Genomic DNA, 72089 nt, shown 5'->3' with positions numbered 1-72089 from the left:
TGATGTTCGTAAAGTTTGAGAGGGAATTGGTTGGATTCCATTGATTTTGGGTGATTCATTTTGAAATAAGAAGTTTTTCTGATGGTAGGCTTTTGAAGAGAAGATTTTGTTGTGAAGAATGTCTTTTTCAGATTGTTAATATTTATAGGTGAAAGTGATAGTTTCATATTAACAAAAAAAAATTCTTCTCTTCATTTAAGACGATATCTATTGTAGTGAATATGACAGTCTACTGAGCCTTTTATGTGAGCAAGCATTCAATAGGTGGGTGGCTACTTTCATAGCTCCTAATGATATTGGTGCTTACGTGTTTCTGTTAAACTCCTTATAACCGAATGACGTTGCATGTTTAAAACAAATCCTTTTTTTTTGAAAAATCATTTGTGATGATTGAATTCTTTGGATTTAATTTTATCTTCATGCATGTCATCAATGTTTCCCCCTTTTTAAAAAAAAATTAAAAAAATTTATGTCACACCCCGACCACGTAGAACATACCAAACGTGGCGGAAATGTCGGGGAGTGTTGTAACAGAATTAATTGTTTCAAATCTATGGCAATTGAAGTTTCGTTTTATTAATCAAACATGAAAGTTTACATTGTTTAAACAAGAACCAAAGAGTACATAACATAAATTAACTAGTTCTTGTCTCGTTTTAAGTCACTAAGGCACAGGTCCGCCTAAGTATATCTTGATAAATCCTATGCATCATCTCCTGAAAACACATGTGAAAATAGGTACGTCAGCATAAAAATTCCTGTGAGATACATTGGTTTTGTGAAAACGGAATTCATGACTTATGTTGAGAAATGTTTAGTCATGAACCTTGTAATTTGCTTTGTCTTGTAAATCATTTGAAAAGTGATAAGATCAGATGATATGTATAAATAAGAGAACACTGTATGGTTAAATGGATAACCATGTAAAACGAGTTTGTATAAGATAAGTCGTTTGTAAATCAATGTCTCGTGAAAAGTGTGTTATTTGTATAAAATGTTATGTGTCTCAAATTGAAATGATTTAAATAACGCTACGATATGTTATACCATACAAGCATTTATATATAGGAAGTACCAGCGGCGTATCCACCATGTTTGTATCATATTACATACGCCACGTTACTCCAACCATTTACCCAAACCAACCACCATGTAAATTGTTCATGTATAAATCAATTTTCAAATGTTATTGTGTAAACCATATCGAAATGTCTATGTTCAATGTAAACCACCAAGTATGTATATCAATGTCAAAATGTTTATGTTTAATGTATGGTAAGTGAGATGTATCAACTAAACCATATGTAAAATGCACAAAACAAGGTGTTGAAGTAAAACATGGTTTAAATCAACGTTATGTTTTGTGGAACAATGCATGCTCTACTGATATTAACATTTGTGTGGTATTGTAAAATATGCATACATCCAAGCCTTGAGACTGTGGCGATAAACCCTTAAACGATTTAAAGGTTTATCTAAGTTATGTATATCGAATTCGGTCATTCCTTCCAATCCAATCAAACCCAGGATTTCAGGAACGGGAGTTGTCAATTCCTATGGTACCACTACCTACTAACGAACGGCGTAGCTAATGTTAATGAATGTATTGTTCCATGTTAAACAAACCAAATGTTGTACCAAAATGAAGGCATGTGATGTAAACAATTTGTACTAAGTATGCACATAATACGCATAAATAGCATGAAAATGAAATGTGAAACAATGTACTAAGTATGCACATAACGGGCATACATAGCATGAAATGTAATGAAATCATGTACTATAAATGTACTAATGAACATAGCGAGTATATGAATGTGAAAACGGGAAAGCATGAAAGTAACAAGTAGGCACATGTGTTTCACCCCAAAACAGTTTGGAAAATAGTAAAAGAGGGGTTCAATGTACTCACCTGAGATTGCTTTGAATTCCTTGTGTAATAATCACACAATGCTAGAGATCACGGGATATCAAACGGCACCTAATAGGTAGCTATATTAATATACCGGACCAAAATCGGAAGGATCGGATAGTATGCGGGTTCGTAAACCAAACGAGTATGGAAACTCGTGTAATATGGTTTAACAAAGCTTACATACTAAAATGAAACCTAACCTATGTGCTTACGGCCCATCACGACCCGTTTAGGTAGCTTATGCTACCTTAACGCGTCGTTCGCGTAGAACGCGTTTGGAACGCCTAACATTGTGACCATAAGGTATAACCTCGGAAGGTTATAGCTATGGTCACCTAATGTGTTTGGTCGGATCCTAATGATCGACCAAATGGGTCAGGTTCGAAAGTATAAGAGATGGTTTAGATCGCTTACCTTACGACCCTATATAAGCACTATACTAAAAGTGACGAGCTAAGCATGTTAGAACATGCTTAACTAAGTTTAGAAATCAGGTTTGACATCAAAACAAACGGCCTTGATGCTCACGAGTAGTTTGGTTACAAAATACGCAAGAATGCGCATTTTGGCCGAAACTACGACTCGTCACTAAGCCTAGATAACGTGGTAATCAGTAGGTATAGTTACTACGGACTATAACCATCGTGATCACGCTCACGTTATGAAGTTCTAATGAACTTCGTGTTGACCATAGGTGTGACAACTCGAGTTTCTGACTTTCACTTTCGCATTAAATGCGCGTTGACTTTGAATGTTTAGTTGTCTGGATTGTGGACTTGAAATTGTATGCGTTGTGTTTTAATGAAACGTATTGTCGTGTTGCATATATGTGATTACTTGCTGTGGTAGAATATAATATTAGAAATATTATTAAAACACTTAGTCTAGATCGAATCATGATATGCAGATCGAAGGATCTCGAAACATATCCTTCGATTCGAAGGATCAACTTTCGGTTCGAAGGATCTCGAAACATATCCTTCGACCAAGGACTTTATCCTTCGACATCCTTCGGCCACGAAGCATATCCTTCGACTGGAATTCAGATCCTTCGGCCCAGTCTTTCAGATGGGCTTGGCCCATTTCTGTAATACGTATTTATACGAGAATGCACGTAGTCGACTGTCATTTTTCTCAACCCTAGAACTATTTCACTGTGACGGCAAACCAGAAACCACCGGAAACCTTTGCGTGACCAAACCCTCATCTCGGTTAGTAAATCTATTTGATTTGATCGTTCGTTCCTCTGCGTATGTGCTCACGTGTCGTGTGTTTTGATTGTTGATGTAATCTGAAATTTATGTTAAATATTAGGGTTCTTGTTACGATATTGAGGATATAGATTTCCCATAGGATTGTTGTTGTCGGATATATATATATATATATGATTCTATGTGAAACTCGTTACGGTTGAATACTGATTTATGAGTGCCGTTAATCTGGAATTGGCCATTATTTTTGTTAGTGTCGATATTGTGTGTTAGTCGGTTTTGGGATACGTTTAAACTAGGGTTCATGCTAGACAATGATTTCAGGATGATTGCGTTGTGATGAGATGTGCTAAATGAATTCTGATGATTGTTAATGATGATGACGGCTGCAGACGATTAGGGTTTCTGTTTCTGTTTTGTGAAAACGTAACTGATTGTGAAAACGTAACTGATTGTGTCGAAAGATACTTGTCTACTCGAAACATAGTTATTGTCGAAAGATACTTATTGTCGAAACATAGATGTGACCGAAAGATGCTTGACCTTCGAACCATAGTAGTGTTGACCGAAGGATAACTTTGACCGAAAGATGTTAGTATACGAAACCTAGTTGAGACCGAAAGATAACTGTTTGACCGAAAGATGACACATGAACCGAAAGGTGGATGTGCGTCGAAAGATTAGGCTGGATTCGAAAGATATTGTAGGATTATAGACATCCTTCGAAAGATAATGGGTTATAACGTATTTCGAAGGATGGAAGGTATACTTGAATTATTTGACATGCCATGCTAGATGATGAATGTTTACATTTGTATTTGTGTGACACTCGACTTGCATGCGTATCATTTCGAACATGAACTGATTTGTTATACGTGCATACAATAGGACTTGATTAATTACTTGTGAGTACATAACCTAGCATACCGAGCAAACCAAGGTGAGTTCACACTCTTACCAAGGCATGGGATTCCCGGGGTGTTGGGAATGGGATTGAAAGGATAAGGTTGAATAGATACACTACTGACACTATGACTAGATTACTATATTACTATCCTCGGATGTGAAGGATACCTATACTGATCACTATCCTCGGTTGTGAAGGATACCTATACTGATCACTATCCTCGGTTGTGAAGGATACTTATACTGATCACTATCCTCGGTTGTGAAGGATATTTATACTGATCACTATCCTCGGATGTGCAGGATACCTATACTGATCACTATTACGGCCCAGTAGAGCCACCTGTTACAAACGAACTTACTATTACGCATTTACTTTCTGTGAACTCGCTCAACTAGTTTGTTGATTATTCTGTTACATGCCTTGCAGATCGTTAGGTACTTGGAGCTTGCACACGGAGAAGCTGGTCGTTGTGGGGCTTGGATCGTGATCACCTTGTTAAACACTTTTGATGTTTGATACTTATTTGCTATAGGTTTTACAATAATACGCTTCCGCTAAACAATGTTAACTTACTTATGTTTTGGAAACACCTTTCATATGGAAATGGTTTGGATTATAATGTGTTTACTTTTACTTTATACAATGTTCTGTATGATTGGTGGCTTGATCCTGGTCAGTCACGCTCCCAAGCGGTGGTACTCCGCAGGTGGATTTTGGGGGTGTGACAGATTGGTATCAGAGCCATTGGTTATAGAGAACTTGGTTTTAATATGGAAAAACGTTTTTATTAAAACCAGACTATAACCAGAACAGTGCTCTCAACGATCCACAACGACGCTTCGCTCCACGTGCAAGACTCAACTTCCTAGGTAATAAGGTTTATGTTTATTGCCTACATGCTAGAATTTGCATAGAACTTTGCTCGTAGTATGCTTACATTACCTTGCTCACAACTTGTCATTGCATGAGAATACTTATGTGCTTACACTCTTCTGTCATCGCACTGTTCGCGAACCTTTCTCACTTATGTTGCCTTTGATGTGAAGATCAATGGCCGCACGAATTACCATGACTCAAGCCCAGCTAGAGGCTCTCGTTGCTGCGGCAGTTGCAGCCGCCCAAGCAGGTAGTATACCCTGCAGTATAGACACTAGGATCTTTAGATCCTACATTAATTCTCGTACTTAACTTTGCCCTATTCGTACACAATAGGTCAACCCGCTCAGCAACAGCCTGGGTGCACCTTCAAGAATTTCATGGAATGTCGTCCTAGCTCGTTCAGTGGCACGGAGGGAGCAGTTGGACTCCTCCACTGGTTTGAAAAGCTCGAGTCGGTTTTCGAAATGTGTGAATGCCCTGAGGCTCGCAGGGTGAAGTTCGCCACTGGCACACTTGAAGGGATTGCGCTCACTTGGTGGAACGCACAAGTGCAGATCTTAGGGTTGGCAGCTGCTAACGCCACACCCTGGAATGAATTCAAAGAACTGATCAAGAGGGAATACTGCACTAGAGAAGACATTCACAAGTTGGAGGATGAGTTGTATAACTTGAAAATGGTTGGTTCGGAAATCGAAGCTTACACCAAGAGATCGAATGAGTTGGCTGTGTTATGTCCAACTATGGTGGACCCTCCATACAAGCGTATAGAGTTGTATCTCAAAGGGTTGGCACCAGAAATACAGAGCCACGTTACCTCGGCTAATCTCAACAACATCCAGGAAATCCAGCGTCTCGCTCACCGCATCACCGATCAGGCAGTGGATCAGAATAAACTGCCTAAGCGTATCAGTGCTACTGCTACCGCTACTGCTTCTACTACACTTGCTACTCCCAGTGAAAGTAAGAGAAAATGGGATGGGGATTCTAGCAAGGGATCAGCTTCAGTGCAGTCACAAGCTCAACAGCGAAAGACAGACAGTTACCAGAGTCCAAGTCAGCACTCCTCAGGCAGCCACAGACAGGGAAGGTATCGAGGAAATCTTCCAAAGTGTAACACCTGCAACAAGCATCATCGTGGCCAGTGTAACCAGGTTCGTTGTCAAAGATGCCTCAAGACGGGTCATGAGGCCAAAGATTGTAGAAGCCCTCAACCTGCAAACCAGAATCAGCAGCAACCTCAAGCACAGCAGAATCAGCAGCAGGGTAACAAAGGGTGTTTTCATTGCGGTGCAGAGGGTCACTTCAAAAGGCATTGCCCTCAGCTGAACAGAAACCAGAACAACAACAACCATAACAACAATCAGGGTAATGGTAACAACAACAACGGGGGAAACAACAACAACAACGGCAATGAAGCTCGTGGTCGTGCTTTTGTGTTGGGTCGAGGAGATGCAGTGAATGATCCCAATGTGGTTATGGGTAAGTTTCTTCTCGACGATATTTATGTTACTGTCTTGTTTGATTCGGGTGCTGATACAAGTTATATGTCCTTGAAAATGAGTAAATTATTAAAACGTACACCAACACCTCTAGACACCAAACACGTCGTAGAACTAGCCAATGGTAAAAGTGTAGAAGCCGCGCATATAGTCAAGGGTTGTAGTATTGTTCTAGCGGGTCAGACTTTCCCGATTGATCTCATACCCATAGTTTTGGGTAGTTTCGACGTCGTCATCGGTATGGATTGGTTATCCCAACATCATGCGGAGATCTTATGCAAAGAAAAAGTTATTCATATTCCTCGCTCCAGTCAAGAACCTCTCGAAGTACAAGGTGACAAGAGTGGTGCTGTGGTTGGCATCATCTCTTACTTAAAGGCGCAGAAATGTTTACGAAAGGGACATACTGCCATTCTGGCACTTGTCACTGACGCATCAACAAAGGAAAAGAAGCTGGAGGATATACCAGTTGTGCGTGATTTTCCTCAAGTGTTTCCTGAAGATTTACCTGGTTTACCTCCTCATCGTCAAGTTGGGTTTCAGATTGAGTTAGCTCCTGGAGCAGCACCAATAGCCCGCGCACCGTATCGTTTAGCTCCAACCGAACTGGAAGAACTGTCGAAGCAGCTACAAGAGCTCTTGGAAAAGGGTTTTATTCGTCCAAGCTCTTCGCCTTGGGGAGCTCCAGTGTTATTTGTGAAGACGAAAGACGGTACGTTCAGGATGTGCATCGACTACCGCGAACTCAATAAGGTGACGGTGAAGAACCGTTATCCTCTTCCGCGCATAGATGACCTATTCGACCAGTTGCAAGGGTCGTGTTACTATTCCAAGATTGATTTAAGGTCAGGGTATCATCAGCTGAGAGTCCGGGATGAGGACGTCTCCAAAACCGCTTTCAGAACTCGCTACGGTCACTACGAGTTCTTGGTTATGCCGTTCGGGCTTACAAACGCGCCTGCAGTATTTATGGATCTTATGAACAGGGTGTGCAAACCCTATCTCGACAAGTTCGTCATTGTTTTCATCGACGACATCCTGATTTACTCCAAGAGTCAGGAGGAGCACGAGCAGCACTTACGTCTTATCTTGGAACTTCTTCGAAAAGAGCAATTGTACGCAAAGTTTTCAAAATGCGACTTCTGGCTTCGTGAAGTCCACTTCTTAGGCCATGTGGTGAACAAGGATGGGATTCATGTTGATCCATCCAAGGTTGATTCGATCAGAAACTGGCCAGCACCACGTACACCGACAGAAATACGCCAATTCTTGGGTTTGGCGGGTTACTACAGGCGATTTATTAAAGACTTCTCAAAGATCGCGCAACCACTTACTATGCTAACACAGAAAGGTGTCGTTTACAGATGGGGTAATACGCAAGAGACCGCTTTTCAGTACTTAAAGGATAGGCTTTGCAGCGCACCTATTCTTTCATTGCCAGAGGGCACAGATGACTTCGTGGTATACTGTGATGCATCCATCCAGGGTCTTGGATGTGTGTTGATGCAACGTGATAAAGTGATAGCCTACGCTTCGCGGCAACTCAAGGTTCATGAACGGAACTACACGACGCACGATTTAGAGCTGGGAGCTGTTGTTTTCGCGCTTAAGATATGGCGACACTACCTGTACGGTACCAGGTGCACGATTTACACCGATCACAGGAGTCTCGAGCATATTCTTAAGCAAAAGGATTTGAATATGCGTCAACGGAGATGGGTTGAACTTCTAAACGACTACGAATGCGCCATCAAGTATCATCCCGGCAAGGCCAATGTTGTGGCTGATGCCCTCAGTCGGAAAGACACTCTACCTAAGCGCGTGCGAGCGCTACAACTTACTATTCAGTCCAGTCTTCCTGCACAGATACGAGCTGCTCAGTTAGAAGCACTGAAACCCGAAAACGTCAAAGCTGAAGCCTTACGCGGCTCAAGGCAACGCATGGAACAAAAGGAAGACGGCGCCTACTATGTAACGGGGCGTATTTGGGTCCCACTTTATGGCGGTTTACGCGAGCTTGTAATGGATGAAGCCCACAAGTCTCGCTATTCGGTACATCCAGGGTCGGATAAAATGTACCACGACATTAGCACTACTTATTGGTGGCCTAGTATGAAGGCTCACATCGCTACATACGTTGGAAAATGCTTAACCTGTGCGAGAGTCAAGGTTGAGTATCAGAAACCAGCTGGTCTACTTCAGCAGCCTAAGATACCACAATGGAAATGGGAAGAAATTTCCATGGATTTTGTTACCGGTCTGCCTAGATCTCAGCGTGGGAACGATACAATATGGGTCATAGTTGATCGACTCACCAAGTCTGCACACTTCCTACCGATCAAGGAAACGGATAAGTTCTCCACTCTCGCAGACGTTTATCTTAAAGAAGTTGTTTCGAGGCACGGAGTGCCCACCTCTATTATTTCGGATCGCGATGCACGATTCACGTCAGAGCTTTGGCAAGCGATGCACAAATCCTTCGGCTCACGATTAGACATGAGCACAGCATATCATCCTCAGACGGATGGGCAGTCTGAGCGAACTATTCAAACTCTAGAAGACATGCTTCGAGCGTGTATTATCGATTTCGGCAACGGCTGGGAAAAGCACCTCCCTTTGGTGGAGTTCTCGTACAATAACAGTTACCATACCAGCATTCAAGCCGCTCCATTCGAGGCATTGTACGGACGTAAATGCCGGTCACCTCTCTGTTGGGCAGAGGTGGGGGATAGTCAGATTACGGGTCCAGATATTGTAGTGGACGCCACAGAAAAGATTGCACAGATACGACAACGCATGGCGGCAGCACGCGACCGTCAGAAAGCCTACGCGGACAAGCGTAGAAAGCCATTGGAATTTGAGGTCGGGGACCGGGTTTTATTGAAAGTTTCACCCTGGAAGGGTGTGGTTCGATTTGGTAAACGAGGCAAACTGAATCCGCGGTACGTCGGACCATTCGAAATCTTAGAAAAGATTGGCAAAGTAGCCTACAGATTAAACCTACCAGCTGAACTTGGTGCAGTTCACAATGTATTTCACGTGTCGAATCTGAAGAAATGCCTATCAGATGAGACCCTTATAGTTCCTTTTAAGGAACTCACTATCGATGAGCGGTTGCAGTTCGTCGAGGAACCAGTTGAAATCACGGACCGGGATGTTAAGGTCCTCAAACACAAGAGAATCCCTCTTGTTCGAGTTCGTTGGAACTCCCAGCGTGGTCCAGAGTATACCTGGGAACGCGAAGACCAGATGAAAGAAAAGTACCCCCAGCTATTCGAAACCAATGCAACCACTTCTGAGGCTGAAGCTACTACTACTGAATTTCGGGACGAAATTCCAAACCAACGGGGGGATGATGTGACACCCCAGGAAAACCGGTGAACAATGTAACTTACCTAGCTTCCTCAGTGAGTGCGTACCAAATTTCGGGACGAAATTTCTTTTAAGTTGGGGATAATGTGACAACTCGAGTTTCTGACTTTCACTTTCGCATTAAATGCGCGTTGACTTTGAATGTTTAGTTGTCTGGATTGTGGACTTGAAATTGTATGCGTTGTGTTTTAATGAAACGTATTGTCGTGTTGCATATATGTGATTACTTGCTGTGGTAGAATATAATATTAGAAATATTATTAAAACACTTAGTCTAGATCGAATCATGATATGCAGATCGAAGGATCTCGAAACATATCCTTCGATTCGAAGGATCAACTTTCGGTTCGAAGGATCTCGAAACATATCCTTCGACCAAGGACTTTATCCTTCGACATCCTTCGGCCACGAAGCATATCCTTCGACTGGAATTCAGATCCTTCGGCCCAGTCTTTCAGATGGGCTTGGCCCATTTCTGTAATACGTATTTATACGAGAATGCACGTAGTCGACTGTCATTTTTCTCAACCCTAGAACTATTTCACTGTGACGGCAAACCAGAAACCACCGGAAACCTTTGCGTGACCAAACCCTCATCTCGGTTAGTAAATCTATTTGATTTGATCGTTCGTTCCTCTGCGTATGTGCTCACGTGTCGTGTGTTTTGATTGTTGATGTAATCTGAAATTTATGTTAAATATTAGGGTTCTTGTTACGATATTGAGGATATAGATTTCCCATAGGATTGTTGTTGTCGGATATATATATATATATATATGATTCTATGTGAAACTCGTTACGGTTGAATACTGATTTATGAGTGCCGTTAATCTGGAATTGGCCATTATTTTTGTTAGTGTCGATATTGTGTGTTAGTCGGTTTTGGGATACGTTTAAACTAGGGTTCATGCTAGACAATGATTTCAGGATGATTGCGTTGTGATGAGATGTGCTAAATGAATTCTGATGATTGTTAATGATGATGACGGCTGCAGACGATTAGGGTTTCTGTTTCTGTTTCTGTGAAAACGTAACTGATTGTGAAAACGTAACTGATTGTGTCGAAAGATACTTGTCTACTCGAAACATAGTTATTGTCGAAAGATACTTATTGTCGAAACATAGATGTGACCGAAAGATGCTTGACCTTCGAACCATAGTAGTGTTGACCGAAGGATAACTTTGACCGAAAGATGTTAGTATACGAAACCTAGTTGAGACCGAAAGATAACTGTTTGACCGAAAGATGACACATGAACCGAAAGGTGGATGTGCGTCGAAAGATTAGGCTGGATTCGAAAGATATTGTAGGATTATAGACATCCTTCGAAAGATAATGGGTTATAACGTATTTCGAAGGATGGAAGGTATACTTGAATTATTTGACATGCCATGCTAGATGATGAATGTTTACATTTGTATTTGTGTGACACTCGACTTGCATGCGTATCATTTCGAACATGAACTGATTTGTTATACGTGCATACAATAGGACTTGATTAATTACTTGTGAGTACATAACCTAGCATACCGAGCAAACCAAGGTGAGTTCACACTCTTACCAAGGCATGGGATTCCCGGGGTGTTGGGAATGGGATTGAAAGGATAAGGTTGAATAGATACACTACTGACACTATGACTAGATTACTATATTACTATCCTCGGATGTGAAGGATACCTATACTGATCACTATCCTCGGTTGTGAAGGATACCTATACTGATCACTATCCTCGGTTGTGAAGGATACTTATACTGATCACTATCCTCGGTTGTGAAGGATACTTATACTGATCACTATCCTCGGATGTGCAGGATACCTATACTGATCACTATTACGGCCCAGTAGAGCCACCTGTTACAAACGAACTTACTATTACGCATTTACTTTCTGTGAACTCGCTCAACTAGTTTGTTGATCATTCTGTTACATGCCTTGCAGATCGTTAGGTACTTGGAGCTTGCACACGGAGAAGCTGGTCGTTGTGGGGCTTGGATCGTGATCACCTTGTTAAACACTTTTGATGTTTGATACTTATTTGCTATAGGTTTTACAATAATACGCTTCCGCTAAACAATGTTAACTTACTTATGTTTTGGAAACACCTTTCATATGGAAATGGTTTGGATTATAATGTGTTTACTTTTACTTTATACAATGTTCTGTATGATTGGTGGCTTGATCCTGGTCAGTCACGCTCCCAAGCGGTGGTACTCCGCAGGTGGATTTTGGGGGTGTGACAATAGGCTGGTCAATGCAGAAAGTCAACAAAACGTTGACTTTCGGACTCGAAAAGCGAATAAAAGAACGAAAGAATACTTACGGAGGGTCCCCGAATGCTAATCTAGATCAAAGAGCTCAGGTATGAAGCAATGGCATCAACTTAGAGCATTTTGATCAGATTTTTGTGGGTTTTACATCAAAGGGGGGGGGGTATTTATAAGAAAGGTAGAGCCGTTAGGATCGTTTCTTGAATATCGTGCCACGATCTTAAGCGTACACTTGTCAAAATGTTGTGGTGCCTTATCTTGACCCTTAGCTCCTGATATTGTGAAAGGGCATTGCCCTTTGGTGTGTTTGAAAGGCCAAGTTTGCAAGAAAGACAAACTTTCTGTTACTGAAGGGGCCATGCGGCCCGCATCAGGATATGCACAAACTCAGGCGGGCCGCCTGGGCCTGTCTGATCCGCACATACTTTCAGAAATGGCAGTTTTGGTCCCTGTTGCGTATTTAAGCCATTTCCGACACTTCTAAGGCCCGTAAAGCCAACTTTAAGGCCCTAAAATGATGCCTAAACATTGTGGACATGAAACATGCTCAAAAATGTGTCGGATGTTGGTTCGTTTGGCCGTACGAACGTGATGTTCGCTTAATTACGACGGAATGCGCATAAGCGCGAAAAACGATCCAAATGACGCGACGAATGGATTTTTCTTATACCAAACCCTAAAATAAAATGTTTTAGTGCTTACATAAATTTTTGGATGTCCGGATGTATTCAAAACATAAGTTATGCGCGAAAATGCAAACTTGTGCACTTTTTGACGCTTTTAGTCCCTGAATAACCCAAAAGTTTATTTTAGCACACCGAACACCTCAAAGCCTATTTCTAAGCTATGTAAAGGATATTTATGGTATGTTTAACTTATGGTCATGTTCCGGAATGTCTGTTACAGTTCAGATTGGCATACTTTTGCAGTTTGTCAACTTTAGTCCCTGTAAGCGATTTAACTTGATTTTGCCATACCAAAGCCTTCAAAACTTATTTCTAAGTTATGTAAAGGTTATTTAAGGTATGTTAAGCCTATTTCACTATTATGGAGTGTTCGTTGCATTAAACTGATTATATTTACGCATCAGTGCGTGTATAACCTTCCAGAAAGCGATTTAGAGCTTGAAATCGAACAAGAGTTGATATGTGCAAATGATACACATATTTATACAAGTCCAAAGTATGAAATACAATATTTCATTGGTTTGGCGTTTGTTTGACGGTTGAAGTGACACAGGTGTCACAATTTACACAAATGGAATATGTATGAAGATATGGACTTTTGATGATTACTGATTATTATGTACAATTAAACAAAAGTTCCTGATGTAAATCAGAATTTCTGGTAAATCATCACATTTTATTGATGATTTATTAAATCTTCTGATTTTTCATCAGATAGATGAATTTCTATATCAGAATTTTGTTTAATTGTCCTTTCATTCTCAGTATCTTGGTGATTATCAATTTGGTTTTCATTTTGTTTTGCTTTTATTTCTGAAACATTTTCATCTCTTATGTTGACCATGCCAAGTTTGCTGATCAAAAAATTATGTCTCTTTTCATCAAGAGGTTTTGTAAATATATCAGCAATTTGGTTTTCAGTTGGAACAAAATACATTTCAATGTTACCTTTCTCCACATGATCTTCTATGAAGTGATGTCTGACATCTATGTGTTTGGTTCTTGAGTGATGAACCGGATTTTATGTTATTGCAATTGCACTATTTGAATCACACAAAATTGGTATTTTTGTCAGATTTACTTCATAGTCCTTCAGTTGAGTTTGCATCCACAGCACTTGTGAACAACAGCTTGCTGCTGCAACATATTCTGACTCTGTTGTTGATGTGGCAACACAGTTTTGCTTCTTGCTTGCCCAACATACCAATTTTTCCCCCAAGATTTGACAAGCACCAGATGTGCTTTTTCTGTCAATCTTACACCCTGCATAATCTGCATCTGTGTATGCAACTAATTCAAGGCTTGTATCCTTTGGATACCAGAGACCAAGTTCTGAAGTGCCTTTTACATATTTGAAAACCCTTTTTACAGCTTTTAAATGGGATTCCTTAGGGTCACATTGATATCTGGCCAGAAAGCATGTAGCAAACATGATGTCTGGTCTACTTGCAGTTAAGTATAACAATGACCCTATCATCCCCCTATAGGTTTTAATATCTACACTTATTCCATCTTTATCAGAATCCAATTTGTTCCCTGTTGCCATGGGAGTTTTTGAAACAGAGCAGTTTTCAAGTGAATATTTTTGTAGAATTGTTTTGACATATTTTGATTGACTCAAAAATATTTCATCAATTCTTTGTTTGACTTGTAACCCTAAGAAAAAGGTTAATTCACCCATCATACTCATTTCAAAATGGCTGGTCATTAATTTTTGAAACTTGTTGCAAAATTTTTCATTTGTTGATCCAAATATAATGTCATCAACATATATCTGAACCAACAAAGTATGATTTTTGTGTGTTTTGAGAAAAAGTGTGGTGTCAATAGTACCTTTGGTAAAACCAGAATTGAGTAAGAAGTTTGATAATGTTTCATACCAGGCTCTAGGAGCTTGCTTCAATCCATACAAGGCTTTGTTTAATCTATAAACATGATTTTGAAATTTTGGATCAACAAAGCCTTCAAGTTGTTGCACATAAACTTCTTCTTCAATTTTACCATTTAAGAAAGCTGATTTCACATCCATTTGATAAACTTTGAAATCCTTGGATGCAGCATAAGCAAGAAAAATTCTTACAGCTTCTAATCTAGCTACTGGTGCAAAGGTTTCATCATAATCAATACCTTCTTGTTGACAGTAACCTTTGACTACTAACCTTGCTTTGTTCCTTGTGATTATGCCATTTTCATCAGATTTATTCCTGTATACCCATTTTGAGCCTATGACAGATTTGTCTTTGGGCCTGGGTACCAGATCCCATACCTTGCTTTCGAATTGATCCAGCTCTTCTTGCATAGCTTGTATCCAATCTGGATCATTCAGCGCTTCTTTGGCAGATTTGGGTTCTATTGTGCTTAAGAACCCAGCATATGCACATTCATGTGCAGTTGCAGATCTTGTTCTCACACCATCAGCTGGATTGCCAATGATATCAGAATGAACATGCCCTTTGAGCCATCTTAACCTGTTTTGAACAATTGTTGGTTCTGATGGATTTGAAGTTTCCCCCTGTTCAGTTACCTCTGTTTCATGTAAAGCACCAGAATTTTGATTTTCTGTTGTGCTATTTACTTGTTCTTCAGGGTTAGTACATGATATTTCTAATGATTTAAATGTACAAGCTTTATCGTGTTCTAAAAAATCTTCTGATATCATCTCAAAGAGATGCTCATAATTTTCTTGTTTGTCAGAAAAGTTTATTTCTTTCATGTATTCATCAGAAACTTCAGTCTCTGATGGGTCATCAAATGAGACATATAAACTTTCTCTGATTGTCCTTGTATTAAGAATAAAAATTCTATAAGCTTTTGAGGACAAAGAATATCCAAGAAAAATACCTTTTTCTGCTTTTCTGTCAAATTTTTCAAGGCTTTCAAAATCATTGAAAACAAAACATCTACAACCAAATGTGTGTAAAAATTTTACACTTGGAATTCTATTATTTATAATGTTATAGGGTGTTTTGTTTAGCCTTTTGTTGATGAGAGACCTGTTTTGAGTAAAACATGCATTTGCAATTGCTTCTGCCCAAAAGTGAGAGGGTATTTTGGCATATGCAAGCATTGTTCTGGCAGCTTCTACTAAGGTTCTATTTTTTCTTTCAACAACCCCATTTTGTTGAGGGGTTCTGGGAGCAGAAAAGTCATGAGACATTCCTTTGTTTACAAGAAAGCTTTCAATTTTTGAATTTTTGAATTCTGTCCCATTGTCTGATCTGATCCTTCTTACTGTTAGTTTTAACAGATTTTCAATTTTCTTTATAAAATTAATGATCAAATCAGGTGTTTCACTTTTCTTTCTCAAAAATTCAACCCATGTATATCTGGAAAAATCATCAACTATTACTTGTATATATTTCTTTCCAGAAAAACTTTCTGTGCCTATGGGTCCACACAAATCAATGTGTAAAAGTTCCAAATTTTGTGTAATTGAATATTCAGAAATTGACTTGTGAGAGCTTCTTTTTGACTTTCCCATCTCACAAGCATCACAAATTTTATCCTTTTTAGAGGATATGAAAGGTAACCCTTTTACCAGACCCTTACTTGCTAATTTATTCAGGTTTTTGAAATTTAAGTGAGCCAATCTTTTATGCCACAACCAACTACTTCCTTTGTTAATTTTAGAAAATAAACATAGTTTAGGATGTTCATTTTCTTCTTTGAAGTCAAAGTAATAGATTGATTGTCTTATCCTTTTCCCACTCAAATATATTTTATTATCATCCATTCCTATTAGCAAGCATTTTTCTGATAAAAATGTTACCTGAAAACCTTTGTCACAGAATTGACCACAGCTCAGCAAATTATACTTTAAGCCTTCAACATAAGCTACTCTTTCAATGGTCAAACATCCATACCTGATACATCCGTATCCCATTATCCTTCCTTTCACTCCGTTTCCAAAGTTCACCATATTACCCAGCTTTGAGACAAAGTTGCTGAGTAAGCTCCTATCTCCAGTCATGTGCTTGGAGCTTCCTGAGTCGCAGTACAAGATCTGCTGCACATGGTGGTCCGGAAATGAAATGATTAGAGGGTTTTAGGTACCCAGGCATGCTTAGGTACACTTTCTGATGATATTCTGGTTCTATTATTTCTTCTAGATGACCTTTCATCAGAATTTCTGTTGAATGCTGAGCCATTAACAAAATTTTTGTTCTTCTTTTGGAGATGGTGTTGAACAAGCTTCAGTATTTCAACACACATACAGGAATCATCAGAAATTTCTGATTTTCCTTCTTGTGATGGAATGAAGGGATAGTTTTGAAAAGATGAGTGAACTGCTTCTGGAGTTTTTACAAACTCTTGACTGCATTCACTTCTTTTTGGTTCAAAATTTGGCTTGTCAAAGGAGTATTCAGAACATGTTGATTTGCAAGTTTCAGAATCAGATTCTGATAGGTATTTATCAGAAGTCTGTTGAGTAGCTTTTACAAAGACAGTAGGTTTGTTATTGTTTGTTCTTACATAACCCAACCCTTCTCCTTTGTTCTTTGGAGTGGACTCTATGAAATTTATAAATTCTTTTGCTTCTTGAAAACCTCTTACATTAATTTCTTTATCATTGATTTTCTTGTAAAGATCTCTTCTTTCATTTTCATAGAACTCGATTTTAGCTCTTTGATCTAAACTTTGTTCTATTAGTAATTGGTTTTCAAGAATGATTTTATTCAAGGTCCTCTGCAACTCATCAGATTTTTTACCATCTGATTGATGTTTAACTTGCAAGTTTAAAAAATCTGACATGAGCTCATTTAGCTTGTGTTCAAGATCAAGATTGTCTAAACTTACCTGATGTCCTGAAGTCTCTAGTATGTCATCAGAAAGTGCCATGAGACAGAAGTTGGCCATTTCTTCTTCTTCTTCATCAGAAGAATCATCAGATAGCCATGTATCTGTTCCAGCAATTAAGCTGACTTGTTGTTGTTGCTTCTTAGCTTCCTCAAGCTTCTTTTCATAGTAAGCAACATCTTTCAGCTTCTTGGTCTTACACTCAGATGAATAATGACCTTTTTGCTTGCACTTGTAACACACCACCTCAGCCTTTCCTTTATCCTTAGATCTAACATCTTCTTTAGATCTATCATCCATCCTCCTTCTATCACTCCTCTGGTACCTCTGGCCTCCTCCCCTCAACCTTTGCTCAAATGTTTTGGTGAGTAGTGCTATTGCATCAACAAAGACTGAAAAATCTGATGATGAATTAGAAGTCTCAAGGGCCAGGCTATTTGATGGTTGTGGATCATTGGAAGTTGTTTGTCTTTGTGAGTTAGAGATAAGAGCTAAAGATCCCCCTCTTTGAATGGTTTCTTCAAATATTTCTTCCTCTCTAGGGATCAAGATGCTATATAAGTCATGAAGACTCATGTTTCCTAGTTCTAAGGTTGAGGACAAAGTCATTGTTAGACTTCTCCATTCTCTAGGCAAAACATCAAGAAATTTTATGTTTCTTTCATCATTTGATTTAGTTATTCCAAATTTCTTTAGCTCGTTTAAAAGTTTTGTGAACCTTTGATATGTGTCATTTAACTTTTCATTAGGTAAACTTTTAAACCTTTCATAGGATGAGACGTTGTTTGTTCTCTTGTTTCTTTTCATCCTTTCTCCTCCTTCACAAAGATTTTCCAACTGATCCCATATTTCCTTGGCTGATGCACAAGCATCAACTTGTGAAAATATGTCATTAGGGATGGCCATTATTAAGAGTGATTTTGCTCTTTCATCCCCAACCACCAGATCCTTGTCTTCCGCGCTCCAGTTTATTTCACTTTTGGGAGCACAGGAGGCAGGGATTTCTGGTGTTTGGTCAGTTGCTAGAATTGCTGGTATTTCAGTCATTGGTATATGTGGACCCCTTTCAATGGATTGAAACAGAGCTCGGTCATGACCATTAAGGAAATTGACCATCCTGATTTTCCATTTGGGGTATTCCTCCCTGACCAGAGTCGGAGGTTTGGATATAGAACCAATGTTAAAAGCATTATTCCAGGTTTGAAAGCTGGCCATATTTAGAAAAAAGAAGAAGAGCGATTGATCGTTTGAAAATAATTTATTCAATCTGCTCTGATACCAATTGTTGGACCCAGTTTGGCCTTAACAACTTCTTTTTACGTAATATGGCAAGTGATTTCAGTATATGTGAAAAAGATGTGCAGAAATGGAAATCAGACTTTCAAGAAACAAGACCTACAGAATTATCAAGTTTATATCACTTTGAAACAAATTAGTTTAACAAGGTGATTGTAAGATTATTATCTAATACAAATGAATCTTGATTTCTATGGGTGAGAAGAGCAGTTGGAGTTTGAGTGTTTGTATGTGAATTCTAAGCTTCAAACTGAATTATGTTCTGCCTCTCGAGCCTTCTATTTATAGACGGCTGTGGACATGAATAAACAATTGTTTATTCATGCAATAAGTCCTGCATAAAGTAGCAATTTGACATATTCATTGAATCCATCGTTCAAGTTGCATTTGTAATCATGAAAACCAAAAATGTCATGCTTCGGTCATGGGTGGCAGGATAAAGTTGTGATTTTAGACAAGTGGGTCTGTCATCAGAATTTCTGATAAGCCACTTCATCAGAAATTCTAGTGAACAAATCATCAGAAAGTTTGATGATCAGAATTTGTCAGAAACTGATGATAAATATCATCAGATCCATCAGAAACGACCTTCTCTGATAATCCAAATCAACTCTTTATCAACTTGAGATTCTTTGTAGTAGATACTTTGCTTTTCAGTTGTCCCAACTGTTTTTCTTCATCTTGTTGTGTTCTTCAGGACTGTTATCTTCTTCAGAGATCCAGTTGATTGAGATTTTGTTCAATACTTACAAATAAAGTTTCCTAACATTAGGACTCAAATTCAAGCAAGTTTGAAAAAGAGTAATGATAAAAAGGGTTTGGGGTTTAGTAAAGCCTCATCTTCTAAAAATCAGGACTACTCCTTTTTACCTGATGAGAATGAGTTAACTGGTTTTATGCCTACTACACCAGCTGTAGTTGATCTGATAGCTGTGGACTTGCCAAATAGTCCAGTTTCTTTGAAAGAATCTGTTGAGTCTAACAGTACACCTCATAAATCGGATGAGGATACTGCAAAAGAAAAGAAGGAAACATTTAAGAAGAGATTTCACAAAAAAGAATTTATAAGAAAAAATCTTGTTTTAAATGTCACACAAAAGGACATGTGGTGAGTTATTGTCCTTTAAAGAAAAATAAGCAAAAAGTTGATGAGGTTAAAGATGGGAATAGGGTTGGTTTAAATCATAATGTGAAACCACATTGTCAAAGTAATCAATCAAGATTTCAATCTAAAACTTCAACAGCAAGACGCTTTGATAGGCTAAGAAGCAATTCTACACAATTTAGTTATTATAATGGTAAATCAAATTGGTTTCAAAATCAAAATAGAAATTTTGGATATCAAGATAATAATTTTCAAAGGTCAGAAAATTCGAGATTTTATTGGAACTCTCGTAATCAAAGACCTAGTGAAAATTATAAATCTTGTTCAACAACAGGTAAAACATACAAGACACCAGAAAGGTGTGATGATATTGGTTAGAAGCATCGTATACAGATTTACATGGTCAACCCAAAATCGGTCAGGTTTGGCTTGTTAAGTCTAACTAAGTTGTTGAGTGTGTGCAGGAAGACCAAGAAGGACTGTTGATGTGTTCAACAGTGGTTATTCTTGTAAAGCGTCTGAGGTGAATAGTAGGTTAAAATTGGTAACAAACTATTTACTTTGGTGATTGATTGATGAGTTATTGGTGAAAAACTTATTGTCAGATTGAAGTGGGAGTCTGTTTGTGTTTTAAATTTGTGTTTTTAAAACTTGCTCGATAAAAACAAAACTTTAGGGGGAGAAATTTCCCAAGGCCAAAAAGAGTTTAGTTAGTGCGTGTGTTTAGGGGGAGTAAGTTATAAATTAAAAATAAAAAAAATACAAAAACATTGAAAAATGAAAAACATAAAAAATGAAAAATTGAAAAAAAGAGATTTCATGGTGTGAAAAAGAAGAAATGATAGTACATCAGCAAGTTAGAGTGTCACACTAAAACTGAATTAAATTGCTTAAGTGTGATAGCAGCGTCATCATACGATGTACCAGTAGGCAAAAAGCATGAAATAATCAACATACCAATGTGATATAAACCTAAATTAACTGTGTATGAGTGGGGAACACATCAGTGGTGTATGGTTTAATGACCTTAATTCTTGCGTTGATAGATTGCCAAAATCTGAGGTTTTGGGTCATTATACTGTTATTTCATCTGGGGATATAAGGGTTGTCCTTCTGCTGCATCCAGATACATGCTGACCTAGGCACAACCAGGATATCTTAAAAGAGCAAAAAATGCCAAATCCCATAAATGAAGAATCTCTCCTAGAGAGTCATTCAAAAAGTGCAAAATGCATAAATCGTACCAAAAAAATGGTATTTGTCATAGCCCTCGTTAGATATTTTGGTCTCTTTGCTGTACGGAAGTACTGACCTGATCACCAATTATCTAAACGTTGAAAAACAAAACGGGTGAATTTAGTATACTCACCTACTACGAGGAATCTTTGTGCATACCTTGATCGTGGGGGTACATCCTGAAGTGGGACACACTAGTATATCAGTAATAAAATTACCTTAACGTATCATACGGTAATGGCACTTGAAATGTTCATGCATTTTGTCTAAGTGGACAAACATACTGGTAATCGTCTTGGACTGCTTTTCACGAAAAATTAAATAAATAATTATCTGATAGTGTGGAAACAGTTTGATTGTGTTGATATGATCTTCTTGCACATGATTCTCACAAAAAGATGAAATTGTAAATATTTTTGAGTTTAGTTTAGTTTGTTAGTTTATTTTAAAAAAAATCAAAAATACCAAAAAGATTTCTTTTTAAAAAGACTTCCATTTTAAACTGATAGGTAGTTGTTTTTGCAAGTTAAGATAAAATATTGGTTTATCTTTAAATGTGAAAAAGACTAATGGTTTTTCGAGATACTTGCTTGTGTTTCTAAACAGATTGATGCAGTTATCAAAATGAAGTGCAGAATACAAGTAAAGTGTAGATTGAGAGTGAAGTGAAGAACGTGTGAAGATGCATGGTAGGATCCTTCTACTACATTGCAGAGAGGAAGAGATATGGAAGAGTTGGAGGGTTACTTACTTAACCAACGATTGCTAGCTAACTGATCTACAACGAATGAAAGTTTTGGAGACTGGAAGCATCAGCTAAGGGGGAGTCTGTTGATGTCAAAAACTGTGTAGCTGACGCTATCCAAAGACCAAAAGAACACAAGATGTTTGAAGACAAAGTTACACTATGAAGCTATTATCAAGGGGGAGTCTGTTGGTGCATATTCGGTGACAACAGCTTAATAGTTTGATTATTTTGTCTTTGGATATTTTGTATTAGGCTTAGCTTATTGGTTAGTGAGTTTATTGTTGTAATGGGCTTGGAAAATGGCCTAGCCCAGTAGGAAGCCCAGTTCACAGACATGTGGTATATAAACATGTTTTGTGATTAGGGTTTGTAACACTAAGATAATTTTCGAGAGAGAAAGTCTAGAGAGAGACTAAATTTCGAAATTAGGGTTGTAGAGCAAGATCACAGATAGTGGCTGTGAGGTTGTGAGGTCTTGAATTGATTGTAAACAGCAAGTTGGATAATCAATAGAAGAACCGTTTGATTGAAAATTCTGTTTCTACTCGTTTCTGTGCAAATGTGATCTAGGGGATTCCACACTCTAGGTTAGATATGCAATCCTGTGACGATCCATACGACAAGGGGACTTACAATTAGGTCTCGTTTTAGAATGTAGGCTTTGTTAAACCATATTACATGAGTTCCGACACTTATTTGGTTTACGAAACCTCATTTTATCCGATCCTCCGATTTAGGTCCGATTTATTAACATAGTTACCTATATTAGGTGCCGTTTGATTTTCCTGATCCCTCTAGCTTTGCTTGGTTGTTAGTCAAGACTTCTAAGCATCCTCAAGTGAGTACATAGTCCCTTCTTTTACCGTTTTAAACTGTTTTGGGGTGAAACACATGTGCCTACTTGTTACTTTCATGCTTTTCATGTTTTTATATCATATACTTGTTATGTTCATTAGTACGTATATAGTACATGATTTCATTATGTTTTGCTATGTATGTTCTCTTAGCATGCTAGCACATTGATTTTTATATATTAATTTGTTGCATATGTTCTTCCAGCATATGGACACATTGTTTTACATTTTGAATTGTTTGAACCGTTTGAAATTGTTGATTTACGTGAACCGTTTGAATCAGATTAATTGTGTGGACCGTTTGAATCTGATTGATTGTGTGAACCGTTTGAATTAGATTAATTGTGTGGACCGTTTGAATCTGATTGATTGTGTGAACCGTTTGAATCTGATTGATTAGGTGAACCGTTTGAAAAACCGTTTGAACCGTTGTGTTAGGGAAGTGATTAGGTAACGGGGCGGGTGTAATGTGTTAAAAGCCTGGTGGATACGCCACTGGTACTTCCTATATATAAGTGCTTTTAACACATTATATATCGTTACGTTATCTACATCACTTGGGCAAGGTTATCGAAACAAAGTTATATTACAAGGTTTTTCTAATAATATAAACCATACGAGTTTTATTAACGAGTTTTTACGAGATGTTTAACAATTTGATTTAATAAAATAAATGTTTTGGGTTAAGAATCATGGCTACAAGATTTTATAAAGTATAACCAACTTGATTTGAGTTGGTTAATTATGTCGCAATACTATACTTTTCAAAACAACGTTTTAACTAGGTATTGCAACATGTAAACTAGCCATGGATCATACAATCACATAAAACCTATGTACTCGCCGGCATTTTTATGCTGACGTATTTTCGCATGTGTTTCAGGTACCATTGTCGATGATATTTGAGGATGATATTGATGCATGCTCACATAGGAACGGACGAGGCCTTAGTGACTTAATAATAATGAATGTCTATTTGTTCATGTTTTGTTTCTAATTTCAATGTAATGTAAAACATTTAATTCAATAAAACAGAACTTCAATCCATGTGTTATGAAACAATGACTCTGTTACAACCCTCCCCGACGTTTCCGCCACGATTTGTTGTTTTATCGTGGTTGGGGTGTGACAAGAACCAAGTCCCAAAACATCAAAATCTTGTCAAAACTCACCAATAATCTTGAAGGTATAAAATTTCTTTCTAAATCATACACTTGATTTTTTGGTGATGTTCATGATGTTGGAAGGTTTCTCTTGATTCTTGGAATGTTTCACAAACTTGAAATTAAAAATAAATGGGTTTTTAAACAAAATAAAAATCGAAGTGCATATATATGTGTGAGACCGTAAATATATATGTATACATGTTAGAGGTTGTGTTTTGATTTTTTTTTTTTTTTGTTAAATCTTGATTGATGTGATTATTGGAAGATTAATGCATGCATGATTAAGGAATGATTTTTATGGAAGTTCTATGATTAAAGATGGTCATGAAAAGTGGAATATTTGATGTTTGTGTGCACATGTGTGTGGTGCCATGTATGTATATATGTATACACATCCATATGGGTTTTTGGTCATATGTTCATAAATAGAGAGAATCTTACATTTAGGTTAAATGATTAGATGATGATATATGAAGAAGATGATGTTCTTGAATGTTGAACATGAGTTAAATGCATGATGGATATGATTTAGTTCATGTATGCTAATGATGATATGATATTGGTGCATTAGATGCACATATTTAGACATGCATGTTGGAATATGATCAAGAAAAGATGAATAGAACATGATTTGACAAAAATAGATTTTAATCAGATTCTAAACACTAAAATATGATTATTTAGAAGCGTTTAATGATATATAACTTTGTCATAATGTTTGCTACCTTTGCATGTTGTACTTGGTGCATTAAAAGTTGTAAAATACGTGAAATCGCATGATTTATGTGACTTACACAAAAACTGCACTAATCTGATTATAACCACTATTTTAATCAGTAAATAACATGTATTGTGTTAAAATATCAAGTCGTTTCAAGTTGGGATGATTATAGTAACGTTTAACGCAAAACTATGCGTTAAAATGGTCGAAAATCGGCTTTTCGAGTGATTTTTATAAAACTTAATTAGATCAGTAAGTAAACTGATATTTTTAGTTTAAAAATGAGTATTACAACTAATTTTAAGTTTACTTGGTGTTTGGTTGGTCATACGTGACTTCCGACGCCCGAAACCGTTACCGAATCGCTAAAATACGCATTTTTCAATCTACACTAGTATAGGTAAAATTTTGGGTAAATCTTATGTGTTAAAATGTGTTAGGTGATTTAAAAATGAGAATGTGAAAGTATGTTAAGTTTTAACATGATTTTGGAAATTTAGATTATGCATGTATATTTGTGCGTTTTGTGAGGTAGAAACGGTAAAAATCGCGTTAAATGTGTAACTTATTTGTCGAGCATGAATTTTGATACATATGAGATGTTTTATGTATATTTGCTTTAAAAATGACAAAACAGATAAGTTAACAAGATTTCGTGTGTGTTGATGATAAATTATATGAACGCTTATGTATATATATTACGACGCGCAAAGTAGATATATTGCGTATAAATGGGAGTAATAACGGATTTACACAATAATGGTCACCAATAAAATCGTTCAAGTCGCAAAATCATAAATATATATATATATATATATATATATATATATGGATTCATATATATATTAACGTGCCAACATAATAAAAAATGGCAACTTTTCGAGAAATTCTCAGAGTTATGTGATAATTCTAAGAAACGGAGAAACTTAGTACTTTTGTGTTATGAATATTGATTTAAAATCGTTCCTATATATATATTATGACGTGTAGAAATCAATCTCTAGGATTGCGCTATTTAAAATAGGCACCCAAAGGTGAGTGTTACTAAACCCTTTTTTTTACTGCTTTGTATATGTTTTGGGGCTAGAACACGTCAATAAAAGGGTTTAATAATGTTTTCAAAATAAAATATACCTTTTAATATAAAATATATATTTTCGTTGAAAATATATGAGATTTGATAAGTCATACGTTTCAAAGTAAAACGTTTTTGATGAATGAATATTGAAAGTACGGTATTTCCTAGGTGAAACATGACCGTACAGTTGGGGGCGAATTCTGGACTGGGTCTCAAATAATGGAGTGTCAGGGTAATTCGTACATCATCGTGTATTAAATTGTCATATTAGTAGGATATATATATTGTACGTGAGGCAGACATCATAAATGGTCTCAATATGGACCTAAGCGCCAATGGTGTCGTTTAATCATTTAAGTATTGCACGCGATGAATTACTGGTAGATCTATCGGGTTGACAATCCCGTCGTGACCGGTCGTCCCTTGTCAAGTCAAACGACAAATTTAAATTCTGTTTATTGTCTAGCTTTGATTATCCCTGCATGGTTAATATATAGTTCGTATCGTCTAGCTAACATACGGGTCTGAAAATTGATGCAATAATTTAATATACAAAACCTGGGAAATATATATATTACAGTTGTCGGATTGATGAACCGACGGAAGGCCCATGTATTTTATTAAGGAAGTAAAATGGACTTTCTAAAATTATATGGATGTTTTCTAATAAACACCTAATCAGAAAGTTTTCCTTAGGAATAATATTGTTTGTATGTGAATATGTGAACTCACCTTCCTCTGTGTTGACACTTGATTTTTAACGTGTTCTACAGGTACTTGAGTTCGCCTTCGGGAATTATGGCATATCATGTGATTATTGATGCATGTTTTGTTACTTAAAATGTTGGACTGACTTTTAAAACTTTCTGGGACGAATGTAATAAGATCCGTGAGGATCAAAACAACTTAACTATGTCGTGGTTATGTCATGTTTAAAAACGAAATGTTTAAAACTTAGGTTTTAAATAAGATAATATGTCCAACAATTTAATGCATCAAACATCAAGATAGAAATGGGCACCAGCTTCCATCACCACTACGTTTTATATTCCGCTGCGACGTTTTTGGGGTGTGACACATACTCCCGATGAACCTGACGTGGAAGATGTGGAAGCCTACAATGATTGGGTTAAGTATACCGAGGACTCCATGCAAGCCTCATGCCTCATGTTGGGAACTATGATTCCCGAGATTCTAAAGGATTTTGAACATCATGGGGCATTCGACATGATCACCCAATTGAAGGAAATGTTCCTACAACAAGAAAGGGAAAACGCTTCGAAACGGTTCGAGCGCTTCATGCATGTCGAATGGAGGAAACCCAATCGGTCTCATCATATGTCCTTAAGATGAAAAGCCACATTGATCGCCTCGAAAGGCTCAATTGTCATGTCTCTAAAGGGTTGGCTACGGATTTGATCCTCAACTCTTTAACAAAGAAATTTGAGAGTTTTGTTATGAACTATAACATGAATGGATGGGACAAGAGCATTGGTGAACTTCATGGAATGCTCAAAACGGCCGAAGCGGGAATGGGTAAAAAGGATTTACCCGTTCTAATGATCAATGAGGGAGGCAAGAAGGGGCATCACCCTGACTCCAAGGCAAATATTGCCAAGGGAAAGGGGCACGTCAAAGGGAAGGGAAAAAGAAAGGCTAAAGCAGAACCACCAAAACCAAAAGAGAAGAATGCAAATGTTGCCACGAGCGATCCATGCTTTGAGTGTGGAGAGATAGGGCATTAGAAAAGGAATTGTCCAACCTATCTCAAGGAGTTGAAAAACAAGAAGGATGCGGGGCAAACCTCAGGTACAATCTTTATGATACATATTGATCTAAATGTTATTTCTTCTAACACATGGGTATTAGATACCGGGTGTGGAACTCATATTTGCAATTGCAGGGGTTCAAATGAAATAAGCATTACAAGAAGGGAGACACTAGTCTCTTCATGGGCAATGGAGCGAAAGGTTCAAGTTGAAGACCGAGGAGACTATGTTTTAAAACTTCCAAGTGGTTTGGAAATTTGTTTGAAAAATGTTTTGTATGCTCATAGTTTGACTAGGAACATTATTTCTGTTTCCCTTTTAAGACAATATGGATTTGATTTGAAGTTTGTGAACAATGAAATTTATGCTTCGATGAATGACATGTTCTACTTTAAAGCTACGCCTTCAAATGGTATTTATGATTTGGTTCACGATGATATATCATTTGATAAATTGATGTACCAAGCAAACACCAAGAAACTCAAAATGGATTTGTCAAAATGGATTTGAGTGAGACCTATCTTTGGCATTGTTGTCTTGGTCATATCAATAGAAATCGCATGCAAATACTTCAAAAGAATGGTCTTTTGGAAACAAATGAAATTGGTTCATTTGATACATGTGAATCTTGTTTACAAGGTAAAATGACTAAGAAACCCTTTAGTGGCACCAACCAAAGGGCAAAAATTTATTAGGTATCATACATTCGGATGTATGTGGTCCTTTTAAGCCAATGACTAGGAATGGTGAAAGATACTTCGTAAATTTTACCGACGACTACAGTCGTTATGGTTATGTGTACTTGCTAAGACACAAAAATGAAGTTTTTGAAACGTTCAAAATCTTCCAAAGCGAAGTAGAGAATCAACTCACCAAGACAATCAAAGTTCTTCATTCCGCCAGAGGAGGTGAATACCTTAGTGATGCCTTTCAAGATCATCTTAGGAGTTGTGGAATCATCTCACAACTTACTCCACCTGGAACACCACAACATAATGTTGTATCTGAGAGGAGGAATCGAACTCTATTGGATATGGTTTGATCTATGATCGCTAGAAGCACATTATCTCTATCATTTTGGGGTTACGCTTTGCTCTCCGCGGCTTGTATATTAAATATGGCCCCAACCAAGAAAGTGGATAAGACACCTTTTGAAATATGGCATGGAACGTTCCATCATTATCGTATTTGAAGGTATGGGGTTATGATCCTTATGTGAAGCAATACACCCCAAACAAGTTAGAAGTACGATCCACTAAGTGTATCTTCGTAGGATATCCTAAAGATGATATAGGATATTATTTCTACGATCCAACAGAGCAAAAGGTATTTGTTGCTCGAAAGGGTAAGTTCTTGGAAGATAAGTTTCCTATGGAAGGAACTAGTAAAACAGTGGAACTTGATGAGGATCAAGAACCACAAGCCGATACACGTTTGGTTGATACTAGCACTCAACAAGAGGTTGTTGAAGATGGTTAAATGGTTGATCAACATACACAAAACGTTCGCAGATCTGGTAGAATTAGTAATCCACCTGAAAGATATGGATTCTTCATGGATGGATGCTATGTGGTATATTCAGATGAACCACCACAAACCATGATGCAATGTCGAAATCCGATTGCGACAAATGGCTTGAGGCTATGAACGTAGAGATGCAATCCATGTATGACAACCAAGTTTGGGAATTGGTTGTGCCACCTCTTAACTCCAAAGTAGTTGGAAGTAAGTGGGTTTTCAAGAAGAAAACGGATATGCATGGTAACTTGGATACTTATAAAGCGAGACTTGTAGCAAAAGCTTTCACTCAAACTCAAGGGGTTGATTATGATGAGACCTTCTCACCCGTGGCAATGCTAAAGTCGATTAGGATATTATTTGCCATAGCTGCATATTATGACTATGAGATTTGGCAAATGGATGTCAAAAATGGCTTTCCTCAATGGATATCTTGATGAAGATGTCTATATGGTTCAGCCTGAAGGTTTTGTCGATCCAAAATATCCTAACAAAGTGTGCAAGTTAAAGAAATCAGTCTATGGATTGAAACAAGCATCGAGAAGTTGGAATCACCGTTTTGATGAAGAAATTAGGAATTTTGGGTTCATCAAGAACGGCGATGAAGCTTGTGTGTATAAGAAAGCTAGTGGGAGCACCGTCACTTTCTTAGTATTGTATGTCGATGACATGCTACTATTTGGAAATGACATTCCAACCATGGAAGGTGTAAAAGCCTAGCTTGGAAGATGTTTTTCCATTAAAGATCTTGGAGAAGCCGCCTATATTTTGGGAATAAAGATCTATAGGGATAGATCAAGGCGCTTAATAGGTTTAAACCAAAGTGCATACATTGATAAAGTCTTGAAAAGGTTCAAGACGGAGAACTCTAAGAAAGGTTTGGTACCTATTCAAAAGGGGACAATATTGAATGTGACTCAATGTCCAAGTTCAATGGATGAGCAAGAAAGAATGAAAGGAATCCCATATGCGTCTGCTATAGGACCCATAATGTATGCAATGATATGCACTAGACCGGACGTGTCATGCGCTTTAAGCATGACAAGTAGATACCAGCAAAATCCAGGTAACAGTCATTGGATGGTTGTTAAGAGCATATTGAAATACCTTAGGAGGACTAAGGATATGTTTCTAATATATGGATCTGGTGAAGATGAACTCGTTGTAAAGGGTTGCACGGATGCGAGTTTCCAAACTGATCGAGATGGTTCTCAATCACAATCTGGGTATGTCTTCATTTTGAATGGAGATGCAGTCTCTTGGAAGAGCTCGAAGCAGGATGTTGTAGCATTGTCCACTACAGAATCAGAATACATCGCCGCTTCATTGGCAGCGCAAGAAGCTGCATGGTTAAAGAAGTTCATTGCCGACCTAGGGGTAGTCCCTACCATTCAAGACCCCCTAGAGATCTTTTGTGATAATTGTCACACCCTGGCTTTGCGGAAGCGTGGGTTTATTTGGTGTGACTTCTTAATACCTTAGCATAATCACAACAATGCTATATGAAAATAAAACCATGATGTTCATCTATTAATTGAAGTTTTAAAAATAAATACGACAACATTGTTTTCAAAAGTCGACACATGCAACGGAATTACAACATGACATAATAAAAATATTGTTCAAACGACACAACCATAAGACATGAATTAAAAACACAGTTTAAGACTTGTGACTCGTCCAGGCAAAACTCACAATCCCTAAACTCGGATGACATCATTTCTCCTACGCAGCTTGATGACATAGCATACCTTGCCAGATCCCTAATTTTCTGAAATACATGTAATTTGAAAAATCAATAAAAGTTGAGCGAGTTCATGTAAAAGTGAGTATGAGTAAACCTTTAAAGTATGTATAAAAGTTCCTCGTATGTAGCAATAAGGAAAAAGAGATCACCAATGGGTTGCAAAGCCACTGGTATGTGTGAGAAAGTGCAGGGAAACTCAAACCTAGCAAATTTGTACCGGGCTTCGGCTGTAAGACACAGTCACCTCTATGGGCCTCCCCGGCCTCACGGGTGTGGGCTCGCTACACCCAAATAGATCTATCACTCTTGTGTCCCTCGGTCCTAACAAAGAGGATTAATGGCCTCGAGTGTTGTACCCACCCCTCACATGATCTAGTAGTATAAACCATCCCTACGCTAACCATACCATGTAATAAAAGTTTGTAATAGTTGTCGCATGTATTTCACCCCGGAAGTATAAAACTAAAAACAGTAAAGAGAAAAGGGGGACATGAACTCACAAAAGTGCGTCTCCAGAAACGTCAGTCTCCAACTCAGTCTACAGCGTGACGACCTACACGTACTAATTCCTATTAGACGGACGGCCGTGCCTTGGCTTGGGGTTTAACGTTTTTGGAAAAATAGTTAGGTAACTATTTTGTATTCACACTTCTTAATTATTTTATAAGTATATTCCTTCCCAAGGATGGGGGTAATAATACATGTGTGTTTTATAATTTTGAAAATATATTTTAAGTCTTATTTGAAAAATATATTTTTAATCACCTTGTCTAAAATGTTTTAATCCAAAATATATATATTTTTCCCAAAAATATTATATTTTATTATATAAGTTTTTCCAAAATAATATTTTCGCAAAAATGTACAAATAGGAGTATTTTTCTGAAAAATACATAAGTTGCATTTTTAAAGTTCGCATCGTATTACGATACTTGTATAACCTAAATATATATTTTTGAGAGCATTGATATTATTTTGGAGTAGTATTTTCATGGTATTTTCAAGTTATATTATTTTTATCCTAAAAATAATATATCTAGTTCATAAAATAATCACACAATCACACAAGCGTCTTATTATAAAATATATATTTTAAATATATATTTAACAAGTTTTATTTACGAAAATCCACCTCCGATACTTGGTAATTTTTGTAATAAAAATCATGTCGAGGTTTATTTTGAAAACAAGTTAAAAATATATTTGTAAATATTTGTTAGAAAAATATTTCTAAGTATTATATTTCTGGAAAAATTTCGCCAGAGTTTCCTCTATAAATGGAGGTGTCCATGCTTTTAGCATATCATTTTCTTTTCAGAAACCAATCAACAATCATCAATCAACAATGTATACAATAGTTAATCACTAATCTTGACAAAATAAGACTAAATCATAAGCTCGTGAACTTGAAACTTATGTAAAAATATGTAGTAAATCACTAACACATTTAGTAGGTTTTGTTATCTTTAAAAATAAGTTTAGTTTCTTGAAAACTTTATTTTTAAAGAATTTGAAGTTTAATAACTTCTAGTCAAGATTCACAAAAATATTTCTTTATGAAATTTCCTTGTTACACAAGTGTTTACACACTTGTTTAGTTACTATAAATGCTTCTAGTTCATAAAATATCCTTGTTTTAACAAAACTAGTATCTTCTGCTTGGTTCTTCCGAAAAAACCACTTGTAGATCTTTAGATCCACAAGTTTACAACTTCATTTTACAAGAAAAATTATGTTTATTCAAGTTTCAAGTTCATGGTGGATGGTTTCATCATCTTTCATATTTCTCACACTAACATCTTACTAGTTCATGTTCTTGAACATGATCTAGTATGTCTAGATGATGATCCATCCTACTTTTAGTAACAAACAACATCAAATAGTCATAACTACACAAGATTTACATGGTTTACCCACATATCTTCTCTTTATCCACCCTTTATCACTTATGTTCAAGACTTTAGATTAGGTTCATTAGTGTTTCTTAACTTTTAACCATAAATCAACTATTAACCACCAAAAACAAGATCAAGATGATGATTAGAATCACTTACTACTAGCACAAGGCTAGGGAAGAAACAAGGCGTAAAAGTGGTGGATAAAAGAAAACGAGAGTGGTTCTTGAATTTCCGAGTGCACCGAGCCTACTTGTATGATCCCTTGCACCTTTGACTATGTGAGAAATAGCTAAAATGGAACTTGATGGTGGAGATATGGGGGTGGTGGTGTTCGGCCGCAAGCAAGGGGAGGAGAGGAGGAGTGTCACACCCCGACCACGTAGGACAACAAACCGTGGCGGAAACGTCGGGGAGTGTTGCAACAGAGGCTGTTGTTTCACAACCATGGATACAAAAGTATTTCGTTTTATTGATAATATTAAACATTGCATTGTCTTAACATAGAATAAACAAGTTTTACATCGTCTATCACTATTATTATGTCACTAAGGCCTCGTCCAGATCCTATGTGACGCATGCATCCTAGTAGTCATTCAAGCATCAACACCTGAAACATATGTAAAAACTTAGTCAGCAAAGAAATGCTGGCGAGTACATATGTTTTAAAGGAGTGTCGAATTCATGGCTAGTTTAAGTGTTGCAATACTTTATTAAAAACTTTGTTTTGAAAAGAGTATAATATTGCAACTTAATTAACCAACTCAAATCAAGCGGGTTATAGTTTATAAAACCTCGTAGCCATGATTCTTAACCCAAAAACATTTTCTTTAGAAAACCAACTTGTAAAACGTCTTGTAAAAACTCGTATAGTTTATATCTCTTAGAAAAACATCGTTGTGTGACATCGTTTCAAAATCGTTTACCCAAGTGAACTAAATAACGCCACGATATGTAATATGATGAAAACACTTATATATAAGAAGTACCAACGTTGTATCTACCATGTTTTCACCACATTACCCCCGTCTCGTTATCTAAACACTTAACCAAAAACCAATTGTTTATCGAGATCGTTTAACATCGTTTCCAAATCGTTCCCAAATCGTTTACTCGTTCCCAAATCGTTTAAATCGTCATCGTTTTAATTGTGAAAACTTATATATGGTCGTCTCGTTAACAACATTCAAACCTTTGTGACTCGTCCATCGTTCAACTCGTTCTCGTATTAACAAACCACCAAAGGGTAAGTTGTGACAACCCGTATTTCGAACTCATTTTTGTGTAACGTTACGTGTTTATGTGAACTATACTAATTGAATGAATGCATGTTTATGTGATATGTGCTTCTATTGTATGTTACAAATAAAATGCTTGTATGTATGTAAACGGCCCAAACGCACAACACACCCACGATCGCACATGTCATTTGGGCCACACAACTTGTATTCGGTTCAAGGGCAGCCCAAGCAAGAGCCGGCCCACTTCTCTTATACGTACAACACACACACACCATGAGAGAGTTGTTCCTCATTTGTTTGCTAAACACCCACACACACAAAACCCTAGTGCTCTCCTCTCCCTCTAAGCCGACGGCTATCCGGAATCCGCTCGAAGTCCTTGTGATTCCTACCTTGCATTCGGTTAGTATACGGTTGTTATTGTTTGACTTTGATTATTGTTATAGCTTGATCGAATGATAATATGGCTAAGTGATTGATCTTGTTTCATTTGATGTAGAATAGGGTAGTAACCGGTTATGTTTATGATAATCTTGGAATGATATCGGATGAATGTTAAGATAATTATTAATGGTAATGTAATCGGCTTATATGATGTTATTATGTTCTTATGAATCGGATTTGTATGATGGTGATTTGGAAATGAATAGATGTTAGTCGGCTGTTATGGTTTTGTTCGATGGTTTGCTTATGGTGATCGAAAGCCTTAAATCCGATAGTTAAATGTTATAAGATGTTGTTCATGATTTGGTCCGATTAGGGTTCTTGAGAAAACGATTGAAATATGCTTTTTTGATCGATGCTATGCTAAACGAATGGCTGGAAACTTGTTGATTGACATATGTTAAATTGGAAACAGTGTAACTAATTTAGTGAATTAAGGAAACTTGTAACTGATTGCATGAAATTCGCACAAGACCCCCATCACCTAAGACTAGCCTCTCGCACAAGAGTCCTTGGTCGCACAAGGACCCAAAGCACACAAGTTGTCGATCGTACAAGCTCTCTGGTCGCACAAGAATTTATGAACCGCACAAGCTATCGGGTTTGTTTAACTGTTGGGCCGGGGGCATGTTGGGTTGGGCTGGTCGGATCGCACAACCCAAATGGAACGCACAAGGCTAGTCCGATCGCACAAGATGGTTGGGCTCGCACAAGCTCACGGCCCAACCATCCGAGTCGCACAAGCTGAATTGTTATTAGGCTGTTGGGCCGAACAAGCCCAAAGTAAGTCGCACAACCCAACCCGATCGTACAAGATCAGCCGGACCGCACAAGACCACTATTTGTTATTGGGCCGAAGGTATGTTATTGGACTGATATGTTAATGGGCCGGGTTATGTTGGGCCGAATTCTATTGGACTTATTTAATCGCACAATTCGGATATGATTATGCACTTGACTGCTATGTGTTTACCATGATCAATTCATGCCTGTAACGTGTTAACCTGTGTGATACATACGTGCATGATTTGAGTCAAAACCTGACTTGTATGCTAACCCTGTTAGGACGTGTTGACCACTCTTAGTTCAAGAAACCTTTCTGTGTATCTGCCGAGCAAACCAAGGTGAGTTCACACAGCCAAGGCATGGGATTCCCGGGTTGGGAATTGGGTTGGAATATTTGAAATGGATAATTACTCGTACTTACGCAATCACTAGACTATAGACCATCGTCCTCAGGTTAGTCAGGACACTTACGTAAAACCTACGTAAACTAGTATCTTCCATTGTCTTCCGGGGCGGGAGGACACTTACGTAAAACCTACGTAAACTAATACCTACTACTGTCTTCCGGGTCGGAAGGACACTTACATAAATCCTACGTAAACCCCACACGTACCAATGTCCTCGGGGAAGGACACTCACGTAAATCCTATGTGACCTTGTACGTATTCCTGTTCTCGGATTAAGAAGAACACATGGTTGCAAATAGTCTAGTAAGTACAAACATGGGAAGCCCCCATTAGTAAGGATAAACGTGGGAATCCCCCACTAGTAATACATATGATCATGGGAAACCCCCTCTATTAGTGCATACATACATGGGAAGCCCCCACTAAAAGCATATATGATTTGTTATAACGAACTTACTTTCTGTGAACTCGCTCAACTAGTTGTTGACTCTATGCTGCATGCCATGCAGGACCTTAGGTACTTATGGAGCTTGCACAAGGAGGAGCAGGTCGTTGTGGGCTATGGATCGTGAATGCTTGCTAAACATTTATGACATTACACACATTATTATTTATGTTGGGTTTTACTTACATGCTTCCGCTACTTAAACAAAGTTTGGTTTTGAACATCAATCATGTCATGATGAATTACATTATCTACTTTTATTATTAAAGGCTATGTTTGATATGATTGATGGCTTGATCCTGGTCATGTCACGCCTCCAAGCGGTGGTACTCCGCGTGTGGATTTTTGGGGGTGTGACATAAGTTAACAAACATCAGATTCAGTCGCTACCCACAACCCCCACACATAACCATGGGTGTAGTAAAGTAACGGGATTTGTCAGATCCTATGGTACCTTAACCTAATACTAGTCGGCTTGATCAATGCTAATGAATGTCATTCGTTATGTAACTACAACCAGCAAGTTCATTCACTTTATCGAAATCGTTCTTAGTTTAGTAAAAATCGTTTTAATCGTTTTTGAAATCATCGTTTAAACCTCGAAAACATTTCGTACATATGAATCACCCCAAAACATTTAAAAACAGTAAAATAGGGGAACTATGTACTCACATGTAGTGCAAAGTATCCTCGATCAAATAGAACTTCAACAAACTCGAGCAAACCAGAGAAATCAAGTAGCTCCTAGTAATCGAACCACTAGTCAAACAATAGACGCCTAAATCGGAAGATCGGACAGAATGAGGTCTTGTAAACCAAATGAGTGTTGGAACTCATGTGATATGGTTTAACAAAGCCTACATCCTAAATCGGAACCTAACCTAAGTGCTTTCGACCCATCGTGACCCATTAAGGTAGCTTACGCTACTTTAACGCGTCGTGCACGCAAAAGCGCGTTCGAGACGTCTAACTAGTCCTATGACCAGTATTATATGCCCATACATGTTTAATTATGTTACATAATTAGTTACGTGTCAAAAGTCTAGGTTACATATGCTTAATTACCAATTATGTATGAAAAGGGTATTTTGGTAATTTACCAAAGGCATATAACTACCTATCATGCGACTAATTAAACCTAAGTGACCATAAGGTATAACCTGAAAGGTTATTCCCTATGCTACTATGGTCACTAAACATGTTTGGTCGGATCCTAATGATCGACCAAACGGGTCGTGTTCGAAAGTCTAAGCGGGTGTTTAGTCCGCTTGACTTACGACTCTACACAAGCACTAAACTAACAAGTGACGAGCTAAACATGTCGAAACATGTTTAGTTAAGTTAGAAAACAGGTTTTGATATTAAAACAAACGGTTTTGACATCCTAGAGTAGTTTAGTTAAAAAATACGCGACAAAACGCATTTTGGCCAAAACTACGACTCGCCACTGAGCCTAGATAACGTGGTAATCAGTAGGTATAGTTACTAGGGACTATAACCATCGTGATTACGCTCACGTTAAGAAGTTCAAACGAACTTCGCGTTGACCATAAACTGGTCAAAGTAGAAAGTCAAACACAGTTTGACTTTAACGATAGAAATGAATGAAAAGAACGAAAGAATACTTACAGAAGGTCCCCGCATGCTCTTGATCCGATTTACTCTCAGGTATGAAGCATAAACTTCAACTTAGAGAGAAAAAATCAGATTCAAGTGTGCTTTGGTAGTGAAATGGGTTTGGGTATTTATAGGAATTCAAGTACCGTTAAGATCGTTCGTCGAAAAATGTGCTTTGATCTAGACCTTACAAGTGGGCAAATGGTTTTAAAAACCATGGGAATACTCAAAACCATCAAATGGTATTGAAAAACAAGGATCAAAATGTTGATGCATATTTTGTCTATCGCCTTCGTCAATCCGGTCAATCCAAGTCATAGTGAAAAGCCGGGAAAGAATCAAGTGCATATTGTCATATTTAGTTAGAAATGGCAAGGTGGCAAACTTGTAATTAGTGTGAACTTTCACTAAGTTGCCTTGACCATATAAATAGGAGATATGTCATGATTTTAGTTAGACTTTTAGAGTTCTTGATAGAGATTTGGAGGAGACTTGGAGGAGAAGACTTTCTAGAGAGAGAAAGTAGAGAGAGAAAGTATTGTATTTGTGATTCTTGTACCGTACACGTCAAGTTTAGCAATGGAATCACATTAGTAGTACGTTATCGTGTGTTCGGTCACGTTCGTTCACGGATTCCGCACGTGAAACGTTCGTTACGCAATCGAACGGCGTCAAAACCGGTCCTACAAGTGGTATCAGAGCTAGGAGCTCGATTGCTTGATCAAACACGTCGTTCTCGTACAGATTTCAGCGTATTCAGAGCCAAATCAGATCCGGATTCTTCGATTTCTTCATTTTCTACTCATTTCTTACATTTTTTATGGTTTTTCGTCAAATTGAAAGGGTAAACACGGTCCGTTTCGTCTGAATTTTTGATATTATGTGCGAAAAATGTTGAATTGAAATCCTACAAAGTTTCAGATCGAAATTCCATGTAGTTTTGGAGATATTGCAGATTTTCGGTCCGAATTTGCGTGAACTTTCAGCTGTGGTTCGCTCGTAATTCAAGTTCTGGTTCGCTCGTAATTCAAGTTCGGAACCGCTCGTAATTCAAGTTCTGGTTCGCTCGTAGTTCAAGTTCGGAATCGCTCGAAATTGATGTCTGGATCGCTCGTAAATTGATTGGTGTGAACCGCTTTTATGTCACCTTATGAACCACTCATAAGATTGTGGACCACTCAAAAAGCTTTATTAACTCAGTTCGCTTTTTAGTCATCACTTTCATGTGATGTTCTGAACTTGCAGGTTGTCAGCAGATTGTTGTCTGCAACATTTAAGTCACCACCCATTGAGATCCAATCATCGCATCTGTGCAGCTCAAGGCTCATGTGATTAGTTTTAAGAGTGTTGTTGACTGATTGTTGTGCCTATATACACCGCCCAACCCTCTTATTTTTGGCCAATCAAAACAAAGAAAGCCAAATTCCACCGTCCCAATCCCACGTTTTAAAGCCCACTTACCATTAAAAGCCCATGTGACATATTAAAAAAAAACAAACAATCCCATATTTGTTACTTGACGCCCACCACTTATACAAAACCCACATTATCCAACCACCCATTTTTAGCCACTGTTGCATCATCCAAAGAAATCAACCGCCTTCTTAAAGGCCCACTATTCCCATTTGGCCCAATCACAGGCGATTCGAGGGATTTCTACAAGGGGCAAATTCCAAGAAGTTGAAATTGTGTGAGATTTGAGCGAAAAACAAATTTTTGAATCAAGTCACTTAGCGAAGAAAGTGAGATCAAAATGTTTGATGAAGAAGAAAATTATTATTTTGAGAGATTTAATGATTGGCATCACGGATTTCTAGATGAGGGTTATAGAAAAGTGAGCAAAGATGGATGGGCAAAAAGGTTCAAATATTTTGTGTGTTTGAAAGACGAAACGTTGGATGATCTTAAAGACCGATATAGTGTTCTACTGAATTATCTGAAAGATCATGAGATATATCCGTCAAATGTTGAAAAATTGGAGAAATTTGCAGATGCATTACCGATTGAATGGGGTGAATGTTTGAAGAATTTAAGGGAGAACTCAAATTTTTCAAAACTACCTCTAAATCAATTCATCAGCAAACTTAAAGCTCATGAACTTGAAGTTAGAAAGAAAAAGAAAGATTTGATCAAGGTTTTGGAGTATAATGTGCTAGATCTAAGTTCAGATGTGATTGAAGAGATGCACAAAAGGGTTACTAAATGTATCCGGACAAAACATGTGCTGAAATACGATTTCAAACGAGGTTGTTATATTGATAATAATGGAAATCCTTTTGATTTCGTTAAATTGTTTTGTGCAGGTACATTGATAGCAAAGGAAGAAGAAACTTCAAAAGCTGAAGAATCGGTGAAGAATGAAACAATGTGCTCAACATGCGATAACTTTAAGACTGACAATGACAAACTTGTGAGAGACATATAAAGTTTGGCATTTGAAGTTAAAAAGTTGAAAGACGAGAAGCACGTTGCTGAAAACCAGATTCTTTCTCTGGAAAAAGATTGTGAGAAGCTGAAAGCAGAAAATGACAAACTGTTGATTGATTTTAACAGTTTGACTTTGAAATATCAAGAATTTGAGGGGCAAGTGAAAATTCTTGAAGATGGGAAAAATGTGTTTAGTAAAAACAACATTGAAAAACAAAAGATGATAAATTCCCATCTTCAGAAGATTGTCGAACTTGAAAAAGAAGGTGAAAGCGCTCAAAAGAGAATCAAAGAGTTAGTGAAAGAGCTTGAAAGCAAAAAGAAATCGTCAGAAGATGAGGATTTCTGGATAAAGCTTGAAAACAAGAATCTAAAAGCCAATGAATCAAAATTTCAGGAACAGATCAAAATTTTGATAAATGAAAAGTCTGTTCTTGAAAGTTTGAGGGTTGAGAATGACAATTCCATCAAGTCTCATCTTGAGAGAATATCTCAGCTTAATGAAGAAGCTAAGAATTCCAGGACCAAGATAGATAAACTTGAGAAGAAATTGATCAGTTTTGCGACTAAATCTGACAAGTTGAATATTCCTTGTCCAAAACCGATCAATTCTGTTCCGATGAGTGAAAAGGCTACAAACGTTGCCAAAGTCAAAGTCAAGGATTGTGATGATAAAACTGATGAGGAAAATGAGAAATTTTATTCAGCAGATGAGTCTGTGACAGAGTCTGATGATGAAAATGTTAAGAAAGAAAAACAAAAATTGTTTTTAAAGTTGAAAGAAAAATTTCAGAAAACTGTTCTGCAATCAACTGAAAAAGGTGAATGCTCTAAGCAAAAACCTGTGAAGAAGATTGTAAAACAGAATCAAAACTTTAAAAATGAAAGAAAAAACTCATCAGTACGATCATCCAATCAAAAGAAAAAATTACAAAAAATTGAAAATGAAAATTCAAAATTTGTTGTGTGCAGAACAAACCACAGTGCAAAAGCGTCAAAACCAGCACATTTGAGGAAGGAATATCACCAAGCCAGACAGTGTTATGATCTGAGCATTTGGTGTGAAAAAGGTGGTAACTGGTATGATAACAGGGTGTGCTACAGCTGCGGATATCAGGGGCATATTGCTGTTAACTGCCAATACTGGAGTTATGAGACCAGGAGGTGCTACAATTGCAATATCAAAGGTCACATTGCCAGAGATTGCCCAAAGAGATCGCATAATAGATTGAGGGCTAATTCTCAGAAAATGGCAAAGAAGATACCAGTCGTTGTCAAGCCCAAAGAATTGAAAGTTTCGGGCCAAAACGTCAGAGAACAGAAGGTCAAAGAACCTAAAGTTCAAGAAACAAAAATGAAGCTTTCTCAGGGGCAGAAAGATCGACTGAGGAAAAAGAGAAAGAAAGCGAGAGAATATCTCGAAAAGATTTTGTCCTCGGGTTCATCCGACAGATCAAAGAAGAGTGCTGATGAATCAACTCCCTCAACTGCAAAGTCAAGCAAGTCGAATTCATCAGATACAAATCTGAGGACAAAAGAGGAGAAAAAGAAGAAAGTGAAGTTTTCACTTCCTGGCGATGAATTTGTTTCTTCGAAAACAAAGGAGCCACATGTCGGCGATGAATCTGACTCATTAAAGTCAGACAAGCCACATTCAGGCAATGATTCTGGAATGGTAAAGCCAGAGGAGCCATGTGTTGAGGTAAAGGTCGAGAATTCTAGTTTAACAATGGATGAGAAAAATTTTCCACCATTGTTGAACAAGAATTCAAAATCACCCAAGGCTGGTCAGGCTTGGGTGAAACTTTTCAAATAGAAAAAAAAAACCTGACTTGCCGGAGCTCCCAGGTTTGTAAGAGTGGAGCATGAATCGGCATCTTTTTAAATCTGTGTTTGAAGATTTTGCAGGAATTGCCGGAGATCCCAAGATGGTATCGTGGATCATGAATCGGCATCTTTCTTGAATTTTATTCGGTAACGTCAATCATGCAAACGGTAAAGAGGTTTGGTTGTGTTTGTGAATGTTTTACAAGTGGTACAGAGGATTCTGGACTGCATATGGTAAATCAAGGACATTAACTTGTACTTGGATTTTCCTACTTTTGTGTAGAAAACAAGATGATGAAGTAACCCCGTACCTAAACTGTTTGGTAAACAAACTAAGTTTTCCGGAAAAGCCATTTTGATTAAAACAAACTTAAGTGTTTTGAAATCACAATGGGAAAATAGTTTGTTGTGAGGGGGAGTTCTGATTGTTTATGCCAAAGTGGGTGGAGAATTGAAGTGATTCTCATCATGTTGTCAAGTTTGTACAGTTTGTTTCAAATTTTCCCAGAAAATCAAAATTGAAACATATTTTGATTTTAGGGGAGAAAAATTTTAAAAAAATTAGAAAATTTGAAAATGTCAAAAACAATAAAAATTTAAAAATGTGTTTTGTTGTGAAAAAGAGGAAATGATAGTAAATCAGTGGACTATCACAGCATGCTAAAGAAATGTAATGTAAAATGTGATAAACGGTCTCACTGATGATGTGACGATAGGTTTTTATACATTTAGTAGATTTATTCGGGATATAAACCTAAAATTTCAAACTTATGAAATTCGTGGGGAACACTACTTGGATATATAGGTAACCCCTGAAATCTCGTTTGAAAGGTCTCGTATTCTGATATACTAGGTGTTAATACTCTATGATGTCTGGGGTATTATTCCGGGACTTCTGCTGAACGGTAGTTCTGACCTAGTCCTTGGCTAATACTTTCCACAAAATGCTTGAAATATAGCATAAAGCCCTCAGTTGATTAGACAATAAAATTGATAATCATCTGTTGTAGCTGAAAAGATCCTCTAAAGGGGACACACTGCTAAGTCGAAGCTGATATCTCTCTGCTGAACGGAAGTTCTGACCTGAGATCCCTCAGTTCTCGCATCTTTCCCCTAATTTATATACAGACATCATTGTAGTGTTCATACCTGTAAGACTGAATATTGGGATTCTGGATACGGGAGTATATTCAAGAGGTGGGACACATGAATTGAACTAAGTTCATAAAATACCTAAATAGTATCCTGAATAGATTGAAAATTGTATGAAAATTTAAGAGGACAACTATATCGTCAATCTACGTGAATCGTTTAGAACTTAAAACGATTAAAAGCTTAACGGTGCTTGTGTTATGTCTCAAAAACTGATATGATCCTCTTGCACAAACTCACAAAAATATGTTTGTTTTGCATTTAAATTTTTGTTTTTGCATTTATGTTTCATTTTTTTCAAAAATCCAAAAAGATTTTCGACAACTGATGGTGAAGAGCTGATTTTCGAAATCTCAAAGGCTAAACTTGATGAACATACAGGTTGGTTAAGACATTTGAAATGTTTAAAATGATTCAGTAGGTTGAATCAGTAATTGAAATGTTTCAAATTTGTGAAGCAGTGGTTAATTGAAAACGGTATCACATGATTAAGTTGATTCATTAAATTGAATCACAATTATTCTGTTTTGTGATAGAGTGGTTGAGTTTTGCAGGTTTCTGATCCTGTTGCTACAGATAGCCAGGAGATATATCAGAACCAGAGATGATGAGCTGAACAGAGAGAAGCCAGGAGATAATTTCGATGGTGGTAACAAAATCCCAGACAACTATCCTAGCAGAGTGATAGGGGGAGTCTGATGAAGGTTATAGCCAAAGAAAGTTAGATCCAGGCAGAATTCTTGTAGAAGACCGAACTATATCCGAGAATGTCATGTTGAAGACTCTCACTGAAGATTCTGTCAACATTTAATCTGTTGATACGCAAAGCCAGGTGTCGATCCCAAAAGCACGGAAGCTTGACGAAAGGGGGAGCCTGAAGAGTCTTAGAGAGAGAGAAAGACAAGTTGTTACGAGTTTCACTACGAGATTGACTACGGCAATATCCAAGGGGGAGATTGTTGATGCATATTTTGTCTATCGCCTTCGTCAATCCGGTCAATCCAAGTCATAGTGAAAAGCCGGGAAAGAATCAAGTGCATATTGTCATATTTAGTTAGAAATGGCAAGGTGGCAAACTTGTAATTAGTGTGAACTTTCACTAAGTTGCCTTGACCATATAAATAGGAGATATGTCATGATTTTAGTTAGACTTTTAGAGTTCTTGATAGAGATTTGGAGGAGACTTGGAGGAGAAGACTTTCTAGAGAGAGAAAGTAGAGAGAGAAAGTATTGTATTTGTGATTCTTGTACCGTACACGTCAAGTTTAGCAATGGAATCACATTAGTAGTACGTTATCGTGTGTTCGGTCACGTTCGTTCACGGATTCCGCACGTGAAACGTTCGTTACGCAATCGAACGGCGTCAAAACCGGTCCTACACAAAACCATCCATGTGTGGCACATTGTTTTGAAATACCATGGATGCCTAAAAAATGGACCAAGTTCAATGTATCTACAAGAATTTTCAAAAATGGTCCATGCACTTGTAAAACTTGATTTTTTTTGGCACTTTTAAACCCCTTTAACCTCATTTCAAATCTCTAAAATGATATTAAAGTATAGGGAACTTAAAATATGCTCAAAGACATCACGGATGTCGGTTCGTTTGGCCGTACTGTTGCGTTATTCGGTTAATTACGACGGAAGTCGTAACGAACGCAAAAACGATCCAAATTAAGCGACGAATGGAATTTTATCATGCCAATCACTAAAATAAAATACTTTAATGATTACATAAATTTTTGGATGTCCGGATATATTCAGGACGTAAGATATGCGCAAAAATGCAAACTTATGCACTTTTGACGCTTTTAGTCTCTATTGATCAATAAAGTTTATTTTAGCATACCGAACCCTTCAAAGCCTATTTCTAAGCTATGTAAAGGATATTTATGGTATATTTAACTTATGATCAAGTTTCGGAGTGTTCGTTACTATACAAATCAGTATAGTTTCGCAGTTTGACACAAATAGTCCCTTCGATCGAACAAACTTGTTTTCGACACACCAAACCATCCAAAACTTATTTCTAAGTTATGTGGAGGTTATTTAAGATATGTTAAGCCTATTTCACTATTCCGGAGTTTTTGTTGCATTAAACTGGTTATATTTACGCATCAGTGCGCGTATAACCTTCCAGAAAGCGATTTAAAGCTTGAAATTGGAATCGAATCGAATTGTAAAATCACCAAACACAAATACACACAAAATAATACCAAAACACATATAATAACACCAAAGAACATTGTTTTATTAATAATCAACATTGTTTTACATCGTACAGAGATTACAGAGCACAGTTGTCACAGTCTCCCTACTTCAGGAAATTTCGTCCCGAAATTTTAACTAGAGGAAGCTTGTGAAAACAAATGCGGGTATTTGGTCATCATTTGGTCCTTACGTTCCCAAGTAAATTTTGGGCCACGTTTGGACTCCCAACGAACTTTAACCAAATGAATCCGTTTGTTCTTCAACTGCTTGAAAGTACTGTAATGCCCATAAATTTAAAATCATTATTCTAGAAATAAAAAGAATAATAGAAATTTATAAATTAACCACTAGAAAACCCTAATTAAGACACCCAAGCATGTCAATCAAGCAAGTAGGTAGGCATGTCAATCAAGCAAGTAGGTAGGCATGTCAATCAAGCAAGTAGGTTGGCATGTCAATCAAGCAGGTAGGTAGGCATGTCAATCAAGCAAGTAGGTAGGCATGTCAAGCAGGTAGGTAGGCATGTCAAGCAGGTAGGTAGGCATGTCAATCAAGCAGGTAGGTAGGCATGTCAAGCAGGTAGGTAGGCATGTCAAGCAGGTAGGTAGGCATGTCAATCAAGCAGGTAGGTAGGCATGTCAATCAAGCAGGTAGGTAGGCATGTCAAGCAGGTAGGTAGGCATGTCAAGCAGGTAGGTAGGCATGTCAATCAAGCATGTAGGTAGGCATGTCAATCAAGCAGGTAGGTAGGCATGTCAAGCAGGTAGGTAGGCATGTCAAGCAGGTAGGTAGGCATGTCAATCAAGCAGGTAGGTAGGCATGTCAAGCAGGTAGGTAGGCATGTCAATCAAGCATGTAGGTAGGCATGTCAATCAAGCAGGTAGGTAGGCATGTCAAGCAGGTAGGTAGGCATGTCAAGCAGGTAGGTAGGCATGTCAATCAAGCAGGTAGGTAGGCATGTCAATCAAGCAGGTAGGTAGGCATGTCAAGCAGGTAGGTAGGCATGTCAAGCAGGTAGGTAGGCATGTCCCAAAAATTAGTGTAAATAGAGGACATTGGGACTTGATATGGGAAGTTGAAACGACGCTCATAAGTTCTGTGTAGGCATGTCAAGCAGGTAGGTAGGCATGTCCCAAAAATTAGTGTAAATAGAGGACATTGGGACTTGATATGGGAAGTTGAAACGACGCTCATAAGTTCTGTGTACGTCGAGTTATAGTTAAATCAGTCCACAACACACACTAATTCACGAAGTGCTGCCACAATCAGGGTAATAACTCGATCGCTATTACGATTCATTTTCCGACTGATCAATATATCCAATGGATGTTTAAGTGCCGCCCACATTAGGGTTATACTTTGTCGTTCGTCGTTAATTCGATGGATGAGTTTAAGTATCGTACTTTGTCGTTCGTCATTAATTCGATGGATGTTTAAGTATCGCACTTTGTCGTTCGTTGTGAGAATTTGATCTCGTGAGTTATCGTAAATGCTGTATTAAGTTACTAACCTAGTTTGTGTGCATGTTATTTAAATTAGGTTAAAAGATTAATCAGTAGTCTAAACTCTGCCCATATAAATCTAAAATATTAGCACAAGGTAGCTTCACTTTGGAGTCATTAAGGTACGGATCGTTACCCCACTCTTTATTGCTTCATATTCAAATTGTTATAAACCACTAAGTTACTATATCTTTTAAAAAACTCCTCACGTCTTTGATTATCGATTCATTTGACAGTCCGTTCGATTCCTATCCTAAACATTTGATTTAACTTTCATGTCATGCGATAGTATTATGTTGTTATACTCATTATCGCATGTTCCAATATATGTTCCGTTTTGTTATGAAAATAAGTTTTATAAGTTATGTGAATAAGACCATTTGTACTCTGATACCCTGAGTATCGCTTCTCGTGGAGTGTCCCACGAGCATGTTGTTGCGGCATCGACATCATGTGCTCCATCCGTGACGGAGAGACCAGTTCACGGCGTCTCTTAAGTACAAGTGTGGTACATAAGGCTATTAGGAGGCGTATGGATCGATCCTACGATTTAAGTATAAGGAGGTGGATAACGGGTTTGCCAATTCGCCATCTCATGTGATAATTATGCAGGAGTAGCTACCTGTGTATTGTCACGTTTTGAGCTTGCTCATGGCTACATCCGTAAGATATGATGATGAAATTTTGTTCTTGCATCGTATCATTTTCGCATAAAGTTCTATCCGGATAAGATTTCATATAAAGCATTATTTGTTATTTGAGCCTAAAATTCCGTACTGAGCATTCGGCTCATTCCGTAAACTTTTTATATATACAGGTCCACAGGTTACTTTGGGAGGGGAAAAGAGAGAAGAATAAAGCCTAGGAATAAATCTGAAGATGTTAGTTAATTAAGATGAATGTCTCCGCTTGTATATTAATCTTAATTTTAATAGTCGTGTGGTTGTATCCTTATCAAATAAATAAATGGAATTATGACTTTTGTTTATGTTACCGTTATTGTGACACGTCTGCCCTTCCGGGTTAGGGTGTTACAGCTATGGTATCAGAGCAAGGGCTCTTTCCTGTAGAAAACTTGAAGATAGTAATTAAGACCTGTGAGGAATGGGTAGATATCTATGATAGGATTCAACTTGATCTCTTATTTGGTTTAACTCCTATGTCTATTCTTATAGATGCCTCCTCATCGTCCGCCACGTAGGAAATATCAGTACTAATAGTCACTCTAAGTATCCGTAAGTCTCTATTGACTTTTCGTACGGTAAGATATTTTATTAAGATACGTTATAAAAGGACCATTAGGGCACATATATAAGGTAATTGACAAGTATAGTCATGACCTTAGTTATGAATTTCAGATACACATGTGTGGTTAGGAGATTCTGGTTATATAAGTTAGTAACTCTGCTATAAAATTTTCGTTTCTGTTACCTATGCAATAGGTTATATTCTTGTTTGAAAAATTTCGAGGACGAAATTTCTTTTAAGGGGGGTAATAGTTGTAATGCCCATAAATTTAAAATCATTATTCTAGAAATATAAAGAATAATAGTAATTTATAAATTAACCACTAGAAAACCCTAATTAAGACACCCAAGCATGTCAATCAAGCAAGTAGGTAGGCATGTCAATCAAGCAAGTAGGTAGGCATGTCAATCAAGCAAGTAGGTAGGCATGTCAATCAAGCAGGTAGGTAGGCATGTCAATCAAGAAAGTAGGTAGGCATGTCAAGCAGGTAGGTAGGCATGTCAAGCAGGTAGGTAGGCATGTCAATCAAGCAGGTAGGTAGGCATGTCAAGCAGGTAGGTAGGCATGTCAATCAAGCAGGTAGGTAGGCATGTCAATCAAGCAGGTAGGTAGGCATGTCAAGCAGGTAGGTAGGCATGTCAAGCAGGTAGGTAGGCATGTCAATCAAGCAGGTAGGTAGGCATGTCAATCAAGCAGGTAGGTAGGCATGTCAAGCAGGTAGGTAGGCATGTCAATCAAGCAGGTAGGTAGGCATGTCAAGCAGGTAGGTAGGCATGTCAAGCAGGTAGGTAGGCATGTCCCAAAAATTAGTATAAATAGAGGACATTGGGACTTGATATGGGAAGTTGAAACGACGTTCATAAGTTCTGTGTACGTCGAGTTATAGTTAAATCAGTCCACAACACACACTAATTCACGAAGTGCTGCCACAATCAGGGTAATATCTCGATCGCTATTACGATTCATTTTCCGACTGATCAATATATCCAATGGATGTTTAAGTGCCGCCCACATTAGGGTTATACTTTGTCGTTCGTCGTTAATTCGATGGATGAGTTTAAGTATCGTACTTTGTCGTTCGTCGTTAATTCGATGGATGTTTAAGTATCGCACTTTGTCGTTCGTTGTGAGAATTTGATCTCGTGAGTTATCGTAAATGCTGTATTAAGTTACTAACCTAGTTTGTGTGCATGTAATTTAAATTAGGTTAAAAGATTAATCAGTAGTCTAAACTCTGCCCATATAAATCTAAAATATTAGCACAAGGTAGCTTCACTTTGGAGTTATTAAGGTACGGATCCTTACCCCACTCTTTATTGCTTCATATTCAAATTGTTATAAACCACTAAGTTACTATAGCTTTTAAAAAACTCCTCACGTCTTTGATTATCGATTCATTTGACAGTACGTTCGATTCCTATCCTAAACATTTGATTTAACTTTCATGTCATGCGATAGTATTATGTTGTTATACTCATTATCGCATGTTCCAATATATGTTCCGTTTTGTTATGAAAATAAGTTTTATAAGTTATGTGAATAAGACCATTTGTACTCTGATACCCTGAGTATCGCTTCTCGTGGAGTGTCCCACGAGCATGTTGTTGCGGCATCGACATCATGTGCTCCATCCGTGACGGAGAGATCAGTTCACGGCGTTTCTTAAGTACAAGTGTGGTACATAAGGCTATTAGGAGGCGTATGGATCGATCCTAGGATTTAAGTATAAGGAGGTGGATAACGGGTATGCCAATTCGCCATCTCATGTGATAATTATACAGGAGTAGCTACCCGTGTATTGTCACGTTTTAAGCTTGCTCATGGGTACATCCGTAAGATATGATGATGAAATTTTGTTCTTGCATCGTATCATTTTCGCATAAAGTTCTATCCGGATAAGATTTCATCTAAAGCATTATTTGTTATTTGAGCCTAAAATTCCGTACTGAGCATTCGGCTCATTCCGTAAACTTTTTATATATACAGGTCCACAGGTTACTTTGGGAGGGGAAAAGAGAGAAGAATAAAGCCTAGGAATAAATCTGAAGATGTTAGGTAATTAAGATGAATGTCTCCGCTTGTATATTAATCTTAATTTTAATAGTCGTGTGGTTGTATCCTTATCAAATAAATAAATGGAATTATGACTTTTGTTTATGTTACCGTTATTGTGACACGTCTGCCCTTCCGGGTTGGGGTGTTACAAGTACGGTCCACTATCTCCACGGGTCTCTCGACAAAGTGCATCGTTTCATCGATTCGGATCTCGTCGAGAGGAATGTGAAGATCAGCGTCAGCTAAACACTCTCGCAAATTGGACACATGAAAAGTCGGATGAATATTTCCAAGCTCTGGAGGTAGCTCTAGTCGATAGGCAACCTTCCCAATTCTTTCCACAATCTTGAATGGTCCCACATATCGAGGTGCAAGTTTTCCTTTCTTTCCAAATCTCACGACTCCTTTCCAAGGTGAAACCTTGAGTAGGACACGGTCTCCGACTTGAAATTCCAAGGGCTTGCGTCGCATATCCACATAACTCTTTTGACGGTTTTGAGGTGTCACAAGATTATCGCGGATTTTCTTGATTTTGTCTTTTGTTTCCAGAACGAGCTCTAGTCTAGTAAGCTGAGCTTCACCGGTCTCGTTCCAACAGACAGGTGAACGACATTTGCCGCCGTAGAGAGCTTCGAATGGTGCCATTTTGATGCTAGCATGATAACTATTGTTGTAAGAGAACTCGATCATTGGCAGATGAGAATCCCAATTACCACCAAAGTCTATCACGCATGCTCTAAGCATATCCTCCAAAGTTTGAATCGTCCTTTCAGATTGACCATCTGTTTGGGGATGATAAGCGGTGCTTAGATTTAGTTGGGTTCCCATAGCAGATTGCATGGTCTTCCAGAAATGAGATGAAAATCGGGCATCACGATCAGAGATGATATCCAAAGGAACACGATGTCGTGAAACAATCTCATCAACATAAATCTTTGCAAGTTTATCAGCAGATAGGTCCTCGCGAATCGGGAGAAAATGAGCTGACTTTGTTAATCGATCGATAACAACCCAAATAGCATCGTGACCTTTAGATGTACGCGGTAACTTAGTGATGAGATCCATCGCAAGGCTCTCCTACTTCCAAACCGGTATCTCTGGTTGTACAAGCAAACCAGAAGGTCGTTGATGTTCAGCCTTGACTTTGAGACAAGTTAGGCATTTCGCTACATACAAGGCAACATCTTTCTTCATACCAGGCCACCAGAACTTAGTACGAAAATCCTTGTACATCTTATCAGCACCAGGATGGATAGAATATCGAAACTTGTGAGATTCGTCCATCACTAGGGCGCGAAGATCGTCTTGTTTCGGAATCCACAAACGATCCTTGAAATAGAGCAAACCATCGTCTTTCGCTTCGAGCTTAAGCTCAAGTTGACGTGGTAATTCCTTACCCATCAAATTTTGTGAAACACAAAATTGCTGAGCTTAAAGGACACGAGATTGAAGATCAGATAGAGTTTGAACAGAATGAAGCTTGACTCGCTCTTTTCGACTAAGCGCATCAGCCACGGCATTCGCCTTACCAGGGTGGTAGCGAATCTCGCAATCGTAATCGCTCAAGAGCTCGTCCCAACGTCGTTGCCTCATGTTTAGCTCTTTCTGATTAAGAATATGCTGGAGACTTTTTTGGTCTGTAAAAACCACACACTTCGTTCCATAGAGGTAGTGTCTCCAGATTTTAAGTGCGAAAACCACAGCTCCTAACTCAAGATCATGAGTCGTATAGTTCTTCTCATGAATTTTTAGCTGTCTAGATGCATATGCAATAACTTTACCTCGTTGCATGAGGACGCCACCAAGGCCTAAGTTGGATGCATCGCAATAGACAACGAAATCATCGTTTTCCTTGGGGCAGAGATAGAAGAGGAGCATTACATAACTTCTGCTTCAGCGTTTGGAACGCTTCTTCTTGTTTGGGTCCCCACTCAAAAGGCTTATGTCACACCCCCAAAATCCACCTGCGGAGTATCACCGCTTGGGAGCGTGACTGACCAGGATCAAGCCACCAATCATACAGAACATTGTATAAAGTAAAAGTAAATGCAATATAATCCAAACCAATTCCATATGAAAGGTGTTTCTAAAACATAAGTAAGTTAACATCGTTTAGCGGAAGCGAATTATTGTAATGCCCATAGCAAATAAGTATCAATTATCAAAAGTGTTTAACAAGATAATCAAGATCCAAGCCCCACAACGACCAGCTCCTCCGTGTGCAAGCTCCATATACCTAACGTCCTGCAAGGCATGTAACAGAGGGTCAACAACTAGTTGAGCGAGTTCACAGAAAGTAAATACGTAATAGTAAGTTCGTTTGTAACAGGTGGCTCTACTGGGCCGTTAGTACGTTCTATTGGTGGGGGCTTCCCACGTTGTATAACCACTAGACTATTCGTAACTATAAGTATCCTTCACAACCGAGGAGAGTGATCAGTATAAGTATCCTGCACATCCGAGGATAGTGATCAGTATAAGTATCCTTCACAACCGAGGATAGTGATCAGTATAAGTATCCTTCACAACCGAGGATAGTGATCAGTATAAGTATCCTTCACAACCGAGGACAGTGATCAGTATAAGTATCCTTCACATCCGAGGATAGTGATCAGTATAAGTATCCTTCACGACCGAGGATAGTGATCAGTATAAGTATCCTTCACGACCGAGGATAGTGATCAGTATAAGTATCCTTCACATCCGAGGATAGTATTATGGTAGTCTAGTCATAGTGTCAGTAGTGTATCTATTCAACCTTATCCTTTCAATCCCATTCCCAACACCCCGGGAATCCCATGCCTTGGTAAGAGTGTGAACTCACCTTGGTTTGCTCGGTATGTTATTGCTTCTAGGGTTTATTAATCTCTAAGTCCGTTACACACGACCTAGGATATACTGCACATGATTCGTTCCATTAGGGTTTACAATTCCTCGATATTCAAACAACGGTGCTTTGTGTGTTTATTGTGTACACGACGATATTACATATAATGTCCACACATGCAGAATCATACCGTTGCACACAATTATTCACATAGAATCATACGTCATGCAGGCTCAACAGGACTAACATAATATATCATGCAGCTACTTGTTTCAATTTGGCAAGTACACAGCATCATACAAATGCACAATATCAGACAAGTGTGTGGGGGGGGGGTCTCCCCTGTTCAAAACTCGGATAGCACATGTAATCATCATACAACCTCGGACATACATGAAGCACACAAACTCGGTCTCATTAACTTAATATACTCGGACCATTTGTGTCACACCCCCAAAATCCACACGCGGAGTATCACCGCTTGGGAGCGTGACTGACCAGGATCAAGCCACCAATCATACAGAACATTGTATAAAGTAAAAGTAAATGCAATATAAACCAAACCAATTCCATATGAAAGGTGTTTCCAAAACATAAGTAAGTTGTCATTGTTTAGCGGAAGCGTATTATTGTAAAACTCATAGCAAATAAATGTCAAATATCAAAAGTGTTCAATAAGATGATCAAGATCCAAGCCCCACAACGACCTGCTCCTTCCTTGTGCAAGCTCCAATATGTACCTAAGGTCCTGCAAGGCATGCAGCAGATAATCAACAAACTAGTTGAGCGAGTTCACAGTTTATAGTTTAGTTTGGGTAATAGTGCGTTCGTTCAGTTAAGTTTCATATCGTATCAGTTCCATCGCGGCCTCCCAGGCATGTGTGCGAAGATTAGGTTCGTTAGTTCGCGACCATAGTCTTTACCGACCAGGGTGTGTGCGAAGGCAATTTATCAGTTCGTTCGCGACCATAGTCTTTACCGACCAGGGTGGGTGCGAAGGCAGTTGAGTAGTTCGTAAGCATCAACAGTTTAATCGTTCGTTACAGTATCAAAGTATGCACAAGTAATCATCCAACCCATTCCCACCCTGGGAACCCATGCCTTGGCTGTGTGAACTCACCTTGGTTTGCTCGGTATGCTAGGTTATGCACTCACAAGTAATTCATTCACGTCCTATCGTATGCACGTATAACAAATCAGTTCATGTTCACAACGATACGCATGCAATTTAATGTTCACATAACAGTCAGTTTGCATATCGGCACAACACGTAGTATTACACGAATATGTTCATCACCAAGCATGGCATAACAATTAATTCAACATATGTTCTACTGTTCAAAGCATTATCAAAACCCTAATATCTTTCGATTCATAATTCATCTTTCGACCAACAGTTTTGTCATGTTTCGAAGCATGCTATCCTTCGATCAAATCTATCCTTCGGTCAAATTATGGTTCGGTCAAACTATCTTTCGGTCACTACTATGTTTCGAACATCTAGTATCTTTCGGTATCTTTCGGTTACTACCATGTTTCGAGTAACTGATATCTTTCGATGGATATCAGTTACGTTACAAGTTTCCAAGTTTTGCTGTGATTATCAATTAACACCAATATCACAAATCAGTTAACATCAACCAGATCAAACAAGCATAATTCCCATGTTTATCAAGAACCCTAATCTGAATAACAAGATTATTTAAACTATCCAACTTACACATAGGTGTCGATTACATGAACATGTCCGATTACCATATTTAGCCGATTATCAACCTGATTAACATACATATCCAATTCGTATACAAACAATCCGGCCGATTAATCAAACAAGTTTGACCGATTTGCTAACCGATCAACAACAACATCCTAGTAATCATGACTATTCAATCCAATTATATTTGCTAAACCTAGCTTATCCGATTCATGACAACATATAAACAACATATTGCAAGACCATTGATCAATCATGAAATCATACATCATAAACAACATCACACACTAACCGGAAATCGGGGTTGCGGAAATAAAATCCTTCGAACAGGGACTAAGTCTGCTTTGCCGTCGCACACACACAAAGGAACTAGGGTTTTTCTTAGAAAATAACCATCAGTTTACATGCATCCTTATATATACGTATCACAGTAATGGGCCAAGCCCATTGGAAAGACTGGGCCGAAACATATCGAAGGATATGTTTCGTGCTCGAAGGATATGTTTCGTGCTCGAAGGATATGTTTCGTGCTCGAAGGATATGTTTCGAGGTCTTCGAATCGAAGGTCATCCTTCGTGGTCCTTCGAATCCTTCGAACTGTATGACATGTTCCGATCTAGACTAAGTGTTTTAATAATAATCCTAACATTATTTTCTACCACAGCAAGTAATCACGTATAGGCCAAATGACAATCGTTTCATTAAAACACAACACGTACAACTTCCAATTCACAATACAAACAACTAAACAGTCAAAGTCAACACGCATCAAGTGCGAAAGTGAAAATCAGAAACTCGAGTTGTCACATTATCCCCAACTTAAAAGAAATTTCGTCCCGAAATTTGGTACGCACTCACTGAGGAAGCTGGGTAAGTTACGTTGTTCACTGGTTTTCCTGGGGTGTCACATCATCCCCCCGTTGATTTGGAATTTCGTCCCGAAATTCAGTAGTAGTAGCTTCAGCCTCAGAAGTGGATGCATTGGTTTCGAATAACTGGGGATACTTTTCTTGCATCTGGTCTTCGCGTTCCCATGTATACTCCGGGCCACGCTGGGAGTTCCAACGAACTCGAACAAGAGGGATTCTCTTGTTTTTGAGGACCTTAACATCCCGGTCCGTGATTTCAACTGGTTTCTCGACGAACTGCAACCGCTCGTCGATAGTGAGTTCCTTAAAAGGAACTATAAGGGTCTCATCTGATAGGCATTTCTTCAGATTGGACACGTGAAATACATTGTGAACTGCACCGAGTTCAGGAGGTAGGTTTAATCTGTAGGCTACCTTGCCAATCTTTTCCAAGATTTCGAATGGTCCGACGTACCGCGGATTCAATTTGCCTCTTTTACCAAAACGAACCACACCCTTCCAGGGTGAAACTTTCAATAAGACCCGGTCCCCGACCTCAAATTCCAATGGCTTTCTACGCTTGTCCGCGTAGGCTTTCTGACGGTCGCGTGCTGCCGCCATGCGTTGTCGTATCTGTGCTATCTTTTCTGTGGCGTCCACAACAATATCTGGACCCGTAATCTGACTATCCCCCACCTCTGCCCAACAGAGAGGTGACCGGCATTTACGTCCGTACAATGCCTCGAATGGAGCGGCTTGAATGCTGGTATGGTAACTGTTATTATACGAGAACTCCACCAAAGGGAGGTGCTTTTCCCAGCCGTTGCCGAAATCGATGACACACGCTCGAAGCATGTCTTCTAGAGTTTGAATAGTTCGCTCAGACTGCCCATCCGTCTGAGGATGATATGCTGTGCTCATGTCTAATCGTGAGCCAAAAGATTTGTGCATCGCTTGCCAAAGTTCTGACGTGAATCGTGCATCGCGATCTGAAATAATAGAGATGGGCACTCCGTGCCTCGAAACAACTTCTTTCATGTAGATGTCTGCTAGGGTAGAAAACTTATCCTTTTCTTTGATAGCCAAGAAGTGAGCAGACTTTGTGAGCCGATCAACGACCACCCAGATAGTGTCATTCCCACGCTGGGATCTAGGTAGGCCAGTAACAAAATCCATGGAAATTTGCTCCCATTTCCATTGTGGTATTTCTGGTTGCTGAAGTAGGCCTGATGGTTTCTGGTACTCGATTTTAACCCTTGCACAAGTTAAACACTTGCCGACGTAAGTTGCGATAAGAGCTTTCATGTTTGGCCACCAGTAAGTTGTTCTGATATCGTGGTACATCTTATCCGACCCTGGATGTACCGAGTAGCGAGACTTGTGCGCTTCATCCATCACAAGTTCGCGTAAGCCGCCATAAAGTGGGACCCAAATACGCCCCGTTACATAGTAGGCGCCGTCTTCCTTTTGTTCCATTTGTTGCCTTGAACCGCGCAAGGCTTCAGCCTTGACGTTTTCGGGTTTTAGTGCTTCTATCTGAGCAGCTCGTATCTGTGCAGGAAGACTGGACTGAATGGTAAGCTGTAGCGCTCGCACGCGCTTAGGTAAAGTGTCTTTCCGACTGAGGGCATCAGCCACAACATTGGCCTTCCCTGGATGATACTTGATGGCACATTCGTAGTCGTTCAGTAGTTCAACCCATCTTCGTTGACGCATATTCAAATCTTTTTGCTTAAGGATATGCTCGAGACTCCTGTGATCGGTGTAAATCGTGCACCTGGTACCGTACAGGTAGTGTCGCCATATCTTAAGCGCGAAAACAACAGCTCCCAGCTCTAAATCGTGCGTCGTGTAGTTCCGTTCATGAACCTTGAGTTGCCGAGAAGCGTAGGCTATCACTTTATCACGTTGCATCAATACACAACCAAGCCCCTGTATCGATGCGTCACAATAGACCACGAAGTCATCCGTGCCCTCTGGCAATGAAAGAATAGGTGCGCTGCAAAGCCTATCCTTTAAGTACTGGAAAGCGGTCTCTTGCGTATTACCCCATCTGTAAACGACACCTTTCTGTGTAAGCATAGTGAGTGGTTGCGCGATCTTGGAGAAGTCTTTAATAAATCGCCTGTAGTAACCCGCCAAACCCAAGAATTGGCGTATTTCTGTTGGTGTACGTGGTGCTGGCCAGTTTCTGATCGAATCAACCTTGGATGGATCGACATGAATCCCATCCTTGTTCACCACATGGCCTAAGAAGTGGACTTCACGAAGCCAGAAGTCGCATTTTGAAAACTTTGCATACAGTTGCTCCTTTCGAAGAAGTTCCAAGATAAGGCGTAAGTGCTGCTCGTGCTCCTCCTGACTCTTGGAGTAAATCAAAATGTCGTCGATGAAAACGATAACAAACTTGTCGAGATAGGGTTTGCACACCCTGTTCATAAGATCCATGAAGACTGCAGGTGCGTTTGTAAGCCCGAATGGCATGACAAGAAACTCGTAATGACCGTAGCGAGTTCTGAAAGCGGTTTTGGAGACGTCCTCATCCCGGACTCTCAGCTGATGATACCCTGACCTTAAATCAATCTTGGAATAGTAACACGACCCTTGCAACTGGTCGAATAAGTCGTCGATGCGCGGAAGAGGATAACGGTTCTTCACTGTCACCTTGTTGAGTTCACGGTAGTCTATACACATTCTGAACGTACCGTCTTTCTTCTTCACAAATAACACTGGAGCTCCCCAAGGCGAAGAGCTTGGACGAATAAAGCCCTTTTCCAAGAGCTCTTGCAGCTGCTTCGACAGTTCTTCCAGTTCGGTTGGAGCTAAACGATACGGTGCGCGGGCTATTGGTGCTGCTCCTGGAGCTAATTCAATCTGAAACTCAACTTGACGATGAGGAGGTAAACCAGGTAAATCTTCAGGAAACACTTGAGGAAAATCACGCACAACTGGTATATCCTCCAGCTTCTTTTCCTTTGCTGATGCGTCAGTGACAAGTGCCAGAATGGCGGTATGTCCCTTTCGTAAACATTTCTGCGCCTTTAAGTAAGAGATGATGCCAACCACAGCACCACTCTTGTCACCTTGTACTTCGAGAGGTTCCTGACTGGAGCGAGGAATACGAATAACTTTTTCTTTGCATAAGATCTCCGCATGATGTTGGGATAACCAATCCATACCGATGACGACGTCGAAACTACCCAAAACTATGGGTATGAGATCAATCGAGAAAGTCTGACCCGCTAGAACAATACTACAACCCTTGACTACCTGCGTGGCTTCTACACTTTTACCATTTGCTAGTTCTACGACGTGTTTAGTGTCTAGGGGTGTTGGTGTACGTTTTAATAATTTACCCATTTTCAGTGACATATAACTTGTATCAGCACCCGAATCAAATAAAACAGTAACATAAATATCGTCGAGAAGAAACTTACCCATAACCACATTGGGATCATTCACTGCATCTCCTCGACCCAACACAAAAGCACGACCTCGAGCTTCATTGCCGTTGTTGTTGTTACCATTACCCTGATTGTTGTTATTCCCGTTGCCCTGGTTGTTGTTGTTATTGCGATTCTGGTTCAACTGAGGGCAATCGCGTTTGTAGTGACCTTCAGCCCCACACTGGAAACACCCCCGGTTTCCACGCTGTGGCTGCTGCTGCTGATTCTGTGGAGCTGGCGGTGGAAGTTGCTGGTTCTGATTCACTGGTCGCGCGCTTCTACAATCTTTGGCCTCATGGCCCATCTTGTGGCATCTTTGACATTGACTCCTGCGACATCTTCCACTGTGGTGTTTGTTGCACCTGTTACACCACGGGTGATTTCCCTTATAACCACTATGTCCCTGACTGCCCGATGACTGCTGACTCGGACTCTGGTAATCGTTGGTGCGACGTTGCTGAGTTTGGGACTGAACAGACGCTGATCCCCTGCTGGAATCCCCGTCCCACTTTCTTTTATTCTCGCTGGGTGTGGCAGAAGTAGCAGCAGTGGGAGTGACTGAAGTAACAGCTGTAGCAGTAGCGCCGACACGTTTTGGCAGTTTGCCCTGGTCTACTGCCTGATCTGTGATGCGATGAGCGAGGCGCTGAATTTCTTGGATGTTGTTGAGGTTAGCCGACGTAACGTGGCTCTGTATTTCTGGTGCCAAACCTTTGAGATACAACTCAATTCGCTTGTATGGAGGATCTACCATAGTTGGGCACAGCACAGCCAACTCATTCGATCTTTTGGTGTAAGCTTCGATTTCCGAACCAACCATTTTCAAGTTATACAACTCGTCCTCCAACTTGTGAATGTCTTCTCTAGTGCAGTATTCCCTCTTGATCAGTTCTTTGAATTCATTCCAGGGTGTGGCGTTAGCAGCTGCCAACCCTAAAATCTGCACTTGTGCGTTCCACCAAGTGAGCGCAATCCCTTCAAGTGTGCCAGTGGCGAACTTCACCCTGCGAGCCTCAGGGCATTCACACATTTCAAAAACCGACTCGAGCTTTTCAAACCAGTGGAGGAGTCCAACTGCCCCCTCCGTGCCACTGAACGAGCTAGGGCGACAGTCTATGAAATTCTTGAATGTGCACCCAGGTTGTTGCTGAGCGGGTTGACCTATTGTGTACGAATAGGGCAAAGTTAAGTACGAGAATTAATGTAGGATCTAAAGATCCTAGTGTCTATACTGCAGGGTGTACTACCTGCTTGGGCGGCTGCAACTGCCGCAGCAACGAGAGCCTCTAGCTGGGCTTGAGTCATGGTAATTCGTGCGGCCATTGATCTTCACATCAAAGGCAACATAAGTGAGAAAGGTTCGCGAATAGTGCGATGACAGAAGAGTGTAAGCACATAAGTATTCTCATGCAATGTCAAGTTGTGAGCAAGTAATGTAAGCATACTACGAGCAAAGTTCTATGCAAATTCTAGCATGTAGGCAATAAACATAAACCTTATTACCTAGGGAGTTGAGTCTTGCACGTGGAGCGAAGCGTCGTTGTGGATCATTGAGAGCACTGTTCTGGTTATAGTCTGGTTTTAATAAAAACGTTTTTCCCATATTAAAACCAAGTTCTCTATAACCAATGGCTCTGATACCAATCTGTCACACCCCCAAAATCCACACGCGGAGTATCACCGCTTGGGAGCGTGACTGACCAGGATCAAGCCACCAATCATACAGAACATTGTATAAAGTAAAAGTAAATGCAATATAAACCAAACCAATTCCATATGAAAGGTGTTTCCAAAACATAAGTAAGTTGTCATTGTTTAGCGGAAGCGTATTATTGTAAAACTCATAGCAAATAAATGTCAAATATCAAAAGTGTTCAATAAGATGATCAAGATCCAAGCCCCACAACGACCTGCTCCTTCCTTGTGCAAGCTCCAATATGTACCTAAGGTCCTGCAAGGCATGCAGCAGATAATCAACAAACTAGTTGAGCGAGTTCACAGTTTATAGTTTAGTTTGGGTAATAGTGCGTTCGTTCAGTTAAGTTTCATATCGTATCAGTTCCATCGCGGCCTCCCAGGCATGTGTGCGAAGATTAGGTTCGTTAGTTCGCGACCATAGTCTTTACCGACCAGGGTGTGTGCGAAGGCAATTTATCAGTTCGTTCGCGACCATAGTCTTTACCGACCAGGGTGGGTGCGAAGGCAGTTGAGTAGTTCGTAAGCATCAACAGTTTAATCGTTCGTTACAGTATCAAAGTATGCACAAGTAATCATCCAACCCATTCCCACCCTGGGAACCCATGCCTTGGCTGTGTGAACTCACCTTGGTTTGCTCGGTATGCTAGGTTATGCACTCACAAGTAATTCATTCACGTCCTATCGTATGCACGTATAACAAATCAGTTCATGTTCACAACGATACGCATGCAATTTAATGTTCACATAACAGTCAGTTTGCATATCGGCACAACACGTAGTATTACACGAATATGTTCATCACCAAGCATGGCATAACAATTAATTCAACATATGTTCTACTGTTCAAAGCATTATCAAAACCCTAATATCTTTCGATTCATAATTCATCTTTCGACCAACAGTTTTGTCATGTTTCGAAGCATGCTATCCTTCGATCAAATCTATCCTTCGGTCAAATTATGGTTCGGTCAAACTATCTTTCGGTCACTACTATGTTTCGAACATCTAGTATCTTTCGGTATCTTTCGGTTACTACCATGTTTCGAGTAACTGATATCTTTCGATGGATATCAGTTACGTTACAAGTTTCCAAGTTTTGCTGTGATTATCAATTAACACCAATATCACAAATCAGTTAACATCAACCAGATCAAACAAGCATAATTCCCATGTTTATCAAGAACCCTAATCTGAATAACAAGATTATTTAAACTATCCAACTTACACATAGGTGTCGATTACATGAACATGTCCGATTACCATATTTAGCCGATTATCAACCTGATTAACATACATATCCAATTCGTATACAAACAATCCGGCCGATTAATCAAACAAGTTTGACCGATTTGCTAACCGATCAACAACAACATCCTAGTAATCATGACTATTCAATCCAATTATATTTGCTAAACCTAGCTTATCCGATTCATGACAACATATAAACAACATATTGCAAGACCATTGATCAATCATGAAATCATACATCATAAACAACATCACACACTAACCGGAAATCGGGGTTGCGGAAATAAAATCCTTCGAACAGGGACTAAGTCTGCTTTGCCGTCGCACACACACAAAGGAACTAGGGTTTTTCTTAGAAAATAACCATCAGTTTACATGCATCCTTATATATACGTATCACAGTAATGGGCCAAGCCCATTGGAAAGACTGGGCCGAAACATATCGAAGGATATGTTTCGTGCTCGAAGGATATGTTTCGTGCTCGAAGGATATGTTTCGTGCTCGAAGGATATGTTTCGAGGTCTTCGAATCGAAGGTCATCCTTCGTGGTCCTTCGAATCCTTCGAACTGTATGACATGTTCCGATCTAGACTAAGTGTTTTAATAATAATCCTAACATTATTTTCTACCACAGCAAGTAATCACGTATAGGCCAAATGACAATCGTTTCATTAAAACACAACACGTACAACTTCCAATTCACAATACAAACAACTAAACAGTCAAAGTCAACACGCATCAAGTGCGAAAGTGAAAATCAGAAACTCGAGTTGTCACAATTTGATTTTCATCAAACAAACTCGGCCCAACACTTAACATAAATAAACTCGGTCCAATTGAAGTATTATACTCGGACCATATGATAAACTCGGCCCACACATAGCATAAATAAACTCGGTCCAATTAAATATCATTAAACTCGGTCCTTCAATAACATTAAACTCGGACATTTTAATAATCACTAAACTCGGTCCATTCAAATATCATTAAACTCGGACCTTTAATAATCACTAAACTCGGCCCATTCAAGTATCATTAAACTCGGACCATGTTCTCTAATAAACTCAGACATTTTTATTTAATAAACTCGGACCAAATCAACACACTATACTCGGATCAATTCAAACATATCATGCTCGGACCAATCAAACATATTATACTCGGACAAAGAACACCTTATTAAACTCGGACTTAGAACATCTTATTAAACTCTGACTTACAATCATGGAATTCCATTCATTTCACAGGCTCCCAATAATCAAAGCAGTTACGTATATCATTCTCCAGTTACGTTTTACAGTCAAGCAAACCCTAAATCTAATCGTATCGACGGCAGGAAACAAGATTATTCAACCGATGTTAAACCACAACAATCATCACAATGATAACCTATCAAGCATGCATCTAATCATGTCGTAATCTCAACTATCCAGGGTTAAATCACAGAATATCACATGAGAAACTAGGGTTTTCCATGAACACATGATCAAGAAATCAATAAACAATCGACGCACAATCATTAACAATTACCTTGAATGATTCTAGAGAAAGAGGAATCAAGTGATGATTATCTAGTGCCAATGATGATGGTGATGATTGCTAGGGAGCCAAAGAAATGAGAGTACGTGCTTGAATTCTTGTGTGTGTGGTTTAGTGAAGGATTTAGGGTTAAGTATAGTTTAAGTTCACTAATGACCCTCTACACCCTTAACTAATATATTTTACAGTATCACATCATCTCAAATAGTGTCACAGTTTCACCACCAAGTTTATGCATTTGACAAGTTTATCACAATTAACACATAATCATGCATAATCACATAATCATACAACACACTTCATTGAATCAAAACATATACAAATTCCATAACAACTAATTGTGATATCAATCGACTAAATAATACAAGAACTTGCATTAAATGCGAAATAGAAATCTTGAAATTTTGAGTTGTCACATTATCCCCAACTTAAAAGAAATTTCGTCCCGAAATTTGGTACGCACTCACTGAGGAAGCTAGGAAAGTTATATCGTTCACTGGTTTTCCTGGGGTGTCACATCATCCCCCCGTTGATTTGGAATTTCGTCCCGAAATTCAGTAGTAGTAGCTTCAGCCTCAGTAGTGATTGCATTGGCTTCGAATAATTAGGGGTACTTTTCTTTCATTTGATCTTCGCGTTCCCAGGTATACTCTGGACCACGCTGGGAGTTCCAACGAACTCGAACAAGAGGGATTCTCTTGTGTTTGAGGACCTTAACATCCCGGTCCGTGATTTCAACTGGTTCCTCGACGAACTGCAACCGCTCGTCGATAGTGAGTTCCTTAAAAGGAACTATGAGGGTCTCATCTGATAAGCACTTCTTCAGATTCGACACGTGAAATACATTGTGAACTGCACCGAGTTCAGCTGGTAGATTCAGTTTGTAGGCCACTTTGCCAATTTTCTCAATGATCACGAACGGTCCGACATACCGCGGATTGAGTTTGCCTCGTTTACCAAATCGAACCACACCCTTCCAGGGTGAGACTTTAAGTAAAACCCGGTCCCCGACCTGAAATTCCAACGGCCTCTTACGCTTATCCGCGTAAGCTTTCTGACGGTCGCGAGCTGCCGCCATGCGTTGTCGTATCTGTGCAATTCGTTCAGTAGCGTCAACTACTATTTCTGGGCCTGTAATCTAACTATCCCCCACCTCTGCTCAACCGAGAGGTGACCGGCATTTACGTCCGTACAATGCCTCAAATGAAGCGGCTTGAATGCTGGCGTGGTAACTGTTATTGTACGAAAACTCCACTAAAGGAAGGTGCTTTTCCCAGCTGTTGCCGAGATCGATAACACATGCCCGAAGCATGTCTTCGAGAGTTTGGATTGTTCGCTCAGATTGCCCATAGGTCTGAGGATGGTACGCTGTGCTCATGTCTTATCGTGAGCCGAAAGATTTGTGCAGCGCTTGCCATAATTCTGACGTGAATCGTGCATCCCGATCCGAAATGATGGAGGTGGGCACCCCGTGCCTCGAAACAACTTCTTTAAGATAGATGTCTGCGAGAGTGGAGAACTTATCCGTTTCCTTTATAGCCAGGAAGTGTGCAGACTTGGTGAGTCGATCCACGATTTCCCCATATTGTATCATTCCCACGCTGGTATCTAGGTAAGCCCGTAACAAAATCCATGGAAATTTCTTCCCATTTCCACTGTGGTATCCTGGGTTGCTGAAGTAGACCTGCGGGTTTCTGATATTCAACCTTGACTCTCGCACAAGTCAAGCACTTGCCAACATAGGTGGCGATGTGGGCCTTCATGCCAGGCCACCAATAAGTAGTTCTGATGTCGTGGTACATTTTATCTGACCCTGGATGTACCGAGTAGCGAGACTTGTGTGCTTCGTCCATCACAAGCTCTCGTAAACCGCCATAAATTGGGACCCAGATACGCCCCGTTACATAGTAGGCGCCGTCTTCCTTTTGTTCCATTCGTTGCCTTGAACCGCGTAAGGCTTCAGCCATGACATTTTCAGGGTTTTAAAGCTTCTATCTGAGCAGTTCGTATCTGAGCAGGAAGGCTAGACTGAATCGTAAGCTGGAGCGCTCGCACGCGCTTCGATAAAGTGTCCTTTCGACTGAGGGTGTCAGCCACAACATTGGCCTTGCCTGGATGATACTTGATAGCGCATTCATAATCATTGAGTAGCTCGACCCATCGTCGTTGACGCATGTTCAATTCCTTCTGCTTGAAGATATGCTCGAGACTCCTGTGATCGGTGTAAATAGTGCACTCGGTACCGTACAGGTAGTGTCGCCATATCTTAAGCGCAAAACAACAGCTCCCAGCTCTAAATCGTGCGTCGTGTAGTTCCGTTCATGAACCTTGAGTTGACGAGAGGCGTAGGCAATAACTTTATCCCGCTGCATCAATACACCACCAAGCCCCTGTATCGATGCGTCACAATAAACCACGAAGTCATCCGTGCCCTCGGGCAGTGAGAGGATAGGTGCGCTGCATAGTCTATCCTTCAGGTACTGAAAAGCAGTTTCCTGCGTACTACCCCATCTGTAAACGACGCCTTTCTGTGTCAGCATAATAAGCGGCTGCGCGGTCTTAGAGAAGTCTTTGATAAACCGCCTGTAGTAACCCGCCAAACCCAAGAATTGGCGTATTTCCGTTGGTGTACGCGGTGCAGGCCAGTTCCTGATCGAACTTGTCTAGATAGGGTTTGCACACCCTGTTCATAAAATCCATGAAAACTGCAGGTGCGTTCGTAAGCCCGAATGGTATGGCAAGAAACTCGTAATGGCCGCAGGAGCTCTGAATGCTGTCTTGGAGACGTCCTCATCCTGGACTCTCAGCTGATGATAACCAGACCTTAGATCAACCTTGGAGTAGTAACTCGACCTTTGCAACTGGTCGAATAAGTCGTCAATGCGTGAAAGAGGATAACGGTTCTTCACTTTGACCTTGTTCAGTTCACGGTAATCAATTTCACATCCTGAAGGTGCCATCCTTCTTTTTCACCGATAATTGGTATCTAATAGTTCTTGTAGCTCCCCAAGGCGAAGAGATAGGTCGGTTAAATCCTTATCCAAGATTCCTGGTAGCTGCGTCGATAGTTCTTCCGATTCTAGTGGAGCTAAGCGATACGGTGCTCGAGCTATGGGTGCTGCTCCTGGAGCGAGCTCGATTTGAAATTCGTCCTGATGATGCGGCGGTAGACCAGGTAAATCCTTGCGAGACACCTGAGGAAAGTCGCGTACAACTGAATGGTCTTCCAACTTCTTTTCTTTCGCTGATGTGTCAGTAACGAGAGCCAAAATTGCGGTGTGGCCCTTCCGCAAACATTTCTGAGCCTTCAAGAAAGAGGTGATGCCAACCACAGCACCACTCCTGTCGTCTTGAACTTCGAGAGGTTCTTGACCTGAACGAGGAATGCGAACAATCTTTTCTTTGCATAGGACTTCTGCTGTGCTCTGGTGATCACTATTCTTGCGCTGCTGCTGTGCTTGAGACTGAACGGTAGCCGAACCCTTGCTGGAATACCCATCCCATTTCCGCTTGTTGTCACTAGGAGTAGCGGGGGTAGCAGAAGTGGTAGCGGTAGTAATAGCGCTGATACCACTAGGCAACATGTTCTGTTCCACTACCTGATCCGTGAGGCGATAAGCAAGATGCTGAATGTCTTGGATATTGTCGTGGTTAGCCGATGAAGCATGGCTCTGAATCTCTGAGGCTAGACCCTTGAGGTAAAATGTCACACCCCCAAAATCCACCTGCGGAGTATCACCGCTTAGGGGCGTGACTGACCAGGATCAAGCCATCAATCATATTGAACATAGCATAACATAAATAAAGTAGTTCGTAAAACCTCATTCAATACAATTGATGTTTCAAAACAATCATAGTATCAGTAGCGGAAGCATAAGTAAATAACCCAAGTAAACCATAAGTTCAATTATTCGAAATGTTTAAACATAGCGTTCATAATCCACTGCCCACAACGTCCCGCTCCTCCAGTGCAAGCTCCATTATGTACCTAAGGTCCTGCAAGGCATGCAGCAGATAATCAACAAACTAGTTGAGCGAGTTCACAGTTTAAAGTGCAATATCATATAGTGTGAGTAATGGTTTAATCGTTACGTTCCATATGATTAGTTCCATCGCGGCCTCCCAGGCAGGTGTGCGAAGATTAGGTTCGAATAGTTCGCGACCATAGTCTTTACCGACCAGGGTGTGTGCGAAGGCGGTTAGTCAATTCGCGACCATAGTCTTTACCGACCAGGGTGTGTGCGAAGGCAGTGGAGTAGTTTGTTCGCGACCATAGTCTTTACCGACCAGGGTGTGTGCGAAGGCAGTTCGTAAGCATCAACAGTTTAATCGTTCGTTATAATATCAAAGTATGCACAAGTAATCATCCAACCCATTCCCACCCTGGGAACCCATGCCTTGGCTCGTGTGAACTCACCTTGGTTTGCTCGGTATGCTAGGTTATGCACTCACAAGTGATTAATCACGTCCTATTGTATGCACGTATAACAAATCAGTTCATGTTCACAATGATACGCATGCAATTTAATGTTCACATAACAGTCAGTTTGCATATCGGCACATCACGTATCATTTCGCATTTAATCATTAACTATCATTCGATTCACATTTACCCATCCTTCGATATATTGCTCATCCTTCGGTCTAACAATTATCACAACCATCACAAATATGTTTCGACACATCTATCGATACACAGTTAGCATCTTACGATTCATGGTTATCTTTCGACACATCAGCTATGTTTCGACATAGTTATCCTTCGGCACACATATTATGTTTCGGTCAACACACTATCTTTCGGTCAAAGCTATCCTTCGGTCAACACTACTATGGTTCGGTCAATGCTATCCTTCGGTCAACACCTATGTTTCGAAGGACAGGTATCTTTCGGTCACAGCTATGTTTCGATTACTAATATCTTTCGATGAACATCAGTTACGGAATGTCAGTTACGTTTTTCTCAAAGTTTCCAAGTTTTTCCTAACTGATTATCAATTAACACCAATTTCACAAATCAATTAGCATCAACAAGATCAAACAAGCATGATTCCCATGTTTATCAAGAACCCTAATCTGAATAACAAAATCATTCAAACTATCCGATTTACACATAGGTGCCGATTACATAAACATGTCCGATTACAATATGATCAATTCGATTAACCTACATCCGATTAACATACATATTCCGGTTAACACGCAAACGACATATTGCAATACCAACATACATATCCGGTTATCATGGCCAATCCACAAGACATCATCATTGAACATCATCAAAACAGATCCGATTAACATACTAACAATATATTGCAAGACAATTTATAAATCATGAAATCAAAGCATCATAAACAACATCACACTAACCGGAAATCTGGATTACGGTATGGAATCCTTCGAACAGAGAGTAGGTTTGCTATATGCCGTCACACACACACAATAGCACTAGGGTTTTGAAAAATAACTGCCGGTTTGCATGTATCACGTATATAAACGTATCACAGAAATGGGCCAAGCCCATTAGAAAACTGGGCCGAAAGATGTCGAAGGATAGGGTCCTTGGTCGAAGGATATGTTTCGAGATCCTTCGAACCGAAAGCTGATCCTTCGAATCGAAGGATATCTTTCGTGGTCCTTCGAATCCTTCGAACAGTATGCCATGTTTCGTGATCTAGACTAAGTGTATTAAATAACAATTCTAGACTAAGTGTAATAAATAATAATTCCAATATTATCTTTTACAACCACAAGTAGTTACATGTATGCACAATGACAACACGTTTCATTAAAACACAACGCGTACAATTACAAATCCAACAAGTCAACTACTAAACAGTCAAAGTCAACGCGCATTTAATGCGAAAGTGAAAGTCAGAAACTCGAGTTGTCACATTATCCCCAACTTAAAAGAAATTTCGTCCCGAAATTTGGTACGCACTCACTGAGGAAGCTAGGTAAGTTACATCGTTCACTGGTTTTCCTGGGGTGTCACATCATCCCCCCGTTGATTTGGAATTTCGTCCCGAAATTCAGTAGTAGTAGCTTCAGCCTCAGAAGTGGATGCATTGGTTTCGAATAACTGGGGATACTTTTCTTTCATCTGATCTTCGCGTTCCCAGGTATACTCTGGGCCACGCTGGGAGTTCCAACGAACTCGAACAAGAGGGATTCTCTTGTGTTTGAGGACCTTAACATCCCGGTCCGTGATTTCAACTGGTTCCTCGACGAACTGCAACCGCTCGTCGATAGTGAGTTCCTTAAAAGGAACTATAAGGGTCTCATCTGATAGGCATTTCTTCAGATTCGACACGTGAAATACATTGTGAACTGCACCGAGTTCAGCTGGTAGTTTTAATCTGTAGGCTACTTTACCAATCTTTTCTAAGATTTCGAATGGTCCGACGTACCGCGGATTCAGTTTGCCTCGTTTACCAAATCGAACCACACCCTTCCAGGGTGAAACTTTCAATAAAACCCGGTCCCCGACCTCAAATTCCAATGGTTTTCTACGCTTGTCCGCGTAGGCTTTCTGACGGTCGCGTGCTGCCGCCATGCGTTGCCGTATCTGTGCTATCTTTTCTGTGGCGTCCACTACAATGTCTGGACCCGTAATCTGACTATCCCCCACCTCTGCCCAACAGAGAGGTGACCGGCATTTACGTCCGTACAATGCCTCGAATGGAGCGGCTTGAATGCTGGTATGATAGCTGTTATTGTACGAGAACTCCACCAAAGGGAGGTGCTTTTCCCAGCCGTTGCCGAAATCGATAACACACGCTCGAAGCATGTCTTCTAGAGTTTGAATAGTTCGCTCAGACTGCCCATCCGTCTGAGGATGATATGCTGTGCTCATGTCTAATCGTGAGCCGAAGGATTTGTGCATCGCTTGCCAAAGCTCTGACGTGAATCGTGCATCGCGATCCGAAATAATAGAGGTGGGCACTCCGTGCCTCGAAACAACTTCTTTCAAGTAAATGTCTGCTAGGGTAGAAAACTTATCCGTTTCTTTGATCGGCAGGAAGTGTGCAGACTTGGTGAGTCGATCAACTATGACCCATATTGTATCGTTTCCACGCTGAGATCTAGGTAGGCCTGTAACAAAATCCATGGAAATTTCTTCCCATTTCCATTGAGGTATCTTGGGCTGTTGAAGTAGGCCTGATGGTTTCTGATATTCAACCTTGACTCTCGCACAGGTTAAGCATTTGCCAACATAGGTGGCGATGTGGGCCTTCATACTAGGCCACCAATAAGTAGTACTGATGTCGTGGTACATTTTATCCGACCCTGGATGTACCGAATAGCGAGACTTGTGAGCTTCATCCATCACAAGCTCTCGTAAACCGCCATAAAGTGGGACCCAGATACGCCCCGTTACATAGTAGGCGCCGTCTTCCCTTTGTTCCATGCGTTGCCTTGAGCCGCGTAAGGCTTCAGCTTTAACGTTTTCGGGTTTCAGTGCTTCTAACTGAGCAGCTCGTATCTGTGCAGGAAGACTCGACTGAATAGTAAGCTGTAGCGCTCTCACGCGCTTAGGTAGAGTGTCTTTCCGACTGAGGGCATCAGCCACAACATTGGCCTTGCCTGGATGATACTTGATGGCGCATTCGTAGTCGTTCAGAAGTTCAACCCATCTCCGTTGACGCATATTCAAATCCTTTTGCTTAAGAATATGCTCGAGACTCCTGTGATCGGTGTAAATCGTGCACCTGGTACCGTACAGGTAGTGTCGCCATATCTTAAGCGCGAAAACAACAGCTCCCAGCTCTAAATTGTGCGTCGTATAATTCCGTTCATGAACCTTGAGTTGCCGAGAAGCGTAGGCTATCACTTTATCACGTTGCATCAACACACATCCAAGACCCTGGATGGATGCATCACAGTATACCACGAAGTCATCTGTGCCCTCTGGCAATGAAAGAATAGGTGCGCTGCAAAGCCTATCCTTTAAGTACTGAAAAGCGGTCTCTTGCGTATTACCCCATCTGTAAACGACACCTTTCTGTGTTAGCATAGTAAGTGGTTGCGCGATCTTTGAGAAGTCTTTAATAAATCGCCTGTAGTAGCCCGCCAAACCCAAGAATTGGCGTATTTCTGTCGGTGTACGCGGTGCTGGCCAGTTTCTGATCGAATCAACCTTGGATGGATCGACATGAATCCCATCCTTGTTCACCACATGACCTAAGAAGTGGACTTCACGAAGCCAGAAGTCGCATTTTGAAAACTTTGCGTACAGTTGCTCCTTTCGAAGAAGTTCCAAAATAAGACGTAAGTGCTGCTCGTGCTCCTCCTGACTCTTGGAGTAGATCAGAATGTCGTCGATGAAAACGATAACAAACTTGTCGAGATAGGGTTTGCACACCCTGTTCATAAGATCCATGAAGACTGCTGGCACGTTCGTAAGCCCGAATGGCATGACAAGAAACTCGTAATGACCGTAGCGAGTTCTGAAAGCGGTTTTGGAGACGTCCTCATCCCGGACTCTCAGCTGATGATACCCTGACCTTAAATCAATCTTGGAATAATAACACGACCCTTGCAACTGGTCGAATAGGTCATCTATGCGCGGAAGAGGATAACGGTTCTTCACCGTCACCTTATTGAGTTCACGGTAGTCGATGCACATCCTGAACGTACCGTCTTTCTTCTTTACAAATAACACTGGAGCTCCCCAAGGTGAAGAGCTTGGACGAATAAAGCCCTTTTCCAAGAGCTCTTGTAGTTGCTTCGAC

Source organism: Helianthus annuus, chromosome 2, assembly GCF_002127325.2.
Source record: "Helianthus annuus cultivar XRQ/B chromosome 2, HanXRQr2.0-SUNRISE, whole genome shotgun sequence".
NCBI classification, from domain to species: domain Eukaryota; kingdom Viridiplantae; phylum Streptophyta; class Magnoliopsida; order Asterales; family Asteraceae; genus Helianthus; species Helianthus annuus.
The sequence above is the reverse complement of the archived record's forward strand: the minus strand, read 5'-3'. Positions refer to the sequence as shown.